Source organism: Perna viridis, chromosome 6 (genome assembly GCF_037379345.1).
Source record: "Perna viridis isolate PV_CMFRI_1.1 ecotype Kerala chromosome 6, ASM3737934v1, whole genome shotgun sequence".
Taxonomy (NCBI): domain Eukaryota; kingdom Metazoa; phylum Mollusca; class Bivalvia; order Mytilida; family Mytilidae; genus Perna; species Perna viridis.
In genome coordinates, this window is record NC_142450.1 from 41,256,606 (window position 1) to 41,328,694 (window position 72,089).

A 72,089-nucleotide genomic window follows, 5' to 3' on the forward strand; every position below is an offset into this window, starting at 1 on the left:
TCATCTGCATTTGAAGATGAAAGCGCACTCTGGTTATATGAGCGTGTTGAACTGTTAACAGTTTCATATTGATGTTCAGTTTACACTTGATTCAGTGTGATATAGTTTGATAGTTCTCTCCGTTCACTCGGAATTTTGTGATTAAACTGACTATTATTACCGGTTTGTTCAGACTTTTGCGCTTTTACCCTGAAATTGTAAGCAGGTGAACAAATTAATAAGCAAAGCCAAATAGAGAACAAATATAGGACAGTTTACTTTTTTCAGGATTTCGATGGTAAAAGAAAACTATTGACTAAACTATACGATCAACGCCATTTCCGCTAGAATATTGGTCCCCTTGATTACCCTTACTGACAACCCTTTCTACTGCATATTTAAATCGTTTATTTTTCGCTTAAGGGCTTTTGGTTGCAACATGCGTCCAGGATTTATCTTTTTTTATTTTTTTAGGGGAGGGTTGTATTTTTTTTTTTGTATGTTATTTTAGTCTACCCTAGACTTTTTGAATGAATCGATGGTTCTTTCTGGAAAAACAGATGACACTTACCCTACCGATGCAACTGGTCCATGCTCTCATTTTTTTTTGTGAAGTCATATTTGCTTTCCGAGTTCTTTATTAACTTTTGGAACTTTTTACGTATTATTTTTGTTATTTTATGTTCTTTGTTGTGTGTTGCTGTTTTCCATATCTGATCTGGAATACATTCCTCTGATTTTTGCTATAATTTTGGTTCCCTTGATTATTCTGATATACGTCTTTTTTTTTTTTTTTTGGAATTCAACTCTGTTTCTACTTTATTTTAGTCATTCTTTTTTTCATGTGAGTAGAAGGACAATCGCTATGAGCCCAAAGGGATTTAAAAAAAAAAGCTTTTTTTTTACCAGATCGGCGTGTTTAACACCCTATTTAATTAATTTTCCTTTATTTAAAACAACCAATATTTACAATGTGTATTTGAATGTAACTTGTTTATGAATTAACAGTAGCTTAATGTAACCACACTTAATCATAGAAGTTAATGAGCAACTTGGACCTACCGGTAAGATAATCGTTATCGTTGAAGTTTTTTTTAAAGGAAAATAAATAAATTAAGCTCAAATAATTAAACACGGAAAACGTTGATCTGAGTGATTTAAACACTTAAAACTTTTGAAATCCATTTAACTAATACAACCATATACCAAACGTAGCTGTGAATTAGTGTTTTTTTTTCTTTTTAATCTCAGATGAAATTACATTCGTTGAACTACCTATATCAGCACAACCTTGGTTTCCTGTATTATCATTTGATTGACAAACACCATCCTAATCAGAGTAGACACTGATTATTTGTCTAATATAGATATCTGATTAAAACAATGCAAGATTCATCTAGTATTGAGTTTTTAATCTGAGGTCGACCATGATTTTCATTTGCACGTATGAGAACAAATTTCAAATATACGGCATGTTAAATACTGAATAATAAAAAATCTACCCTGAAGCTTTTAAAGGTCAAAGCTTTGAATTTAAAGCCATTGGTAGAACATTATATAAACAATGGATATTATGATTTGCACATAAGAAGACGTTTTCTTCCTTATAACCAATTTTATACGTTGTGTGATCTAAAACAAAATTCAATACCAAATGAACTGTTTGACTTTTGATATTTTGTAATTCGTATCACGAATATAATTGTATTGAAGAAAAACAAAGGTAAAAAGAAACTGCTTTACCTCGATCTATTGCAAATGACATATATATGTAATATTGTGAAGAATATCTAGCCAACTGCAGCAACAACAGACAACCCAATTATGACCGAATCTGAAATTGAATAAAAAAAAAGGATTAAGTATGCAAGTACGCATACTCTAAATTTATAATATTTGTACAAGTATCTACAATTTGAGAGACAAAGAATTACCAAACAAAATATAAATAACATTTACTTTTTCAAATACTCATAGAACAACCAGAGGCAGACGTAAAAGAAAACTTCGTTGTGCTCTAAAAACTGAAAGTTTTTGTATAATTATGATGTATGGAAGTTGTAAGAATGAATTGTTTTGAATCAATTTTTATGCGTCATTGAGTGTTCAAATAGCCATTTGAATAGAACAATGAGTCAATAGTTTATCAATGTTTTAAAGTTTGCATTGAACTCATGATACCATATGTTTGATATTATACATGATCAACCTAATTTTCGGCTAGAATGAGAAGTCCCTGTGTTCAAAAGGCTAATCAATAATACAGAACAAAAATCTGAGTAATATTTGGTTTTTTTTTTCTTTGAATTGTAATGATGTTATATTCTTTTCTCTAAAATCATAATACATAGATATGAACTTTTAAATAACGATTCAACCGTTGTTCAATGTCAGCTGTAAACGTGTTAAAAAACATACTTATAATTTTAGCAAAGACAGAAAAATAAGAGGTAGGAGGTCAACAAAATATATATATTTCTATTTGTTTTTAATTGAATGTCAAAGTTTGATATCATATAAGACCAAAACTATTTTACGGCTTTGGTGCATGTATAACTTTAGCCCTTTCGAATATCTTTTTATTACTATTATTTCTTTATACAAGAGTAGAGTTGTGTATGTGGTTATATCTCTGTTGGCAGCATTTAAAGTATGACAAATCAGTTGCCTGTATGCTGTTGTGCTTAAAACAGTCAGTTGATGAATGAAACGAGTCAAAAAATTCAACGTAAGCATCGTATTAGTATGATTGCTATGGTAATTACAATGATTATTTGTTTCGCACTGAAGCGCTAGTCTCAAGGTAAAATATACACATACATGTAAATCGACCATGAATACTTACTATTTCTTTCTACTTGCAAGGGAAAAAAACAGTTTATATGATGTTGTTAGTTGACTCCTAGATCAAAATTCTTCCGTTTCAAAACTTTCATCAATACATGTCATTTTATCACCAGTCGATGTATGCAGACTGGTTGTTTTGTAGTAGTTCGAAGTAGCATCGGTGCTCTTAGAAGTTTCTGGAGGGGAACATCGTATACTTAGTCTCAGGTGTTGCCGCAGTATTTACTAAATGTTCAAAGTATGGAAAACGCTGTTTAATGAATCGTAATGAATTTTAATGACCCATGATCGAGATAGTTAATCCGGTAATGACGTACATGTAAAGTGTTCTGCCTTATTGTTCTGGAAAATCTGGTTTTGTGTTGTCTTATCCTTTAACGTTTTATTTTATACATTCAAAAGGGATGAAAATGATGTTGCGAATTTATATATTTACTCGGTTTTAATCTGTGTTTATATCTATTATTATTTATTATCTTGAACTTATTCGAATATGTTTTCCATTTCCAACTGCATATTTATATGCCTAGAGCTGACAAATGCATAATGATTAAAATAAATATCGATCAATGTTTGTACCCTTTCTTGAAAGTTCAGATTGTCTAAAGATTTTTACTTACTTGAACGACCTGTTTCTTGCGTTATGAGGATACAAAAACAATTTGACGATAGTAAAATACACAACACGAGTTCCGTTACATATGATTGTTTAGTTTACTAAATGTTTCTATAATATTTATTGTGAACAAGTATGAATGATATAAATAATTGTTTGCCTATTGTTTAATTCAATAGAAATTAAAAGTGCAATATGTGCCTATATTTACTCCCTTTCTCGCTCTTTTTTACATATTCCGAAAAAAATATGGAGACGTTCCTAATGGGGATTTTCAAAATTCACACTTTTCTCGGGTAATTAAAATAAAACGGCAGACATCACCTAACTTCTTAGCATCTCAGATTAAGTCAAATCCATAACAAAGGAACAAATATAAATTAACAAAACAGTCAACAGACGGAAAATGAAGGTTTAATAGATCAGCCAGGAGTTATAACCAAGTGAAATTAGATTCTAAGTAAAGGTAAAGATATAAGGTTTCTTTCACGGTGTCTGTAGTATCTTTGATCTCAAGTTCTTTTGGGAAGATTCGTTGTCTAAAGTCCCAAAACTAGGACTGTATAACGATAAAAACGTCATCTTATAGCGGAAAATATGATCAATAGACATGGCTGAACGGTGCTTCTTCTTTTTTATCAGATCGGCATTCAAGTTCGCCTAAAAGGAGTGGAGTAATAGGTAGCGAAAAGAGGAGCACAATTTGTTAACAATTAGAATGCCGGCTGCTTATTGAAAGAACGCGCCAAAACAATTGTTACCTGTGCAAAAACGATTTTTTAACATTGTGTACAGGTGGCTGGTATTGAAATAGGTCAAATTTGAACGTCTTATTCGTTTAACTAAAAATCCAATGTTCTATCGATGTTACAGTCGTGTAGTGATTTAAGTGACCGAAAAGGTATAAGAAAATTTTGCAAATCGATTCATCTGATTGTTTCAAAACTGAGTGAAGGTACAAATTCATTGGTCGACAATGAAATGAAGAAATCAAAGTTCAACAAATTTATACATACATATGGAAAATAAACACTGCCCATTTAAAACTTAAGTCATATGGCACCAGTGCTAATATAATTGTGTTGTTCTAGTGCAATACCAGAATATTTGAACTTTGCTAAAAGTTTAAGGAAAAACATATTTCTGAATAATAAAAAAATGTGTGAATATGGGTGCAAATTGGCACTCGTAAAGTATCATATTGCACTCAAACGCTTGTGAAATATGACATCTGTTCGAACCAACGTTCCTGAAATTACTCGATTTAACAACTTACTTTTATAAATCTGCAGACAGTATCCACTCAAAAATGTATCATGTGTTCTTCTTGAAGTCAGTCTAAAGATTTGTTTATCTAGATATGTGAATGAACGATTATCATGTCCAGTCAAACTTGTGATCGAATCTAAATGTTCTACAGCCCCTGATTCCGTTATTTTCTCCACATCTAACACTAAACCACTACCCGCTGTTCTAGGGGCTGACATTACAAAACCGTCATATTTTCTAAGATAGAATACAGAAAGAGCAAAAATCTGATAATTAATATTAATATCACAAATACAACTAGTCTGCTGTTCCATTATTCTAATTAAAACACTATCAACAGTGAGGGATCCGACAAATGAATTCTCTTCAGCAGTACTGTCAGTGCACATTGTAACAGCTTGTTCAAAATAAAAGATAAGTTGTCTATAAAACAATTAAACATGTTTTCCATTTCATCCAATTTCTTATTTCGTTTTTTTTTTAAATTTTATATATATCTTTAAAGCAAATAGCAATCGTAAGTTTATATAACATACAAACAAGGCGTTATATCTCTTTAAATTCATGATAAGGCTTTATAACCATTATTTATTAAGAAAAGTATAGTAGTCTTTTATTGATACATACAAAGAAAATATGTGTGTATGATAACTGAATTTGATTTAATACACAACAAGCATTCTGAGAGTTTTGCATGGTTATTAAAAGTCTCTCTCACAGAAGAAATGCAAACTTCATGTATAATTGGTAAAAAAAATTGTGAAAATTAAATTTCCAGGTAAATGAACAATAACTTGCAACGGACAAGAACAACATTCGAACTTGATCTGTTACTTGGCATAGGAAAGCAATTTACCGATTACGAGTGGAAATCTACAAGCACGGTGAAAATGTTGGGAAAGCTATGTTTTTGCATAATTTTCTTAGTCCAAAAAAGTTTTAAAATTCCAAGGGTCATAACCAGGCTAACAGAATACAAACTTCATGTTTAATTGTTCACAATAAGTATTTGCTTAAGTCCAAGGGCCAAAACTCAGAAGAGAAAGAATGAAAACCTAAGGTATAATTGAAACAATAATTATTTTTTTAAGTCAAAGGACCATCAGTTTAAAAAAAAAACAAAAACAAAACAAAAACAAAAAAAACAAAAACAAAAGTCGAACTTGATCTGCAATTTGTCATGGTAATAGATAAACATGTACCAGATATCAGATTTATATCTACAAGCATGACGAAAAATAAGTGGAAAACTGCCTTGTTTGACTGACGAATGGACTGACGTGAAAATAAATACTTGCATGATATTCTAATAGCCACAAGGAAGAAATTCCTTGTTCTTTTAATATCTTTTTTTATATATATATATTTTGATTAACATCATACTGCTTTCAGTATTTTTTATTTTATTTTCATAAGCTCAAAGTGTTTACAATTAGATTACATTTTAGGAAAGGTTTCATCTAATAAAGTATCAAAACACAAGTAGTGAGATTTATTGGATGGAGTAATATTGGTTATATTAGTTGACATTAGGGAATTTCATATGTTAAGAGATGAATGTTTACCTTTCAAAAGAGTAATCAAGGGAATCAAGGTTATAGCGGTAATCATAAGAATGTAATCCAAGGACAAAGACCAGACATGGAAAACAGACATACACAACAAAGTACATAAAGTAACTAAAATCATACATACAAAGTAACAAAGGCAAATGAGCAACTCAAACTTCACTACAAACTGGGAGAATGGACCAAGTGCACTGGTAGGGTAAGGGTCCTCTGCTTTTCTAGAAACACCAGCCGAGTTGCTAAAAAAAAGTCAAGTCCGGGTAGACAAACGAGGAAAGGAAAACTATGACTCGTTTTCATGGTACAGATGGAAACACCATAATGATCAACGAGTTCATAATGACAAGCATTAAACTTCTGTAGTGATGACTTCAATCTTGTAGCAACATAACCCTGTACCAGAAGCCTGTTTGTTAGAGTTCTATGTTTGTTTGTTGTTTGTTGGGGTTTAACGTCCGAGCAGCAATATTTCACCTATATTCAGACGAACAAGAAATTGATGATAAAATGAACATGAAATGATGATAAAATGAAAAAGGGATGGGACACAAGGAAAATGGGGTCAACAAATTTTGATTGCGGAGCCCTCAACACTTTAAGATAAGCGAAACAATAAAACAAAATTCCAACACCATTCTCAACTTTTTAGTTTCATCATCATCATCATTTCATGTTCATTTTTCACAATACTGTCAGTATCAACAGGGTGTATGATGTTACTTCTCCCATCTATAGGAACCAGCACGTTATGGAATCTGAGGCTTGTGCGGCGCGAATACTGTTCTTGATTATCTATTCGGTCTTCAGGTTCATCTATTTTATTGTAGAGTTCATCATTTTCTTTCTGGACCTCCTGTAGAGACATTATCATGTTTTCTTTCTCTTTGATCATGTGCACTATCGTGTCTGCTTGTTTTCCTATCATTTGTCTCTGTTCATCTATTTTTTCTCCTGTTCATTTAACATGTTGATCAGTGGTTGGATTTGTTTTTCAACACACACTTCTATTGACTTGGCTATTGTTGTTGTTATTGTGTCAATTAACATTGCTGATATTTCAGGTGTAAGTCTATCGAGGACAGTTGAGCTTGTGGGTGCCGCGATAGCTTTGTCAGTCGTTGATTTTCTAGGAATAGGGTTTATTTATTAGCTACTTCTCTCAAGTCACTGATGGAATTGCGTCTCCTGATTTGACGCTGTTGTTGTTTAATGGTAGCAACTAAGTTTTCTGGGCTGTCAGGTTGTGGTCTTTTATTAGGGCGACTACTATTTTGTGTCTGTGAGTCATTCTGGCCACCTTCGTCGTTCAAGTCTGATACCTGAGACGAGTTTTCGTCAAGACTATCAACAAAATGTTCTAGTTCTAGGGTCGCCATCTTGGCAATGTATAAACAATGTACGGACGTATGGTAAAACTACAGTTTCTCAAGTAAATTCTAGTAAAAAAAACAGTTTCAAGACAATTTGAGGTAAGTAAGCAATACGTTCCTCCAGGTGAAGCCAATTTGGAGTTTAATGCATTTTTCCAGATTTTCGATGCGCTCAATAAGATTCCACAACCTTCTCCTTGCGCATGCTCTTCCCCTGTCAACGGTCATCGATCCGTCAAATCGTTGCGCGGATCGGTTCAAGGACTGTAACTATATATTGCTCATATAAGGTTCCGATAATATTAAGTTTTTTTTTCAGAATAACATATCAGTTAATTTAAATAAAAACACTAGAAGGATTCATCACATCACGATGTCTGGAAGTTATATTATGTATAAATCACAAGAACTACTATGATTTGACTTAATATCAGTAAAGGCCGATAAACACAATAACTGAAATAAAGTGTTCAAGTTCGAAAATTCGTCAAATGTATCAGCATTGCAATCTATATAGGAAAAAAGTGAGATGTGTTTCTCTGTATTCCATCGAATGCATATTAAACAAAGAAAAAAATACACGAAATGAAATGCGTTGCAATTTTGTGATTGAAAAAGTCGTCAAGAAAAGCGGAATGTCTAGATAATGTCACAATAAAATTCAAATCAATTATCGGCCGCGATATATACAGAAGGCTCTAGATAAGGAAAAACTTTTTCATACTAATCAAGAGATCAGGAGATATGAAAATTAAAAAAAAGGGTTTTTTTTCTGACACAAATATTAATTCGATTCGATTTTATTTTGTCTTTATGTGTACAGTGTGTCTTCAAAACTTAATTCAAAAACTTAAATTGTAAATTGTAAAAATTAGAAATAATGCAAACGAACTGAACCAAATTACAATTGATAAGTTAAATTTGATTACTCTTTAGAAAGAGGCTTTCCTATATAAGTGACAATGACAGACCAAGTCAAAACTGAAATTTAACCATATCAAACAGTAAAATGATATTTGATGAACTTGACTTCTGAAAATGTGCATGATATATCTAACGCTTAATTCAAACATTACTAAATGGTCACGTTCATTTCTAAATCATGTCATAACATTAACACATCCACGACTAAAATACTATTTTTTATAAACGGGTATACACAGGTGTGTTTGAAAATTTATAATTGAAATAATAAAAAAATTATATTCTATTTCTATATTCTATTTTAAAATATAACACCATGATAATAATAACATAATTACTGTTTTTGCTTTGTCTTTGTAAGGAGATGAATATTGTCTATCGCATGGCTTTATTTTTATTTCATTAATAGATAAACTTTATTTTGAAATTTTGCGATTTCACATCAAATTTGATCGTTTGAATATTTTGAACTTGCTTAAGTGCACCAGGAATAAGAATATGTTTTCAGTGTAATAGGTCGTGTTGCTTTGAATAAACGGCATTGAAGTTACACTTAAATCTTTATTAAGTAGATTGTGCTTTTCAGGTATGTCACATATAAATCCATTGCATAAACTTGACAAGACCATACTCAATTATTGGAAATATCGAATAAGGATAATCAAATGGAAGTATAAGTTATACAGCAAAACATTCTTTGTCTAAAATATTTCATACATTCATTTGCGTGATAAGAAGGACGATTGTTGGAAAAGTACTATTAACTGATTATTGTAACTCTTGATACACCAACATTTAAAAATGCTAGTTACCATGGTATAATACTAATTTTGTTAATCTAGCTAACAAAATTAAAGAAAAAAGGTTAAATTATGTTTCATAAATTAATTCCTTTGCCCATCATGCATTGAAATACTATATACAATTTCACCAATCAGGTCTGAAAAATGGAAAATGATGTAGATTAGTCGGTGAAAAGCGTACATTGTAAACACCTTCATGAGAGTGCTTTTTATTGATAGTTGAGATAAGTTTTCTTATGTTGACAAAACCTTAATTCAGTAATAAATGCATGTATAAGAAACTGACGAGTAAAAGTAGGAAAAAAGACAGGGAAACAGTGATTTGTGGTTAACCGTGAATAATTAAGGAATGCGATGCTTGCAATATATCCCTTTTTGAGAAACAAAAAAGGTTATTTAGTAGAAATTCCACTGAGGTAAGTGTAACGTTAAATTCTTCATACAACCACCTCGCTGATTTCGTTATGACCTTGAAAGAGAGGACCACTTGATACACAAAAAAAAAACAGTTTGTAAAGTGCATATATTTGAATTATATTGCACTTTAACATACATTAATCCTTTACATCTACAAAAACATGTAAGGTACTAGACAAAATAAAAACGGGTAAGTGAAATTCAGTTTTTGGAATTAAAGTTGTACTGCAGGGTGGCTAGAGTAATATCAAGAATTTCTTCAAACTATCTAAAACAATTGACAAAGCTCTCTCTATATAGAAAAAAAAATGTCAGTAAGCAGTGTCAAATAAACATCCACTTAGCAAAAATGATAATCATTTCATTCAGTTCTTTGTTACAAACCAATTGCTGTATTTTGATACTTCAGCATGAACTCTGGCCTTAGCATGCTCGTTGCTAGTTGTTTTATTCTAGATCCTCAAAAAGTTGCTCTATTACTTACTATGTTACCATTATTTTGAAGGTTTTATACATTAATTATCTCCAAACGAATTTTGCATGACTTATACTGGGACGCAATCTGAGTTTGATGACTGTGGTAAGACAACACTTTTGTGGTGTTTCATTTCAATCTGAACAAAAAACTTAACAAATATATTTGTCAAAGTATACATAAAATGGAAATTCTAATCAATAATACACTCTGGGGTTGTTTTTAACCTAGGAAATGCTCCCCAGTTGCACTTACTATAATTATTCTATCTTAAGATATTATCATTCATGTAATCATTTATTAGTTAGTTTTATCTAGAGCAGCATCATTGAAAACTTGAGCTGTAAAAATGCCGATGATTTAATTTTCTCCCAAACAGCGTATGCGCATTGTTTGCCATTTATTGTCACTTTAATCACTTGAAAACAATAGAGTATCTGAAGAATAAATAAGGTCTGTAAATAGATGCTGGTACATTAGTTGTCATCTACATTTGATGATGAAAGAGCCATTTGGATATATCAACGTGTTGAACTGTTAATAGTTTCATATTGTTGTTCAGTTTGCACTTGATTCAGGGTACTATAGTTTGATAGTTCTCTCCGTTCACTCGGAATTTCGTAATTTAACTGACTATTATTACCGGTTTGTTCAGACTTTTGCGTTTTTACCCTGAAATTGTAAGCAGGTGAACAAATTAATAAGCAAAGCCAAATAGAGAACAAATATAGGACAGTTTACTTTTTTCAGGACTTCGATGGTAAAAGAAAACTATTGGCTAAACTATACGACAAACGCCATTTCCGCTAGAATATTGCTTCCCTTCATTACTCTTACTGACAACCCTTTCTATTGCATATTTAGATCGTTTATTTTTCGCTTAAGGGCTTTTTTGGGGGGAGGGTTGTATTTTTTTCATATTTGCATGTTATTTTAGTCTACCCTAGACTTTTTTGAATGACTCGATGGGTCTTTCTGGAAAAACAGATGACACTTACCCTACTGATGCAACTGGTCCATGCTCCCAGTTTTTTTTATTTGTGAAGTCAAATTTGCTTTCCGAGTTCTTTATTAACTTTTGGTACTTTTTACGTATTTTTTTTTGTTACTTCATGTTCTTTGTTGTGTGTTGCTGTTTTCCATATCTAGTCTTTGTTCTTGGAATACATTCCTCTGATCTTTGCTATAATCGTGGTTCCCTTGATAACTCTCATATACGTCTTTTTTGGAATTCAACTCTGTTTCTACTTTATTTTTGCCATTTTTTTTTCATGTGAGTAGAATGACAATCGCTATGAGCCCATCGGGGTTTAAAAAAAGCCTTTTTCACCAGATCGTCCTGTTTAACACCGTATTTAATTTATTTTCCTTTATTTAAACAACCAATATTTACAATGTGTATTTGAATGTAACTTGTTTATGAATTCACAGTAGCTTAATGTAACCACACTTAATCATAAAAGTTAATGAGCAACTTGGACCTACCGGTAAGATAATCGTTATCGTTGAAGTTTTTTTTAAAGGAAAATAAATAAAGTCCTGTTATTTTTATTCACTTATTGCCTTATAAATTAACTTGTTTTCGACGCCGCATGCAGCTCAAATAATTAAACACGGAAAACAGTGATCTGAGTGATTTAAACAAATTTTGAAATCCATTTAACTAATACAACCATATACCAAACGTAGCTGAGTATTAGTGTTTTTTTTTCTTTTTAATATATATGAAATTACATTCGTTGAACTACCTATATCAGCACAACCTTGGTTTCCTGTATTATCATTTGATTGACAAACACCATCCTAATCAGAGTAGACACTGGTTATTTGTCTAATGTAGATATCTGATTAAAACAATGCAAGATTCATTTAGTATTGAGTTTTTAACCTGAGGTCGACCATGATTTTCATTTGCACGTTTGAGAACAAATTTCAAATAAACAGCATGTTAAATACTAAATAATCAAAAATCTACCCTGAAGCGTTTAAAGGTCAAAGCTTTGAGTTTAAAGCCATTGGTAGAACATTATATAAAAAATAGATATCATGATTTGCTCATTAGAAGACGTTTTCTCCTTTATAAGCAATTTTATACGTTGTGTGATCTAAAACAAAATGTCAATACCAAATGAACTGTTTGACTTTTGATATTTTGTACTTCCTATCATAAATATAATTGTATTGAAGAAAAAATAAAAGGTAAAAAGAAACTGCTTTACCTCGATCTATTGCAAATGACATATACAAGTAATATTGTGAAGAATATCCAGCCAACTGCAGCAACAATAGACAACCCAATTATGACCGAATCTGAAATTGAATAAAAAAAAAGTATTAAGTATGCAAGTACGCATACTCTAAATTTATAATATTTGTATATGTATCTACAATTTGAAGGACAAAAGATTACCAAACAAAATATAAATAACATTTACTTTTTCAAATACTCATAGAACAACCAGAAGCAGAGGTAAAAGAAAACTCCGTTATGCTCTAAAAACTGAAAGTTTTTGTAAAATTATGATGTATGGAAGTTGTAAGAATGAATGGTTTTAAATCAATGTTTATACGTCATTGAGTGTTTAAATAGCCATTTGAATAAATCAATGAGTTAATAGTTTATCATTGTTTTAAAGTTTGCATTGAACTCATGGTGCCATATGTTTGATATAATACATGATCAACATAATTTTCGGCTAGAATGAGAAGTCACTGTGTTCCTCGTTTCCTCGTTTGTCTACCCGGACTTGACTTTTTATAAGCAACTCGGCGGGTGTTTCTAGAAAAGCAGAGGACGCTTACCCTACCGGAGCACCTGGTCCATGCTCCTAGTTTTTAGTGGAGTCCGAGTTGCTCATTTACTTTTGTTACTTTGTATGTATGATTTTAGTTACTTTATGTTCTTTGTTGTGTATGTCTGTTTTCCATGTCTGGTCTTTGTCCCTGGATTACATTCTTTTGATTACCGCTATAACCTTGGTTCCCTTGATTACTCTTTCAAAAGGCTAATCAATAATACAGAACAAAAATCTGGTAATATTTGTTTTTTTCCCTTGTATTGTAATGATGCTGTTATATTCTTTTCTCTAAAATCATAATACATAGATATGAACTTTAAGATAACGATTCAACAGTTGTTCAATGTCAGCTGTAAACGTGTTGAAAACATACTTTTAGCAGAGACTGAAAAATAAGAGGTAGAAGGTCAACAATATATATATATATATTTGTTTGATATCAAATAAGACCAAAACTATTTACGGCTTTGGTCCATGTATAACTTTATCCCTTTTCGAATATCTTTTATTATTATTATTTCTTTATACAAGAGTAGAGTTTTGTACGTGGTTATATCTCTGCTTTCGACTTTCGTCAAAGAAAGTTAAAACTTTACGTTGGCAACACTTAAAGTATGACAAATCAGTTGCCTGTATGCTGTAGTGCTTAAAACAGTCAGTTGATGAATGAAACGAGTAAAAACATTAAACGTAAGCATCGTATTAGTATGATTGCTATGGTAACTACAATGATTATTTGTTTCGCACTGAAGCGCTAGTGTTAAGGTAAAATATACACATACATGTAAATCGACCATGAATACTTACTATTTCTTTCTACTTGCAAAGGAAAAAACATTTTATATGATGTTGTTTGTTGACTCCTAGATGATAATTCTTCCGTTTCCAAATTTTCATCAATAGATATCATTTTATCACCAGTTGATATATGCAGACTGGTTGTTTTGTAGTAGTTTGAAGTAGCTTTGGTGCTCTTATAGTCGGCGTCACATAAATAACATACTGTTAAAATTTGAATAAAAATATTTTCTACGACTTTATTGACACCTACCGTCGTTTAAATTGTCTTAAATGACTTGCTCATTCGTTTAGCCAAACGGCTTCTCCCTAAACATTGAATCGTTAAATTCAGGTCAGATTTTAATTCTAGGTGGCAATATTTACATTGTAAAAAGTCGGCCATGTTTACAGTGATCGGGTTGCTAGGAGATGTTGTTTACGTTTAAATGGTTTGTCCAAAAACCGAAGAACCCAGAATGCAATTCGGCGTTATTTCGGATATCTCGGATTTATTTTACGCGAACAACGTATAATACCGAGAAGTTGATCAAGCAGACGATTGTCACCGGAGTTCGACGGGAACTTACGCACTTCGTTTGTAAACAAATCGTCCCGTAAAAACCAACATGGCGGATATTAGTATGGGATTTTCCCGTAAGGATTTGTTACGCATGATTTAAGCTAATAAGCGACTTGTTTTTGAGAAGCTGTTTGGCTAAACGAATGAGCAAGTCATTTAAGACAATTTAAACGACGGTTGGTGTCAATAAAGTCGTAGAAAATATTTTTATTCAAATTTTAACAGTATGTTATTTATGTGACGCCGAGTATAGAAGTTTCTGGAGTGGAACATTGTATCCATAGAGTCTCAGGTGTTGTCGTAGTATTTACTAAATGTTCAAAGTATGGAAAACGCTGTTTAATGAATCGTAATGAATTGTAATGACCCATGGTCGAGATAGTTAATCCGTTAATGACGTACATGTAAAGTGAATTGCCTTATTGTTCTGGAAAATCTGGTTCTGTGTTGTCTTATCCTATAACGTTTTATTTCATACAATGTACATTCAAAAGGGATGAAAATGATGTTGCGAATTTATATATTTACTCGGTTTTAATCTGTGTTTATATCTATTATTATTTATTATCTTGAACTTGTTCGAATATATTTTCCATTTCCAACTGCATATTTATATGCCTAGAGCTGACAAATGCATAATGATTAAAATAAATATCGGTCAACGTTTGTACCCTTTCTTGAAAGTTCAGATTGTCTAAAGATTTTTACTTACTTGAACGACCTGTTTCTTGCTTTATGAGGAAACAAAAACAACTTAGTTATTTTACGACAGTAAAATACACAACACGAATTCGGTTACATATGATTGTTTAGTTTCTATATGTTTCTATAATATTTACTGTGAACAAGTATGAATGATATAAATAATTGTTTGCCTATTTAATTCAATAGAAATTAAAAGTGCAATATGTGCCTATATTTTACTTCGTTTCTCGCTCTTTTTTACATATTCCGAAAAAAATATGGAGACGTTCCTAATGGGAATTTTCAAAATTCACACTTTTCTCGGGTAATTAAAATAAAGGGCAGACATCACCTTACTTCTTAGCATCTCAGATTAAGTCAAATCCATAACAAAGGAACAAATAAAAATCAACAAAACAGTCAACAGACGGAAAATGAAGGTTTAATAGATCAGCCAGAAGTTATAACCAAGTGAAATTAGATTCTAAGTAAAGGAAAAGATATAAGGTTTCTTTCACGGTGTCTGTAGTATCTTTGATCTCAAGTTCTTTTGGGAAGATTCGATGTATAAAGTCCCAAAACTAGGACTGTATAACGATAAAAACGTCATCTTATAGCGGAAAATATGATCAATAGACATGGCTGAACGGTGCTCCTTTTTTTTTATCAGATCTGCATTCAAGTTCGCCTAAAAGGAGTGGAATAATAGGTAAGCGAAAAGAGGAGCACAGTTTGTTAACAATAAGAACGCCGGCTGCTTATTGAAAGAACGCGCCAAAACAATTGTAACCTGTGCAAAAACGATTTTTTAACATTGTGTACAGGTGGCTGGTATTGAAATTTGAACGTCTTATTCGTTTAACTAAAAATACAATGTTCTATCAATGTTACAGTCGTGTAGTGATTTAAGTGACCGAAAAGATATAAGAAAAGTTTGCAAATCGACTCATCTGATTGTTTCAAAACTGAGCGAAAGTAAAAATGTACTGGTCAACGATGAAATGAAGAAATCAAAGTTCAACAAATTTATACATATTTATGGAAAATAAACACTGCCTATTTAAAACTTAAGTCATATGGCACTAGTGCTAATATAATTGTGTTATTAGAATATTTAAACTTGGCTAAAAGTTTAAGGAAAAAAATATTTCTGAATAATAAAAAAATGTATGAAAATGGGTGCAAATTGGCACTCGTAAAGTATCATATTGCACTCGAACCTTGTGAAATATGACATCTGCTCGAACCAACGTTCGTGAAGTTACTCGATTTAACAACTTACTTTTATAAATTTGCAGACAGTATCCACTCATAAATGCATCATCTGTTCTTCTTGAAGTCAGTCTAAAGACTTGTTTGTCTAGACTTGTGAATGAACGATTATCATATCCAGTCAAACATGTGATCGAATCTAAATTTTCTACAGCCCCTGATGGCGTTATTTTCTCCACATCTAACACTAAACCACAAGCCGCTGTTGTAGGGGCTGACGTTACACGACCGCCATATTTTCTAAGATAGAATACAGAAAGAGGTAATATCTGATAATCAATCGTAATATTACAAACACAACTACTCTGCTGTTTTATTATTCTAATTACAACACTATCAACACTGAGGGATCCGTCAACTGAATCCTCTTCAGCAGTACTGTCAGTGCACATTGTAACAGCTATTTCAAAATAAAAGATAAATTGTCTATAAAACAATTAAACATGTTTTCCATTTCATCCAATTTCTTATTTCGTTTTTTTTTTTAATTTTATACATATCTTTAAAGCAAATAGCAATCGTAAGTTTATATAACATACAAACAAGGAGTTATATCTCTTTAAATCCATGGTAAGGCTTTGGTTGAAAGGCCAAAACTCAGAAGAGAAAGAATGAAAACCTAAGGTATAATTGAAACAATAATTAATTTTCTATGTCAAAGGACCATCACTTTAAAAAAAAACAACAAAAATAAAAACAAAGGTCGAACTTGATCTGCAATTTGTCATGGTAATAGATAAACATGTACCAGATATCAGATTTATATCTACAAGCATGACGAAAAATAAGTGGAAAACTGCCTTGTTTGACTGAGGAATGGACTGACGTGAAAATAAATACTTGTATGATATTGTAATAGCCACAACGAAGGCATTCCTTGTTCTTTTAATATCTTTTTTTTTGTATTTTGATTAACATCATACTGCTTTCAGTATTTTTTTTTATTTTCATAAGCTCAAAATGTTTACAATTAGATGATATTTTAGGACAGGTTTCATCTGATAAAGTATCAAAACAAAAGTAGTGAGATTTATTGGATGGAGTAATATTGGTTATATTAGTTGAAATAGGGAATTTCATATATTAAGAGATGAATGTTTACCTTTCAAAAGAGTAATCAAGGGAACCAAGGTTATAGCGGTAATTATAAGAATGTAATCCAGGGACAAAGACTAGACATGGAAAATAGACATACACAACAAAGTACATAAAGTAACTAAAATCATACATACATAGTAACAAAAGCAAATGAGCAACTCGGACTCTAAAAACTGGGAGCATGGACCAGGTGCACTGGTATGATATCAAAGCAGAGACATAAACAATTTCTCTGTTCAACGGTAAGGATGAAAGGAGTTCATGTGGCATATTCATCACATTCAGTAGGTAATCTTGAATATCAAAAAAGGGGGGTGGTATACAATGTAATAAAGTAATGTCCATGAGACGCGAGTGGACACATGAGCCATGAAATTACACATATATGTACACTTGTACATGTTCTTAAAATCCAACCTTCCACACCGAACATAGATATTTATCACATACCCTATATCACAACCATTGACATTTATCGCATACCCTATATCACGCCTCTAGACCTGTATCACATACCGTATATTACACCCCTAGACAAATCTCATACTGTATATCACACACGTAGACATATATAATACTCAATATCACGCCCCTATACCTATATTGCATACCGTATATCACACTCACTACAAACTGGGAGAATGGACCAATTGCACTGGTAGGGTAAGGGTCCTCTGCTTTTCTAGAAACACCAGCCGAGTTGCTAAAAAAAGTCAAGTCCGGGTAGACAAACGAGGAAAGGAAAACTATGACTCGTTGAATAAATCAGTTTTCATGGTGCAGATGGAAACACCATAACGATCAACGAGTTCATAATGACAAGCAGTAAACTTATGTAGTGATGACTTCAATTTTGTAGCAACATAACCCTGTTCCAGAAGCCTGTATGTTAGAGTTCTAGCGCGATAGAAAATGTCTGTGTAGTTTCGGCAAGCTCTGACATAACGTATGGTGAAGATGCAAGGTATTCGCCGCCTGAGTAGAATTGTCATTTTTTTTTTTTTTTTTGGTTTTTTGCTCTTTTTGTTCGAATTCACTAACATTAAAAGTTAGGATTTCATTGACTACTTTAATTTTGTCAGCAAGCCGACATAACCGGAAGTTTTACTTTTAGATATATTGATTATCTCTATTTATGTCAAGACACAGAAATGTTTCATATCCCAGTTAAAGTTTAATAGTTTTGAATTATTATTCTGATAGTCAAAATCAAGTACTTACATCGTTCGTGTACTCAGTGTCCTTAGCAACATTGTGATGAAGTTAAGCATAAGTAATTAATTATCGTTATTCAAAGTTTTATGCCGGAAAAATTCAAACGAAGGTTTCATTTGTAATACTTTTAATAGTTGTAATGGTTTTGGTATTGAGCCGGCTAGAATATATTTACCTCTTTTTGAGTATTTTAAGATGCCGGCCAGGTATGAATATTTCTGCCGGCATCCGAGAGTATATAAAGCTGGAAGCTGGAGCATTATGTCATATCGCATCAGTCAGACTAATACATCTGTTCACATAAGACCTGAACTTATTGAAACAAGAAATTTACGAGAATAGATGCATGACCGTTATTATGTCCGGAAATGTATCTTAACCTCTACAAACAACAATGGCGACTATTTACTTTCAATTCTTTTTTCACATATTCTACATTAAGATCCTAAAATCACCCAGTCATATAATAAGAATAAAGTTTAAGTAAATTTTGTTTTCAGGCATTAGATTTAAAAGTAGTTTAACAGGATATTCCATCAAGACGACGCTCCCCGCCCTATACTCTATAGTAATATATATTTTGGAAAATTCGGAAGGCCATCGCCGTCTTTGTTGACTTACAGAGCTACATGTATTTGTATGAATAAAAATGAACTTTATTTAATATAGTATCGAAGCAGCATATTTTATCTTTATTATAAAACGAGGAGCCCAGACAAATTTTACTAATGGAGGACCACTCGCCCGTCTATAACAGTATTCACGCGCGATTGGATAGAAGTTGGTTTATGAAGCAATTAAAACGTTTACATCACACACTTAAGATCTCCTAAACTCTTACCACACAAATCTAATTGATGCGTTGCCCTACTAATATTATGAACACATTCAATAAACACTTTTATGTTATAATGTAAAATGGACACAGAGAATATTCATAATGCAACTGTCAACGTAAAACCAAAAGATCCAATATGGATTGTTTTTATTATTGTACTTAGGAATAAATACTTTTACAGATGTATGCCTTGATTACTTTTTAATACAATTGTGTAATCAAATGTCCAATTAAATTTTGTTTAATTGTTCAATTGTATAATTGTTTAATTATAAAATTTAGAAAATGTCAAACAAAATAAAGAACAATGATGTCAAATAGACAACAACCCCATCGGGATGGAACATGTTAGATCAATGGGTCTTAGTGGGTCTTCAATGAACAACGAGGAAAGCCTCGCACGACTGGAAAACTGCATCTGGACCCAAAACAATTGTACATAGGTACTGCGAATTAGTTGCCTCTATATTCTGAAGCAACATAAAAAAAGATGAAATTGTAAACAAAACATATAGAGGCCCGAAATTCCTGACTTGGTACAGGCGACAAAAATGCAGCGAGGATAAAGTACTTTGGTGTGATCAAAAGCCTCTTCCTTTTACTACTGGCGGCACTTAAAAAAAATACGTTTATTTAACTGACAAAAATAGCCCTTTCATTGGCCTGACATTTTACCTTAAGATGATTTAATGCTTGAATTGCAATTGAATTTTACCAATTCATACTTAATGTTATGAATGAATGTACAAACTAGACACATAGTTAAAAGCAAAATTAAAAGGTGAACTGGCTGCATTTTGTATTCCGTGTATATAATAGCAATGTTACAATGAATTTTATGATATGTAATAATAATAATAATAATAATAATAATAATAATAATAATAATGATAATACTAATAATAACATACTTTATTTAGACAGGATAAACACATATTAGTACATTATACTAGGAAGGTGAAAATTCAAACGCTCCAAACGAAACATAAATTCAAAACATCTTTAATTTTTTTTGTTTTTTTGGTCAGCCTTGATATAAAGCATTATTCTTATAAACTTTAAAAAGGTAAAATATGTTCTCCAAATTGTCATGTCATGTTGCTACAAGATTGAAGTCATCACTACAGAAGTTTTATGGTCGTCATCATGAACTCGTGGATCGTTATGGTGTATCCATCAGCACCATGAAAACTGATTTATTCAACGGGTCATAATTTTCCTTTCCTCGTTTGTCTACCGCGGACTTGACTTTTTATGAGCAACTCGGCGGGTGTTTCTAGAAAAGCAGAGGACGCTTACCCTACCGATGCACATGGTCCATGCTCCCAGTTTTTAGTGGAGTCCGAGTTGCTCACTTACTTTTTTTACTTTGTATGTATGATTTTAATTACTTTATATTCTTTGCTCTGTATGTCTGTTTTCCATGTCTGGTCTTTGTCCCTGGATTACATTCTTTTAATTACCGCTATAACCTTGGTTCCCTTGATTACTCTTAAATGTTTATGGTCCGAAATGTCTTTGGGTCGAAATGTCCGGTATAGATCAGCTGATTATGTCATTCGTGTACCATGTTTTGACCAACCTGATTTCGGGAAAAGCAAAGATTCGATTTGAATTTCATCATCGAAGCTAGCAAAAGTTTTCCGACATTGGTGTGGTTCTCAATTGCATTTACAAAGTATACGAGAATGAAGCTACCGCGATGCTATTTTTAAGCTCCTGATCTTAAACGAATTGATCGGATATTAATGTTTTTTGTTTTTGTTTTTTTTTTCTGGCCATGTGTATACAAGACACAGTTTTTACTTTAACCATTAAAGCTCCCTTCGGGAACGTATTAAGTATCTGTCTTTGTAAAAATCATACAAAATCTGAAAAAATGTGATACACCCCAAAAAATGCTACATATTTTAATTTTGTATTTAAGTTGTTTTATGGGTCTATACTATGAAATATGTAATTATTCATTCCAATCTGCCTGTTCTTAGGAGATAATCAACATTGAAAATCCAATTGTATTTGAGTGTCATTTACAGAATTATCTCCCTTAATTTTAAAATCTACAGTGCATTATATATAATTTTCATCTCCTACGAACACGGATTATATGTAAAACTGAATGTTAAGTTCTGTTTACTATGGCAATTCAAACAACATATCAAAAATAAAAATATGTAGGCACTTTACCCATGAATCACGTTTTGCATGATTCTTAACTGGAGTGTTACTTAAAATGTTAAATGTATTTTGAGGTATTTAAGAAATGAAAATTGTAAATTACAATTTATTGTGTTTTGGAAAGATTCTTTGTTATCAACATATGCTAAAACATTAATATCAGCTTCAAAGATTGAAAATATAAAAAAAACATTAACAATGACCAAATTACCAAAACAACAATATCACTTTTAAAACAAAATATAACTGAATTTGGATAATTTGAAGTGTTAAACTATGACTTTCAAACAAATATTAACACAAAATATCATTTAAATACCATCATATTTATTTTTTTTAAAACGAAGGATAATTGTCATATACCTTACCTTTGCTCGTGTCAACATCGGCTGGACAAGATCTTCAATAATCGTTGTACCTAAAGTGTCTAAAGTATTGAATTTTATCGTATAAAACTTAATTGAAATCATTTTGGAATTTCAATGGTTATTAAAGACTAATATTCTTAATAGTTCTGAATTAATTTGGTAGGGTTTCAAAGAGTAATCAGGGAACCAATGTTGTAACGGTTAAACATATATTTAAAACACATAATGATTTGTGTAACTCATTTAGATAAACGATTTAAGCGCAAAAGTCAAAATATTGTAGAAGAATTCGAAATTTTTTTCATAGCTGAAAAATACACTAGGTTTATAAGTAAACATGGATATAAACCCATTAAATTAGAAATGAGAGAAGGCTTACAGCATTTTTTTTATTTCCCCATCGTCCATTTTTTAAAATCCATCCTTCACTTTCCCGATTCTCCATTCCGCCGTATATAAAATTGGAAGTATCCCATTAATGTATTGTGTAGCATTAGATCGATCGTAAATTCCAAATTATGTTACTCGAGTGCGAATATCTAACACTTTTATTCAATTATTGAAGTTGTATGTGTACAAATATTTCATGTGTGTACTTATATGATAATGTCTTACCAGATACCAGGAAACACTTTAAAATAAGCAAAACAATAAAACAAAATTCCACCACCATTCTCAACAAGGAAGTATTGACTAAATAATACTAAATGATTTTGTTAAACGTTGTACGACACGGTTTGTTGATTTTTACGCATATTATTTACAAAACACACTTGAATATGCGTCCGGAAATTTTAAAAAGATCCGCCGTTTAATATAAACTAATGAAGTATGTACAAATGGATTGAATCTCTGAAACATTTGTTCTATGAACTAACATGAACTTGTGGGTCGTTATGGTGTATCCATCTGCGCCATGAAAACTGATTTGTTCAATGTGTCATAGTTTTCCTTTCCTCTTTCGTCTGCCCCGGACTTCACTTTTTTATGAGCAACTCGGCGGGTGTTTCTAGAAAAGCAGAGGACGCTTACCCTACCTACTATGCACATGGTCCATGCTCCCAGTTTTTAGTGGAGTCCGAGTTGCTCATTTGCTTTTGTTACTTTGTATGTATGATTTAAGTTACTTTATATTCTTTGTTGTGTATACCTGTTTTTCGTATCTGGGCTTTGTCCCTGGATTGCATTATTTTGATTCCCGTTATAACCTTGGTTCCCTTGATTACTCCTTCTATATGTTTTTATAAAACACTCTATTCTCTTTTAAGTGAATTACTTCTGTATGCTTTGATAGATGCCTGATATTTTGGAAAGAGATACGTCTTTTTCCTCATTTTGTTATACTGTTTCAGTATCAGGAATGTTTTAACTTTTAGACATCTACATAACATGCTCAGGTCAGTTTTAAGTCTTAAACGGCCATATCGATCTTAACACAATCTTAGACCGTCTTAAAATATACTGAAAAATCTTAACAAAAAATTTGTCAAGACTATGTAAGAGAGTAAGATCGACTACAGTTCAAAATGTTAAGACTGTTTAAGACTTCAAGATTGTTTTCAGTTCGACACATGTAAGACGTGTTCAGTCTTGTTCAAGTAAACAAGACCAGCTGTTTGTTTTCTTTTCAGACTAGTTCAGACTTTGTTGGATCATTTGAGATTGTATGAAAAATCTGTGTTGAGATATTATAAGATCGCGTCTAGACTTGTAAAGTCATAAAATTATGAACATGAATTGTCCCCTTTAACAATATTCTTCAATCATATGATGTTTGTAGAATTTTTTTTTATTAATGTAATTAATAGTTCATTTTGATTCTGAATATTATATTTATTTAAAAAAAAGATATATCAAAATAATTTGTGTCGTTTTGATTCTAAATATTATTTACATTAACTTTTAAAAAATATTAAAGTGAAGTTCTGTTGTTAGATTTTTATCCATATTTAGTGTTTTCAATATCCCTCCGACTTCCCAAAAATTTCTATACTGATGATTTTTAATACCTATGGTCAATTTATTGGGTAATTGTAGAAAAAACTTGCAGGCGCCAATATGTTCTGAACTACCTAGCATTAACTAGCATTCTAAATATCTGACTGAAATATATCCATAAAGGTTTTTACCTAATGCCACAAGAAAATTTCCGTAGAATTAAAAGCCCCCGTAAACACCAATTAACCATGTCCGTATTCTATAATGTCGTATACTTGCTTTATTGCCTTTTCAACAGTTTTTTTAAGTCATCAGAAGATTGTAATCTGCGAAACGCATTTGCGGATTATGGAAGTCGCTAGCCGTCACCGTGCAAAGATAACAGAATGAAGCCGCGGTTGCTACCATACCAATCAAGCCCGATCGCGACGAGATGTTTATTAAACTCTAAATTACCGAATTAATTTATTAATGGCGTTTAATTACATCGGCTTTGTTTATTCTAAACACTTATATGTTTCACGTACTATAAACTAAATTTAAAAGTGTTAGAAGAACAAAATACCATGGTACATGTAAACCACTGAAAGAATAAAAATATTTCATAATTATTATAAAGAATATTTTGACGTGTTAAATATTGATTTCTCTAAGAGTTGTAAATGCATCCCTAATAAATCAGTCATATGTAAATGACCTTATTTATTCAAAGCATTTCTAAATCAGGGGGATGGCCATATTACATTAAAGAGGAGTCCAATTCAGATTTGTTTCACTCTTCGGTTGACTTACTGCAGCGTTAGGAAATGTTCACAGATTCACATGGGGTATATTTGTATGAGACTGAGTCAGAAAATCAACACGGCAGCTTATAACATGTAGCTGCTACATGTAGTAGGACAAGTCATATTTTGACATATGGACAGTTCTTTGGTGAGGCTTCACGCAGGCTTGCTCCGCCAACATCTACTAACTAATATTCTCGTAATGGGTGCTCATTACAGACCCAAAAATGTATACAAGTCCATAAAAAACATGTAGTAGTAGCTTGTCTTTTTTTAAAGATTCTTTGCTACCAAATGTCCATTTTATACTAAGCTTGCTTTAAATAGATAAAATAGCACCTACATGTATATTACCTACATGTAATAGCTTATGTGACACCGTCTTAATGGTCCACGTTTGAAAAATTATTTGAAATTAGTAAAAAAAATATATGCATCCACCCCACATCATTATTAACCTAGACCGCGCTTATTGGTTATTGAGAGTTGAACACTATACAAGATCTCACATTCATGAATACTGAAGCCCCGTGCAGGTCCGGGTGTCAAAGAATAGGCCTGCAGCAGCGATAAGCTTGTCGGAAAAGGTGACTAAATAGTGCTCAGAACCCTAGCCTGGACTAGGACGCTCTGCTCACAGAGCAACTGAGTTGTGTGCCTCTTGTGGTGGAATGGGGTACCCCTGGCGTGTTTCATACTGGGGTTATCAGGCTATAATACGGAAAACCTTACCGCAAACCATAGTGGTGCGCCGTGTTGGGAAAGATGCCACGTTCCTCGCACGTTAAAGAACCCTGCTGTGATATTCGGTAGGAGTAGGAACCTTTGTGCTCCGCCACAGGAGGCTAGATTGCCCGACCCTACCAATCCCTCTCTTTTCTAGTGGCAATCAAAATTTGTCGACCCTATTATCCATGTGTTCCATCCCTTTTTAGTTTCATCATCATCATCATTTCATGTTCATTTTTCATCCATTTCATGTTCATCGCCTGAATATAGCTGAGATATCGCTGCTCGGGCGTTAAACCCCAATAATCTGAACGAAATTGTCTGTATACATGTATATACAGTTACATAGATGTCATCGGATTGTGCGCAGTTTATATCGCCAACAAAACCATAAGAAGGACCATTCCCGATTTTTGTGTGGTTATATATCTAGTGTTTTATTACTATTTTTGTTAAATTTTGTTCTTATTTCTTATCTTCAATTTTGTATACCCCGCAACACGTCGTGGCGAGGAATTATGTGATACCCTAATTTCTTGTTCCTCCGTATTTTTCGTGTAATGCAAATTGTTTTTCACTTTTTACAATTCCCCTTTTTACCGATATATGTTTCCCGATGATAACTTGAAAACAAATGGTGAATAACTTCGAAACTATTCATTGTTTTAATTACCACGAAATACAGGGTAAATTCCATCAAAGGTTTTCATCAAAATATATATAAACGGCTTATGTTCATATTTACTACATGCCACATGTATTTGAAATGCTTATGACGATATGCAATCAATTCAGTTACATTGTTGAAGAGTTGGTGCGTATTCTCAATGCTTTTTATGGTACCCTGCTACAAAACTCGTTGATATCCATCAGTAGAACGTGGCATATAATAAAATAAAATACGTGGCATATAATAAAGTAAAAGAAAGCTAAGACTGTATACTTCAGACTTGAAACTATCAGTTTTGTGGTCTAATTTCTAATTAACATAACTATTAACAGTGGTCCGACCATGTTTATGTGTGGATGTGATCGAGTGAAGTAACCACGATCTTAGAAAAAATAAATAAGCAAAGTATATTTTTTCCAATTTTGTTCTCCTTTGTACATTTTTGTATGAGTATTTACTTATGAAAAGCCATGTAGGGCATCCATCCCAGTTGATCATACATGTAATTTATACTATCAAATTTATATATCCAAATCGGAAAACCATATCCATAAATTTGCACATTCCCGTACGGCAACTTATACAGTTAAACGCACACCAAACGCACGATAAACGAACGCTTCTATCGTGCGTTTAAACGCACGATACACGAACGCTCCGAGCGTGCGTTTAAAGGCACGAAAAACGAAAGCTCCGAGCGTGCGTTTAAAACACAATAGACGAACACTCATATTATCCGTTTAAATGCACGACAGACGAACGACGAAAAATAATAATATTGACATATAATGAAGACAGAAAAAAATAGAAAATAAAATTGATGAAATTATATGAATTAATAATAGCCAAAAAAAAATAATAATAATAAAATAAAATAAAAAAATAACAGTTAAATCAAGGAAATAATCAAAGTAAAAAAAAAACGCTCCTAGCGTGTGTTTAAACGAACGCTTCTATCGTGCGTTTAAACAAACACAAAACGATGTGCAAACGCACAATAAACGATGCATGAACGCTAAAATGGGTTGCCGTGTATCTGGAGGTAGTGTTTGTCGTTGAAAGTGAAGTTGTTACACTTCAAAACTAAAGTGAGTAAATTAACTAGGCAGTCAGTAGGGGGTTCAAAATATCTCGTGATTCCCAAGCTTCTCTGCAGGCTTCTATACCGTCATCGTGTGGGATATTAGTATGGAATGAAGTGACATCAAGGGAGACCAGAAGTGTTCCGGGAGATAAAGGATTCAGTGATTCCATTTTCGTAAGATAGCCCGTGGTGTCTTTTAAATATGACGTGAGCTTTTGAACAAGGGGTCGGAAATGGTAATCAACAAATTCAGAATTTTTTTCGGTTGGGTGACTATTAGCAGAAACTGTGGGCCGTCCAGGGATATATTTTTTTTTGTGAATTTCAGGCAGAAAGTAAAAACGTTCAGGTCTTGGATCCTTTGGTTTCTAAGTATCCTAACTGTTCTTCAGTAATGCTGCCGTCCTTGAACATTTTGTTCAGTTCTGAAGTGTTTTTTTTTCACTAGTAGAGTCGCTGAGAAGCTTTTAATAAAATCTTCCATCCGAAAGTTGACGCATTGCTTCTGAGATGTAGTTATTTTCTTTTATCCATGACTACTATGACACTGCCTTTGTCTGCTGGTTTTATAACTATATCGTCACGGTTTTTCAATGAAATGTAGTAGTTAGATAAGTGTTTGACATCTGATTTTATTTTGTCAATGACATTTTCTAGCGTACCACATTTATTCGATTTAGGAGCCCATGGATTTTTCTTTTTGAATTTTCGAGTGTATAGATCACTTTCTTCATGGTCGGAGTCGGAACTGTCAGGGTCCATGCCCTGGTCTTCATGTTTATTAGCAAAATGTTCTTTGAGCCTGAGGGATCTAGCAAATTTGTCTAGGTCATCTTCAAGTTGAACTTCGTCTATATTGTAAGGGGTAGGACAGAAATTCAGACCTTTGGATACAATCCTGGTTTCAGTTTCAGATAGAGCAAAAGATGAGAGGTTGACAATTGTCGTGGTGGAAATTCGTTTCAAGTTGGATTTTCTCTTAAATCTGCGTTTACGAAACTTTTTAGACGTAGTTTTGTCCTGTGACAAAATTCTATGTGCTTCTGTATTGTCCGAGGAGTTTACACCGTCTCGTGTGAATTTGTGAAGTTGTTTACTTCTTAGTTTCTTGGATTGAATAGCTCGGATTTCGACCAATCGTCTCTGAATATTATAAAGTTCAAGAGCATTTTTCAGTAAATTTTGATGAGATATGTTGAAATAGGCTAGTTGATGCATAGCTTCTTGATATATAAAAATCAATCAGACTCAAAGAACCATTAAAAAGAATGTTATTACATCTGTGATGAAATTTATTGGATTTTTCTCCAGTGGTAAGGGGGGAAGCCTTAAGTGTTAGGCCTTTAGGAATAATTCCTTGGTGTAAATATGTTTCTAAATTTGATATATGATGTTCAGCTTTGATCATTTTCAGAGTCAGAGCCCTAAATTTGTTCAAATAATATTGGAATTGCATAGCAAGAATGATTGGATCGTGTCGTGAAACACGATACAGACTAAAAAGTAAAAAATAAAAGCCAACAATGATTGGATCGTGTCGTGTTTTATGATCCCAGGAATTTAACTTCTGTACATAAAATGCAAGCACTGTTTACATATATGCTAATTACTTAATGTACATGTACATAAATAAAATAAAATGGTAAACAGACATGTACATACATGTTGCAAACAGTAAAGTATTTAAAATTGAAAGTAAACAGAATTTGTAAGAGTAATCAAGGGAACTAAGGTTATAGCGGTAATCAAAAGAGAATGTAATCCAGGGACAAAGACCAGGCATGGAAAACAGACATACACAACAAAGAACATAAAGTAGTTAAAATCATGCATACAAAGTAACAAACGCAAATGAGCAACTCGGACTCTAAAAACTGGGAGCATGGACCGGGTGCATTGGTATGGTAAGCGTTCTCTGCTTTTCTAGAGACACCCGCCGAGTTGCTCATAAAAAGTTAAATTATTATGATTTCAAAGCAGAGACATAAACAATTTCTCTCTTTCAACGGTAAGGATGAAAGGAGTTCATGTGGCATATTCATCACATTCAGTAGGTAATCTTGAACTAACAAAAAAATGGGGTAGCCAGTGTAATAAAGTAATGTCCTTGAGACGCGAGTGGACACATGAGCCATGAAATTACACAAATATGCACACTTGTACATGTTCTTAAAATCCAAACTTCCACACCGAACATAGACATTTATCACATACCCTATATCACACTCATAGACCTTTATCGCATACCCTATATCACGCCTCTAGACCTGTATCACATACCGTATATTACACCCCTAGACAAATCTCATACTGTATATCACACACATAGACATATCTTATACTCAATGTCATGCCCCTATACCTATATTGCATACTGTATATCACACTCCTAGACCTATATTGCATTCTATATCACACCCCTAGACCTATATTGCATTCTATATCACATCCCTAGACATTTATTGTTTTCTGTATATCACACCCCTAGACCTATATCGCATACCGTGTATCACACCCTTTAACCAATTTCAAGTACCCTGTATATCACACCCACAGACATATATTGCATGCCTTATATCACAGGCCTAGACCTATATCGTTCATTTTATCATCCATTTCATGTTCATCGCCTGAATATACCTGAAATATTGCTGCTCGGGCGTTGAACCCCAACAATCAATCAATTAATCCTGTATCGCATACTGTATATCACACCCATGGACCTATATGACATACCCTATAAACCCCAACAATCTATCAGTCATATATCACACCCCTAGACATATATTGCATATCATATATCACACCTTGCGCTGAACACAACTGAAGTACATTTTGTACAGATAAAATACAAAAAAGAATGAACATGACATGCAAAAATCTGTTTGATATCCAGTATCAACCCTCGACCTATATCACGCCACGGGCTAGTGGTCCTTGAGTTGATATAGGAGTCTCCTGTTGATAATGCATGTGATACAGATTTTGGCATGTACTATTCGGTGTGGAATTCGGAGAAATAGCAATACAATGTACATGTGTATTATATCCATGTAAGTCATAACTGATTATCAATATGGTTCTTTTTTAGTACATTGTCAAGATATACCAGATATATATATATATATTTAGAATGCAAATCATTAAGTAAGAAACATGATTTTCTTGATACAAGAAAGACACTGTTATGTTAGAAATTCTGTGTCCATGAAAGTGTGTTGGATATCAAGGCTACCAAAAGTAGACCTTTTCTAAGAGCTGATTTTCATGGACATTCTTACATGTACAATGTACTAGGTAAGTGTTAAAGGTATACATTATTTATTCATATACTTTGTATGTGCACAGTTATTTAAAATGTTCAAAACTGGTGATAGGTATACTGTTTTTATTACAAAGGTAGAACAGTGTAGTCATATTTCTTAGCAAAATTTGCAATTTACATTGGTGTGTCTGTGAACAGGTAATTTATACTGAAAACTACAAAAATTAATGTGCATGTACACTAACTATGGTTACTGGCATATGCAGTACAGTATCAATTAAAGATTTTAGACATGAAATTATATTTGTAATATAGTAATACATTATCTGCTTTGTTTTCTACTTTACAATGTGACATTAATTGCTCATAGGTAAATCTGAACATTCAAGGATTGATCCAGAGATTTTGAAATGGGGGGTCCAAACATCATTATAAATCAGCAGGTAGCTAAAGTCATACATGGAAGAAGCAATATCCTTAGCAAGCTTTCCATTTTCTGTATTTAGAAGGTTTGTGTCTGATAAATGAAATGACTTTAATTTATTGTTTTAATCTCATCATTTCAAACCACTTTTTATGATATATCTGGTTATGAGGGTAATGACAGGTGAAAAGTAACCTGTTCTACTCTTACTTACATGTATTTAACCTGTTATTAATAGTTATTGAAACAAAGATGTGCTCTTTGAATATACTGTACATTTTTGTGAAGTTTGTTGTGTTATTTCAGATAAATTTGAATTATTTTAGAAAAAGATATGTTTATTTTTTCTTAATTAATACAGCTGATAGAGATATTTAAAGAATAAAACCTACGCACACTGAAATATAGTAGATATATATTATATGAACATTTTTTAATGTAGGACAAAAACCATGAAAAATGACAGAATTTCAATCGACTAGTATTGATCATTGTGGGAATATTGACCAGGTGGTTTAAAAACTAGTAAAAACCTGGGACTATTATAACCACCCAACCTTAACCTTTTGCCTGATTTGCATGAAATTATATGTCCATGTAACAGTATTTCCCAACAAGAGGCGGTTTCTCCATATCATATGGTTAAAATACATGTATATTTTCATGAATTTACATTGTTACATTGTGCATATATCAGACACTGTTATGATTTTTTCCCTTGATTTCTTGTCAGTTGTTACCACTTAAAAGTATCACTGGATGAAGTGAGAAGAAAACAAAAGTAAAACAGACCATTTCTGTGCTGGGATATTATTTAAGCATGAAACAAAGTTCATGATTCTCAAGTGCTGGTACATGAAGCATGAAGCAGCCGTAAATGTATATGTCAACATCTCTTAAGAAAAAAAAATATAAAAATATGAAGCCCGACCTCGTAGATATGTAGGACACTGGTTTTGTATTGTGATTATCCTGCGCCTCTAATAACGCAGCGCGGAGTAATATCTTAGCAGCAGTATGATTATGCAAATCCGTGCGAGTTTGCACATTTATTTTAAAATAATACATTCCGGAGAAAATGCTTTCTGTATTTGTAACCTAAATATTTTGATACATGTAAATCACTTTAAAAGTATTCTAAAAAATATTTTCTTTGTGATTTAATGCCGAAAAATGATCCTTATACAACACTACAGTTGCGGGGCTGAATTATTTCGTTTAGTACGCACTTTTCCGAAGAAATTGTTGACAGTGGGCACTGAAATGAGTTCGTAAATTTATGATTTGTTTTGAACTTTAAATGGTGCAAATCACATATCACAATGATATAAATGAAAAAAGGTAACTATTTAACACTTGGATAAAACTATCGGCAAATCTTCTGAAACACATTTATTGTAGTGTATCATACGTCATGAAACAGTCATTCATGCGTGGACTTTGAATGTGGATTCATGTAAGCATTAAGGCTCGGGACGTTCAATGTCGCACATAAAACATTGAGTTAATAAGTTGGATTGACTGGTTCTGAGAGATTTGACATGAGCTGAAGGACTGAGAAGGTGGTAAATGGCGTGACATCTGACTAAGACGGACCGGCGGCAAGTGCCCGAGGCTGATTTGATGAAGGTAAGCATGGTTGTGCCTGTGGTTGTGGTGACCAATTTTGGTTTGACAGAAACGCGGATATTTTACGATGTTTATTTTTTCAGATAGAGAACTGTAATTGTTGATGGAAGCAATGTTTTTGTGACCCGATATCTGCAAAATGTCCTTCCTTTGTATATTGTTGTTTCTGTCGCAAGAACCATCGTTCTGATCTATTGTCCGCTTAGAGGAATCGTACGCATAGCAAAAAAAAAAATCATCGGGTCCAAAGAAATCAACAGGGCGCTTGTCAGCATACAACTGGTACATTTTTAGAGGGTCTCGCGGTCCTTCTGATTCATAAATTTGTGGTGACACTTCGCGAACATCAGGAAGATTTGCACTGGTTCTTGTTTTAGCTTGGCGTTTATTAAATTCAGTGTAGCAAATTCCATCGGAGTTTATGTGCAGCTGTACATCACCCCATCTGCAAACAAGAGGCTCCAAGAGCCTGAGGCGCTCACCTGGTTAAAGTTTCTTTTTCAAGTGCAATAAATTTAACAAGGAGTTGTCCAGCAGTTTTGACTCAAGAAGACCATTTTGCTCCATATTTAGTAACAGCGGCCATGTTTTTCGACGGATCAAAAATCCCCACATCAAGTCTATGCACGATGCCCCAAGAAACATTCATACCAAGTTTGATTCCAATTGGTCAAGTAGTGTCAGAGGAGAAGATTTTTAGAAATAACATTAAAAATAGCATAAAAAAGAACTTTGATAAAGGGCAATAACTCCAACATGGCATAACAGATTAAAATGAAAATGGAAACCCGTCTAATACCAATTGGTGGTATACTGTTAACCAAATATCCGGATTAAAGTGGTGGGATCTAGTTTTCTACCGCTGATAAAGGGGGATAATGTTATATTTGACGATCTTCGGTGTCATTTTCTCCAGTGATGGTCTATGGCACAGTCATATAGATTATGTCGTCGCTAAAACCTATAAGAGATTGAATATTTTGAAAAAAAAATAAAGTTTTTGCTTAATCGGTTTACCGTAGAAAAAAATTATATCTCTTTTATACGCCCCATCCTAGAGTATGCGGATGTAATTTGGGATACAAAAAATTTAGGTCAGATAGATAAAGTGAAAATATACAACTCGAAGCAGCCAGGATAGTTACAGGTGGGACCAATTTGACCTCACACCAAAATCTGTACACCGAAACTCACTGGGAAAGATTGACGGACAGACGGAAAAACCACAGACTGTTGTTATTCCATAAGATGTTAAATGGGAAAACACCGCAATATCTGACAGATCTAATACCAGATACTGTTGGAGTTCTACACAACCACAATACGCGTCAGACAAACAATATTCAGGAAGTGAGAACAAGAGCAAATTTTTATTCAGATTATTTTCTTCCGTCTACAGTAAAAGACTGGAATACTTTGCCTTCCGAGTTACGAAATACTGAATCTGTTGCCTCCTTTAAACGTCAGTTGTCAAATCAAAATGGAAAGACCCCATCTTACTATTACTCTGGTTGTAGACTTGGTCAGATCCTACATGCACGTCTCAGAATGCATTACAGTTTCCTAAAACATTTATCTGACTCACCAAGATGTATTTGTGGGCAAATAGAAACAGTTGAACTTTTCACCTTACACTGTCAAAGATATGCTACTATAAGACAAGATATGTTTAATGCTATGACGGATTGTAATATCAATGTTAGGATTGATACGAGCGTATTGATCATTTGATCTATGCAGCTATTAGATGAACAAAACTCTATGGTTTTTTAAGCTTTTCCAAAAATTCATTCTGAAAAGTAAAAGGTTTAAAACATAACTTAATTGTTATTGATACTCATACATTCATACATTTATTTACTTATTTGAAAAATTATAATATATTTATGTTTTTTTGTCTTGGAAATTTACTGATTATTCCAATATATACATTTCTTTTTGTAATTGTTGTCCTTCACTTTATTTTTTCAACTGAATTCTTTACAAGTTCTTAAACTGAGCTATATCTTATTTAATGTATTTGTCATTGAGCATGCAAAAAAAAAATGTCAATTATATCATACTGGTTCTTATGGAGACAGATTTATAAAAGCATAACTATGCTTGTTTCTGGATTCTATATCTGTTATATTTGTATGTATGTTATTACATTTTCGACTATATGAAATGAAATATGTTTAAACTAAAATGAAAATTTGGCCACAGATAGATCTCATGCTGAGCACTTTAACACCATGTCAGAATTGGCTTAACCTAACAGTTTTGGAAATATATGCGAAAAACTACTGTCTGACCCCTTTGTTCTATTGTTAGTAACGGCGGCCATGTTTTTCGACGGATCACAAATCGTCACATCAGTTCTATGCACGATACATCAAGGAAAATTCATACCAAGTTTGGTTTCAATTGGTCAAGTAGTGTCAGTTGAGAACGATGGACGCCAAGTGATGGCAATAGCTCACCGCTGTCGGCCAGGTGAGTTAAAAAGTGTTTTTTTTTTTCAGTTTTTTTTTCTTAAATACTGTAAATCAAACTGACAAAACACACTATGTCAGTATATCAAAATTGATAATTTATACATATGTACATATAATTGATTATTAGAATTATTAAAAGAGAGCTATATGGAGTGAATGTGTGTGCAACAAAAACTCCATGATTCATTGGAAAGATCCAGTTTATCAAGTAACAGGGCTTTTATTCCTTTTCTGCATATTGTTTATGGTTGTATTATCAACTTGGTTCTGTATACTTATGGCAAGAAAAAGCATCAATATCCGGTTTGTACCTGCATTTGAGGAGCTGAAAAACAGCATAATGGCAGCATGGCAGCTTCATTTGCGTATACTTGTGTATGTGCGATTGAACGCCAAACTAGTCTCGGAAAATATTTGCTAGTTTCGATAATTAAATATAAATCGAATCATAGTTTTTCCGAGATAGGGCTAGCCTTATAGTCTGCAGTATGGCTCCCGGATGTTTACACAAATTACGTCATCAATATTACCCATAATTCTCGGGTCAAAACGAAACGAAAATAATCGATAAAAGAAAGAATTGAAACGAAACAATTCGATAAAATGAATCAAATCGTAATAAAAACATAATTAAACTATACTAAATGAAACAGAATGCAGCGAAACTAAATATAATAGCAGAAATCTTTTAGCACATTTCGCAAATTGTTAACCAGTGCCGGACAATTCGACCCAAAGACATATCAGACCATGACAATTAGTATAATGCTTTAGGGCAAATATATATCATTACAAAATTTACCATACTTGAAGGTATAACATATCAATTAAGAGCTGACAAAAAATTAGTTTTTATTAATGTTTCTTCGGGAGCGGTAAAAGGTTTCACCTTTATCATATTATAATACTGTAATTTTGTGTGATTATTAGCTATTAAACTATACATGTTTAAAATTGTATTTTGTTTGTTTTTGTTTTAGGACGAGGAACACATGTGGAGTAGCAGCATATAATTAAAAATACATTTAACTACACTTTTACAAGATGCATAGATTCGTGAAGAAGACATTGGAACTATTCATTTTTAAACGCCGAATTTAGAATCAACTATTATATAACATTCTTTTCAAGCTTACATGTATCTGGACAAACAATGACCTCTTCAGAATGAAAAGTGTGCAAAAATAAAGAAGAGTTTTTAGTAATATAGAAATATGAAGAAAAAACAGAAATCGTTATTTTTCATTATATTTTACCTGTTTAAATCATGTCGGAGACCTCTGATGGACAACTATGAAATTTAAATGTGGTATCTATAAATGCATTCTTGTAATTTTAATTAGTTTTGGAGGAATTGATTAATAAATTTTAAAAGGATAAACAATTTATTTGTTAGATTGATGGAAGTTTTTTATCAAATGTGAAAGTAAATACAATATTTTTTTTATCTAATGGAAACAAGCGAACCTGTGTTATTTGGAAATTGATGATATTCATGTATTGGAAGAGAAATCAAGGGAACCAAGGTTATAGCGGTAATCAAAAGAATGTAATCCAGGGACAAAGACCAGACATGAAAAACAGACATACACATTAAAGTAACTAAAATCATACATACAAACAAAAGTAAATGAGCAACTTGGACTCCACTAAAAACTGGGAGCATGGACCAGGTGCATCGGTAAGGTAAGCGTCCTCTGCTTTTTTAGAAACACCAGCCGAGTTGCTCATAAAAAGTTAAGTCTGGGGTAGACAAACGAGGAAAGGTAAACTATGACTTGTTGAATAAATCAGCTTTTATGGTGCAGATGAATACACCGTTACGATCCACGAGTTCATGATGACGACCATATGACGAGTTCTAGCGCGATATAAAAAGTCTCAAACTCTGGCATAACGTATGAGTTATGATATGGAAATAAGTGATATTGTAATAATGTCCTACGTAATGCGTTATCAAGATTTTTATTAGTGTATTTTATATATGTATATAATATATAGTTATTTGGCACATTAATTTTTTATTTTTCTCTTTTTAATTTGAAAAAAAATATATTCTACAGCAGAGTATGATGCTCATGTGCTTCTCGTAGTCCAAAGTGAATGGTGTTGTTTAACAACAGAGTGTTATGAGTTACTCTAAAGTAGATTCTCCCAATTCTGTCAATGGCTGTGAACGCTTAGGCTTGTTGCCTTTTCCCTGTTTTTTGTAAAAGTATTTTCTGTTTTGCATCAAGATGATGCATCATGTCTGATGGTGTGCAGCTCACGATGTTCATTTTTTTCTTTCAGGAATTTAGTGGCCATAGCAATATCCCAAACAGTTTTTTGCAAAGTGTTTTTATTTTGCTTTATTTTGCTTTCCGTTTATGTAATGTGTCATCTCCACTTTTGTCATATTTAGAAATTCATTGTTGAATTTTGGGGGATCTGTTCATTTTCATTGTTTTCAGGAATGATTTTATTGCGTTTATTTTGAATGTTAAAATCTGAGTTTATTGTCTCATTATGGTGATTTTCTGCTTTCTGCAGGTGCTTGTTTTTGCCATTCTTGGCTGGATATGAGGGTGTGTATGATAGGTGACTCATGGTTTGGCTGGGAGAGAAGCATATTAAGCTGAATCAGCGTATCATTAGGGTGCTCTTCTGAGTCTTCAAGATCATGTAGAGGCGACCAGTCCAAGTTAAATTGTGATACAGGCTCCGTATCACTGTCGGAAGACTACCGGTCATCTGCAGTAGAATGGGGAACGAGAGGGATAGTACAGCATAGGGTTACAAAATAACACAAAAATACTCAGACACCTTTTATTCATACATCAAATAAAAAAAAACATATCAAGATTTCAATATTCAAACTATTTATTTCCAATTAGGAGAAACATTGCATGCAGAAAACGCACAAAAATATATGACTAATTTTCTTAGCGATATCGACAAGGAGACCACCATATTCTTTACAGTTTCCAAGGCAAAAAGTAGTTCCCACGTGGGCGGAGCTTATCCTAAAAATAACTGCCCAATATCGATTTACAATATTGACCAGGCAATATAGGCAGAAAATGCGTCCTTTGCACGATAAATAATAATACTATACATAAATAAGTGTTTAAAATTTGTAGCATACATATGTAGTGTGTATACTTCCTTGGTAACATGTTAACTTACTCCTGAAAACCCAAAGTTTGGTGATCTCTGTAAGTATTTTACTTTTTTTTTTGTAGAGGGTATACAATGGTGCATTTTTTGCGTTTCACCATATTTGCTTTTTTTGGCTTTTGTTAATATTTGTACATTTTTAAATTACCTGAATCGCGTTTTAATATAAACATTATTTCACAGTAATATGAAAAACAAATCGATTACTAAAATTGTTCTTTTAAGGCTGCGATAACAATAAAATTTTCGGGAATAACAAACGGTATTTGTCATATTTCAACTTCGAACGATTTTAGCGTGTTTATTATTTTTGTATATTAAATATTTTGATTACCTCGACGTAACTAAGATAATTTTGATGGTAGTGTGCTTTTAAATCTTAACTTTAAGTTAAATTAAACCAAAACTGGTTAAGGATTTCATGGTTTGACGTTATTACAGTTGCATATATGTAAACTCTTATTTTGACAGGCACATGTAGTAGTATCTTATATTCTTGTATTGCTTTATTTAAATACACCAAATCCATTGTCATTTCCTGTAGTATAGGACTTGTGGCAGTAATTATAGTTATAATGGTTTGTAAATTGAGGAGGTAATGATATTATATCACAAAAAGCATTCTCTGCTTTGAACTTGATGGCCAACTACAACACAACATTACATAAGCAATCCACTGCTATATTTGAGTTTAAAAGAGCCACAGAAACCAATCGTCAGTCAAGATATAAAAAAATACTCCAATAGAGGTATAAACATTTTTATACCGATCATTATTATTTTTTTATGTTTTCTTTTTCTGATACCAATTATGCAGGATTATACGCATTCGTTATACTTATTTCTTTATGTGTACAGTGTGTCTTCAAAAACATAATATAGGTAAAACACAAAGAGTGTACAATTGAAAATGAATTTGTTATATAAAATAACTGAATCGAAATTTAATTGCCTAATGTAGTTTGATTTTTAAGCAGGAAGAGGGCTTCCAACAGTAATGACTACGACAAACCAAGTAATAACAATTAAAATCAGCCTTTAGTCAGAGAACAAGTATATTGTATTGTAGATACTGTCTCAAGCGGAAATATTTTGAGTGTGAAAGAAATTTCAATTAATGACAACAATGTGTATATCGGAACAGAGGAATACTTTTTTCTGGTTTACATTCATCGCGTACAATTGTGAGAAACATTAGTTGTCTAGAAAGTTTCCTTATTATATCACTACTAGATTATTATCTTGCAGTTAGATCGTCGCGAAAATAATGGCTTATTTGTGGTTAATTTTGACCGACATACAGATGAAAGATAGACTTGCTTTCCATTATCCTTAATTTCTTCCGTTAAGTTCTATGTAAGTTTTAAATGATTAAACTGCAATATTATGTTGGTTTTGTTTTCTCTTTTCGTTTTTGTTGTATAATTTGTTTTTCTGTTTTGTTTTTGTTTTTGTTTTTGTTTGTTTTTTTCCTTTAGGTTAATTCCGGCGTTCTCTTGTAAAATGTTTTCACATCGAATAATGCTTTACCCGATAAAAGGTAGAAACACAAAAATAAAGGAAACTAAAGGATTTTAAAAACTAGTGTAAAAAGTCCAGATATCCTGACAAATAAGTACTAAAATAGTTTAATACATTGAAGCAGAATAAAAAAACATTGATGGGCTACGACTGTTTTTAAGGATCTTACTTGAATGACGACATAAAATGGCAAAAATCAGAAACCATCACGAAAGCCACCACCCTGTCGTTCGTTTTAAGCAACACATCTACGATTTAATAAACTAACATCGGTTTTATTTATGTATTAAATGTTAATAAGCTTTTACATATACGAGTCTTCTAACAAAGTATTGTGTTACTATAGATTTTAAGAAATCCCGATAAACTATTATTCTTCTTGTAGAGGTAGTAAAATATTCTTCCGCTCTAGATGTTCCAATACATATTCCTAAAACCTCAATTCTTTGTAGCGGTCGTCATTGAAATGTTTTCTACCAACCATTAGCATGGATATACAGGTTTTACATATAATGCTTCGAAAAGTTCTGAAAGAAACCGCTCATTAAAATTTAAACAACACGCAGTTGATGACTTCCATTTGAACTCCTCTCTGCAAATAGGAAATCCAATTTTACTTAGCATAATGGCAAAGTTAAATTATCTACTTAGTCAAGCATGTGTTTCTGTCACTCTCATCCGCAAAATTGTAAACATGAAATAGAAGACTGATATTAAGAATATCCTTTGTGCCTTATCGAATGAAGCGGTGAGTATAAAAAAAACAAGTATGTTGTTAAGTAGCTGCCCGTGTAAGAATCATGCAAAACCTAAGAATTGTGATACATCCCCAAAAAAGTCTACATATTTTATTTTTTTTGTAATTAAGTTGTCTTGTGGGTCTATATTATGGAATGTGTAATTATTCATTCCAATCTGTCTACTCTTAGGAGATAATCAAAATTGAAAATACAATAGATTCTATTGTATTTGAGTGTCATTTACAGAGTTATCTCCCTTCAATTTGAAATCTATAGTGCATTCTATGTAAATTTTATCTCCTAAGAACACGGGTTATATCTAAAACTGAACATTAGTTCTGTTTGCCTTGGCAATTCAAACAAAATATCAAAAATAAAAAATATGTAAGCTTTTCACATATTGAATAATTCTTAGATTACCGTCATTATTTCTAATGTCAACTCGACAGATACTAAATAACGTTTAAACCAACACAACTGTGTCTTGTATTTATTGAATTACAGTGCAATTAAATAGCCATCTTTCAACCAAACATACCGTCATTATCAAAACATGATGCAACTGGATTTATCTGATAGTCACGAAAAAGTAAAGTGAAAAAAAGTTCAAAACCCAAATTACAATATTGGACAGATATTAATGTCAAGTACTTTTTTTATATATCATCGATATTATAGTTAAAAAATGATATTTAAGAACTTTACCTATTTGAATGTCAATATTGTGTGGACATGGATCAGCTACTGGTGTTGTACCTAAAATGGAATTGAATCTTTACACATGCACCTCAATAATAGTTATATCATTTTGAAATTACCTGTTTTATGTACTTTTTGTAGTTATTGTGTTTTCTTTTACCAGAAATTAAACAAAATAGCTTTAAATGGCGCATATAATCAAATATGTATACGAGTACTTTGGCTTTCTAGTGTGATACAATGACGTTTGTAAAGGTAAAACGACTGCTTGTTATATATTGCAGAATATACTGAGCTGTGTACAATACTATGAAAGAAAAGCGATATTAAATACAACAGGGAAGGGGCTTATACTACAAAAGTAGATCAATCGTTCATTCCCAGAATTACTCCAATGCGGCTAACTTGCACATTTTTAAAATACTATATTATATGACTAAAAACTATTCACATGTATTTAATATATGTGCTTTCATCATAAATCCTTACCTGGTACCAGGAAACATTTTACAAGGACCAAAACAATTAAACTGAATTTCAACAGTTAAATCTTTTTTTTTTATTTTTATCATATATTACATAATTTACATGATGTTTAGCTGGAGTACTACTTGAAAAGAATGTGAAATAAACCTTCCTCTGTATTTCCTTCTACTGTGATGTTTAATATAACTAAATGTGTTTAATATAAATAAAATCCCATTGAAATATTTGTTTTATATGTATATATTAAAAGAAATTTATATTCAAGACTCCCGTCTTTTTTTTGAGAAACGTATTTTCGTACTGTAAACTGAGAGTTTAATTTGGTAAAGTTTCAACATTTTGACTATTTAAGATAAATTAGTGGTTAAAATATGAGCGATCACTTAAAAAGACGTTTTTAGTTGTATAGACTGAGACAATTATTCCAAAGTACACATTTAAATTTTTCTCATTCAAACATTTCATCATTATCACTTAACAAACCTTGTATAACAAACTACATCACCACAGACTGAAAAAGGTTATATGTATCCCTGATCTTATTCATCAATGTTTCTTTAAAATTTAGGAAAACAAATGGTATCATGAGATAGTGTTAGGTGGGGAATAATTATGAAATTTGTGAAAACAATATGATTCCATTAATGATACTTTAAGTATGCTCATTCTATAATGTTGGACTGCTGGTCGGCAACACTTTTGTCCAGTGTGAGGTACAAGTCTTCCAGCAAACCATTTGAATACATCATTTTGACCCACTATTGCCAACCTGTTTGACGGTTGTTATCACATTTCATTTCTTCGATATCAAGCTTCTATGATTTTATCGGATAAACCATCTTTAAATGACATTACTTGCATAGTGCCGGCTTGCATAGTGCCGGCTTATGCAAATGTTTTTTTCCCTGTTTATCACGTTTTATTTGAATCACAAATGCTTTTGTTAATGGATAAATATAATTTATTATTATCGTCATATTCTGTTTAAAAATCAGAAACCCGTAGTAAGTCATTTTCATAAAGAAAAGAAATACCTATTTAGTTTTTATTAAGTCAGGAATATATTGGCTAATTCCATTTTTCTTATTTACCATAAACAGTCGTCTACCCCGGACTTTGTTATGTGTATTTTTTTTCCATGTCCGGTCTTTGTCCCTGGATTACATCCATTTGATGTCCACTAGAATCTTGGTTCCCTTGATTAATCCTCAATATTGGTAAACATTGCTTCTCCGCCAAACTCGGAGGGAGGTTAATGAGTCCGAGTGGGGTATACATTATGTAATTTCTACCAGCTGGCTGTTGCTTCTATGAGGTTGCATTACACAGATGTGATTGAGTTGCAGTGAGTCGTACACAAAGTTGACCCGGTACAATTTAGTAAAAGTTAAAACTAAAGTATGAAACTTGGTTGGAATATTGGCTGTGTGCAACAGAGCATTCATACATTAATAGATGATATACTTTTGAAAATTAAGTTTAAGAGGTGAAAAAATGTACGTTTTAGGTTATGCGGAAATATTCATGTCCTTATAGCAGTAGGGTTTTTCATCTGTATCAGCTTGCTGATTTTAAAAAAAATGCAAAATTTTGAACGAAGTTATAGATTGAAATCATTATCAAATGAGCAGGACAAGGTACACAATTGTTTGTTTGTTTTTGTTTTATTTTGTATTCAGGGCATTCAAACTTGAAAGAAAAAAAATAAAAAAATGATTAAGCAACCAAGCCCGAAAATATAAAATGAAAGTCATTTTCAATATCGTTTTCAATAGGTTCAACGAGCTAGTGAATGATAAATAACTAAAACCTGTTTTAATTTTATAAACAATTCTTAATATTTTAAGAAAAATCGGATAAATTCACTAGAAAAATGGAAGACTATCATGATTTGGGTAACACACATGTTTCGCAGATATGTCATAAATGTCAGACTTATTCAATGAATTCTTGAACTTTAAATATATCATTAAGAAGACAAAGATGTTAGAATATTCTATTATTTCATTTTTAAATAATGTGTGCTCTTCTTTTTCTTTCAAAATAATTTTATTGAGAAGGCATGTGAGTTGCCAATGAATTATTTGTATCACTATTTCAATATATAATAGTTAGTCATAAATTAAAGTTGCATTCAAATTTATGGTCTATAACGCACGAACACTCATCGTATACAACACTTCCGAAATACTTATATCATTAGACGCACGACTTTAATTGCAATTGTTTAACGGTTATTGTTATAAGACTATTTTTTAAGAACACATAGAATCATCACTAATAAAAAATATACAAAACGTTTGTAATCCTCTGTAAAGAAATTTGCATTTTGTAGTATATGCATGAATCGCCATACAAACCAGACTTTAAACACATATAAGTGCACAACTTATTTTTATGTAGATATTATAGCATAGCTATTTAAAAATAAAATGATTACTACATGTTTATACTCGACATGTATACCAGACTCATGTCAAGAAGAACAAGAAAAATCAAATGGTACATATTAGCTACTCTGTGTGTCGGTGGAGATAGCTACCAGATCAATTAAAAACGTCAAGTCAAATACAACATCAATTAAATAAATCTTGTAATGTTCCATTTTAATTGTTTTAAGTGTATTTTTTGGTGGTCTCCCATTCAAATAATGTCAATGTAATGTAATGCATTAGTCTCAGCCTTGTGTATTTTGTTAATCTTACAGTAACAGTGTCTTACTTTTTGACTTCCCGAAAAATGCATTAATTTTACAATCATTTGTATACTATAATCTATTACCATTACGGATATCAGTTTCCAAATTAAAGCGTCAATAATATTAGGCTACGATATTCCTATCTTTGCAGTGCATACGATTACGTCCTTAGAATCATGTTTTATTTTATTTCACCATATTTGCCTTTTTCTGGTACTATCTCTAATTTAATATATACAACAAAAAATGCATCAAGCAGTTGTTGATACATATTTGGACAACTTTAATTTCATGATGTTGAAGTGGTTACATTTGTGAAGCAGATACAGCATACGAGGAACCACGAGCTTGTAGTTTTTAGCGAAACAACGAAATATAATGTTTTTGAGTCGATATTTTAACGAAAAATGGGAATATAAAAAGTATAAAAAGTCGAAAAATCATTGGTTTTAATGCCATTATATTATTTGATACTAATCCTGAATTGAGGGTTTTCAAAAGATCTTTCGAATTTCTCAGGATCCACATTGAATTAATACCACTATGAGAGTAACAAGTGTTGTGAAAAAATGAAGATCCTTTCTGACAGCTGTAAGTTTAGAAGTTCAAATTTTTTAATGAGGTTCATGGTAAATTTTGCAGACCCAGCTATGTAATGTTAGTTGTATGGGTTTTTGTAGAGTTTAGGAATCCAGTACATTGACGGTAAATCAGAATCATCGTCTTTGGTAGAGAGACCAAAAGATGATAGAACAGATTTATAATTTTTCACTATCACAAATGGCTGTTGATGTCTTATTACTGCTTTTGTTTTTACGTCTACCTCTGATAATAAACATTAGATGTAATATGTTTTGCAGACAAAAATAGTGTTTATTTCGGCTTTGCCAGATGGTACGACAACACATTTGTCATGTATGGTAGACACCGTTTTTACTGCATCGGGGTCTTTGAAAACTGATGTAGCGTTGACACTCTTTGATCTTCCCAAAACTTTCATTCTTTTCAAAATTAAAAATTAAAGACCTGACCGTCTTTACCCACTCATATCGAGATTCAATATCTTCTTGTTCTCGTTTTATCCATTTTCTTGCGCAGTGCTCTACGGCATCCTTAAGAATATTAAACTTATAATTCTGTACTTGGAACCTTTAGGGAGTAGATTCTAATTGGTTTAATTAAAAGGTCGAATATGGCTGAGGACAGTTTTCTTTTCTATATCTATAGTATAACTAGATGCGAGTGTTATTTTTCGGCCATGCAATGATCTCACTATAAATTGTCAACCGTGTTTCTAATCCTCGAGGTTGCAGTGGTAAGTGACGTACCTGGCAGTCTTACGTCTTAGTCTTTCAATTTGTTTGATTCATGGATTCCTAATGCAGCTTAAATGTTCCACGCAGGGTCTAACTAGTGACTGACGAAATATTCGTTATCTTTGATGATACTTAAGTTGTTGCTTCACAAATGCTACCGAATCAACGAGATATGTACTAATTCTTTGGGAATTTTAGTTTCGTCAGTTCATGCAGGAGTAACGACACGAAGACATATTACTGACCAACACTGACATTTGGGTGTAATTATTCCATTCCAACCAAGAATCATGCTGCAAGCGCAGCAGACAACATTGAAGAAAGGGGACAAATATCCGAAATAAGATTAAGGCGATGAACAATTACCATTTTGCACGCTTCATGAAAGTAAAGTTCATTTGTCCTTTTCTATATAAATTTCATGCGTTGAAAAACTCCTATTTTGGCTTTTACAAGAAATATTTTCTGAAGTAACTGTGTCAAACCATTAGTGGTTTTATTTCAATAACAAAAACAGCTCTTTCTTTCATCACTCAGTAGATAATTTTACCTGCTCAATTTAACTCCTAAAACGAGTGAAAAACAGAAACTAACAAACAAAAAATTCGTCTCATAGTTACATGCCTTTATTTCATAGATTTGTCCTTTGTATGTTTTGCCTATTTTAAATGCATATTTTTATTATAAATATTACACAATTACATCCCATAATAATAGGTATATTTATTAATGAATATATTTGTTTCATTCAACCTTTCAATGATAAAAATGAAGGCTTCTTTCGAAGGGAAGTGTATAATTCCACCCACAAGATCGCTTATCAATAGATTGAAGGCATAATCAAATACCCGTACTTTTTAAAATTGTGGAAATATAGATAAACATTGGTACCTATTAATGGTATAGATAGCTTTTGTGACAATGTTTACACTAATATAGATTTTTTCTTACATTGTAACTGAATTGTGTTTGTTTAAAATCCATTGTTTATGAGTAAAACTATTAACTTTTTTGTTTTATTTTATAAATATATCTCAATATCTATCGCCCAATGTCTGTAAAAGAGTTGCCAGAATACTCATATAAAGCAAGAAATCTTTAATAGATACATTGACCTTTTCAAACGTTGTAAATATGAAATTCAGAATAAGATTTCTTATCAATATCTTTTGTCCATAGCTTTTACGACAACACTATAGTCCAACCTTCAGCTTTTTGTATACCACAACCGACCTTTCAATATTGCGCTAATCAATGTATATTAAATGGTTTCTGCTTGTTTACTTTTCCAAAAAGCTTTATAAGTTCACTGAACCGTTGAATAGACTCGTTCGTAAAGGGTATAGTTAGGATATCGTTGTCAAATCGTTGATGAAAGTATATTTTGGTATTAACATTAATTCGCTAATAGGGTCTTTACATGAAAATTAAACTACTATATATAAAAGCACATTGTGGCATGACATGGGTGCTGTCCTTATTGTATGAATTAATAATATACATTGGTTCTCAACCATGTACGGGAAAATTAGAATTAATTTTACATATATACGATGGTGGCATAACGTTTTTTTATGTTTAAGTTGTGCTGGAGCTGGCATGTCAATTAATTGCTAGTAATTCATAATTTGTTAATTTGTGTAATTTATATTCAGTTTCTTTGTTACCGTTGAAAAAACGGATTCAGACCTTTTTTAACCTATTTTTAGGTACATTCAATTGTATAATACTTTTTCCACAGTGCCCATGTTTTAAAGGTGGCTGTGATTACGCCAGAGTACTTTAACCCTGCCGAACGTTTTGCACCTGTCATAAGTAAGAAACCTCTGGCCTCCGTATGCCTTGTTTCGGTTTCATGTTTACTTTATTTTTATACTACCCACGTATAAACAAAATGTGGGGGCAATTATTTCGCTGTACCTGTGTATATTGAAGTTTTGCAGCCTACCCTGTTGAATGAGGATTTCAGCCTTGCTATAGCCTTTTATGATAACAGATTAACAGGAATGCCTTTGTTTCTTTGTTACTTATTGACGTTAAAAATGTCGTGATGTTTTTCTTCATTTTAAGAAATAGAAAGATACAAGCGAAATTGAAGGCAAAGCAAACCTCAATTTTTTTCACTAGAAACAATAAAAATGTAGAAAGCAAAAAAATGCTGTTCTATGTTCCATGATATAGCATTATTTTGTGTCATTCTTATCTCATGAGGAACTATTTCTTTCGACTAAAATTAATGAAAAGAAAAAAACTATGATATTAAACTTAAAGGGAAATCAAGGGAACAAGAAATCGAACAGTAATACAAAAATATAGGCAACAAAAAACGACATGTAATGGCAATCGAAGAAACGGAACCAAGATTTTGGTGTTAATAAAAAAGAGTATTTTCCAATGATAAAAACTTAACATTGAGTACAAACACATATTAACAATTTGAAACAATCAAAATAGCATGTTAAAAGCATGAATAAGTCAGCGACCCGGATTAAACTACAGAAGAAACATATTTGCACTTAGTAATGATCTAGGAATTTCAGGCAACAGGTTGGGTATACATATATAACTCTTTTTTTAGTTATCTAGATTTTTCATTTAACATAGAGCAAGTAAAATTGATCTCTCTCGAAGAACTATACACTTAATCAGACAGGACAAGGCATTTTGTACTACAGAGGATGCTCTGATTTTTTCATGACAAAACTCCTAGCGTTAAATTCTTGGTTTTCTAGCCACCATACCCGCACCTTAAACCTCTTGAATATCCTGCCAAAGCAACAATGAACTTTCCATGTCAGTTTATTATTGTCTTCGACCTAAAACAAGTATGAACTTTTTTCATAATAATTCCAATTAGTATCCAACATTATAGCTGCTATTTACATGTATATGCATACTACGAAAACATTTTATTTTAACTATCGATTGCCGGTTGTCTAAGAATCAACATTTTTTATCATCCTCTGTAAGAAGTAAGGTTTGTGAGATTAAATTAGCAGTAGCCAATCACCAAACCAATACTTTAAACTCGAGGTGTTTGTTAAACGAATCGAATAAAGTATGTTACCATAAAATATTACTGGTTGGAATACCCTGCTTGAATTAAATAAAGCAGACTTTTATTCAAACATGTCATACTTCTTACTGAAATATACTTTTTTTAAAGAATGCTATGTATTGTGTTGCAGTTTCTGACTCGTTAGTTAGTTAGTTGGTGCACACATTTTTGGGTTGCCCCGTGCAGGTCCGGGTGTCAAAAGAATAGGCCTGGAGCAGGGCTAAGCTTGTCGTAAAAGGCGACTAAATAGTTCGCAGAAACTAGTCGGGGGCTAGACGCGCAGCCCACAGAGCAGCTGAGTTGTGTGCCCCAGGCGGTGGAATGGGGCACCCCTGGCATGTTACATGTTGGGGTTGTCAGGCTATAATACGGAAAACCTGACCGCAAACCATAGTGGTGCACCGTGTTGGGAAAGATGCCACGTTCTTTGCACGTTAAAAAACTCTACTGTGGTATTTCTCCCGGAGTAGGAACCATAGGGCTCCGCCACAGGAGGCTAAATTTCCCGACCTTACCCATCCCTCCCCTTTTTCTAGGGGCAATCAAAATTTGTCGACCATATTATCCTTGTGTCCCATCCTTTTTTTCATTTCATCATCATTTCATGTTCATTTTATCATCCATTTCATGTTCATCGTCTGAATATAGCTGAAATATTGCTGCTCGGACGTTGAACCCCAACACAAAAACAAACAAATGTTTCTATTACCTGAGTGTTCATGTAAAGGAAACAATATATCTATTTTTGGGGGTAATATTTGATCTGTATGTACATAGCCTTTTCTACTTAGATATGGATGCACATGACTTTCGTCTATAGGTATCATTCTTCATGTTTTGCTTATGTTGAAAATTCATCATTTTTATACACTTTTAGTTTCAAACATTTGATAAATATTTGTATGTTTAACCACATTTTATTAGAAGTCATGATGTTGAAAGGTGAGAAATAACCACAATTAATCTATAAGTCGATGTTGTACCTCGGATAAAGCTGTATCAGGTTTAACTCGTGGATCGTAAGAAAATATCCACTTGAATCAAACGATCGATTAATTTACCATGTCATATTTTTCCATTCCATCTAACCCCGGCATGACATTTTATTTGATGCTTGTCGTGTATTTTTAGAAACGCTGAGGACAGGACGCAACCTCAACCGGTGCATCTGGTGCTTGCCCCCATGATTTAGCTAGAATGGAGTCCGGGTTACTGTTTTACTTTTGTTTGTAAGTGCATGCATGCTATTTTAGGTACTTCACGTTCTTTGCTGATATTATGCAACAATATTAAAGTCATCACTACAAATGTTTTATTGTCATCATCGTTAACTCGTCGACCGGGACGGAATATACATTTGCACCATGAGAATCGATTTGTGTAGCGTGTTATAGTTTTTCTTCCCTCTTACCTTACCCCGGATTTGACATTTTATGAGCAACTCGACGGGGGTTTCTACAAAAGCAGAGGACACTAACCTATCGGTGCACCTGGTCCATGCTCTCATCTTTTGTGGAGTTTAAGTTGCTATATAACTTGTTTTGCTTAGTAGGTATTATTTTGGTTATTTTATGTTCTTTTTTTTACTTCCTTGCTTAGTCGTTATCCATTTAATATACTGTTTTATTTATAACCGCTTAAATTCAAGTTCCCTTGATTTCTCTTTCAACTCATCAAGATAACCGTTATCACCTGATGTTTATCAACACATTTAAAGTACAGTAAACAAACAAATGTCTTTTTCACAAGTTGAATCATGTGTTCTTGTCTGAAAATTTATTTTGAGACAACTTTGAAAGAATATGAAATTCAAAGATTTATTCTTAAGGCAATAACACAATATCACACGCATTACACGCAAGGAGACGTTTACCATTTACCCACTGCATGAAGATATTTTTAATTTTGTTTGAAGTATTGAACTGCATTTCAAAAGAAATTAGTACATTAAGTGTTTGATATTAACTACAGTTTGGAAACAGAACGGATTTGTACATGGAATAATATTTCAATATTAATGAAATGATTAATCATTTAAGTACGATGCTTAAATCAGATCCCCAAAAAGTTAGTTTGACACAATAGGAGAAACATTCGAAAAGTAATATTGTTCGTCAATTTACATGTACAAGGATAAAATGGCCATCAAATCTGATAGACCTTGAAAGACAATTCTTAGGTTCAGTAAATTTCGATGGTATATTAATGCCAGTGAAACAGTGACTCAAATCTAAAAAAAATTATCAAGGTTTAAACATTCTATAGATATGAAATTCACGACTGAATGTATAACCAATCTCGATTTGACACAGACATTTCTAAACAAAATAGATATACGAAGTATTACGAATATTCTCCATTAAAAAGAGTTCATTATTGTTATGTTAATGTTCAATCAATTTTATTTTTAAAATTTGTTATAAAGGGTTAATTTTAGAAACATATTATATTATTTTTGGGAGGAAAAATGATAACATAGAGGGCAATAAAAATGGGCTAAACAAGAAAAATAAGCCAAAATTGAAAACAGAGCTTTTTCAATGAACCATGATTATATCTGAAGTTGCAGAAACGGTACCATATTATAGGTGGAGACAAAAGAATCCCTAATGTAACATATACACACGATGGTTATGTTTATTCAAATATGTTCATAACATTTGTGTTTCGACAACTAACAGCGGCTACCACGATGGGTACTTGGTTTGCACATATGCTTGCTTTTCTTTTTCTTCACTTTTTAATAAAAAAAAATGCAGATTTAAAACTGCTGATGAGAAGTTACTCCTTGAAACACGTATACATCATATCAAAATTTCAATTTATATGAATGGTATTTTTTGCATTTTCCGTTTTTCGTCATAGTCTTTTTCAAACTATTTATGTAGTGTCTTAAACATATAAACGATGCTACTAAGTGTTTTGTTTTCTACAACTGCAATATAAGTCCCTTTTTATCTAATAGTGACAGACAGAAAATGTTTGACCTAAAAATTTGTATGTTAACAATCTATAACCTCACAACAGCATGTGTGATGCACTTGTTTGAAGGATTTTACTTTACAGCTTATCAACATTTTACACTTTAATTGAGATAATAAATGTTTCTTGTTGATTCGTAGAGGTTTGTTAATTTCATGTTTAAATGTTAAATATTTGTTACACTGTTTACTCTCTGTGATTTAGTTTTTCTGTCAACAACAGCATATTCAGTATTGTCAGAAATGAAGTTTTCATTTGAGTTCACATTAACACCCGCAGATTCTGTAGCATTTTTTCTGTTCATCTTTATGATTAGTAGTTTGGTTATCTAATGTTTTTCCTTCAAACACAGGCTGAGGTTTCTGGGATTCTAAAACTTTGTCATCATCCACCATGCAGTAAATTTCTACTGATTCTGGGTGATTAATTGTGTTTGTTCGGCTACATTCTACATCTGCATAGCAATAATTCCCGTCCGAAAGCCTGCAAAAATTAGAATCATATAACAAGTTGTCTTTTAATTCATATGGGTCATCATCGTCATCTCTTTTCTCATGATTTGATGTAGAACGTTTTGCTTGTTTAAGTTTTTCTGTCTTTTTTCGACTGAATAAAAAACACAAAAAGTAAGATACTATTAAAGAGAACACAAATGCATCAAATGTAGTATCAAATGATACAGTACGCAACAAAAACGATACAATACTCATGTATGACATACTTAATAGTAGATACTTGCACTTTTTCGCGAAGGCCAATTATCTTAGCGTCTAGATTATCGATGGGGCTTTGGGTTAATGTTATCTTATTACATCTTTTAAACTTTGCTGCATTTTCTACCTCAGTCAAATGAAATAACATAGACCTATGAAATGAACTTGAATGTTCAACAGAAACTTTGCTCTTTAGCAATGAAACTATGAAATAATAACCTTTGAACTCTTCTAATGATTACTGTAGCCGTGACTCTATCACATTCTCTTAAGCTAATGCATACTTACAAACTAAATACAAGTATACAATTTCTTGATCACTAATACAAAGTAATACTTACCACCTAAATAAGATCATTCCTAGTACGATCATTAGAAGTACACTTCCTCCAGCAGATCCAACTATTGTGTAAAGTTCCTTTTGGGGCCCCAGGTCTATAATGAAATATAGTTTATTTTAACTTGTAACTTAATACAGTACAGCAAATTACAGTAGACAGAGGTCATATTTTAGTCATTGTGGGGAATACATTTAATTGTGTTTTAATAATACTGTCAGAAACAATAAGCATAATAACTTTTATTTTAAAGCATACGATTAAAGTAGATGAACTGACAAATGCTTATTAAATTGATTCCTTAAGCCCACGTAACAATATAAAGTCCTATGTCTTGTTATGTGAGACATATAAACAAAGCGTTCTGATCAAAATCAAGAATAATAGTTGCACAGGTAATGTATTTTGTATGTGTAAAAGATCTTTGAAAATTTCAATAAATTCCATTTGGTGATTTAGGAGGAGTTATGAATAAGAGATGTGGACAAACAATATTCTTAAAAAGCCAACTCCATGTTTTGTTACAGAAAACCACCCAATATAACATTTCAAGTTCTGAATTGTCTAATAAATTTTCTGTGAGAGTTTCATTCACTTCTGTTCAGTCAAATATGAGGGGTAAATAGAAGTATGGACGGAGGTACGTGAACTAATAAAGGGTATCCCAGTAACCTTAATTGGTATTATTGTTTTATCTCGAATCAGTATCATCATAATTAAAGTTTATAATCATTGATACACATTACTCAGAGACTGTTATGGTTTAATTTGATGGGTATGATTTACATACCCTGCAAATTAAATTTAAGGCTAAAATTGAATAAGTAATTAAACCAGTAATGTGTCAACTTAAAAAAAGATATTTACAAAATGTTGCCTAATCTTTTAAAAGAGCACTTGCCTGGAGTTTTATTCAATTTAGTAGGTATTTCTTTTTCATCAGAAGTTGTCAGTGATTCTGATCTTGAGTATGACATGGTTCAATCAGTTACCATCGGTGTAGTTGTTGAAACTTCTTCTAAAGACACTTCATTGTCTGATGTATTCATATCCGTGATGCGGGTTTCCGTGGAAGTATCATTAATCATCTCAAAACATTCAAGTGTCAGCGTGGTTGGGGTAGAATTTAAATTTTCTGCAAACGAAAATAAGTATGTTTTGAAACATGACATGGATTTTTAACTATTATTGGTTTTGCATATAGGAGTATATTTTTATTGCCTTACTACGACTTTTGACCAAACTTTTAAACAAAAAACAAAAACAAAAGCAAACAAACAAACAAACAAAATCTCTAGGAAATCCGTAAACAATTATCCAACTTTTCCGCTAAATAATGATCAATTCATAATCATATAGAAAAAAGAATGGTATTTTGTTTACCTGATCCATAGTGATATAATTAAATTCACGTTAAAAAGAAATATTTGTAGATAAAATAATGCAAGTTTCGTGTATATCGACGTTTATCTAAGTACTGTAGTAGCAGGTTTTCAATGACTGTACAAAAAAGGAATTCCAAAACATAACATAGGCAACGAATATGACTTAGTAGATTACATGATTGAGAACATGCTCATTGCAAGTTAACTTCAAACAATTATGTTATATGCAATAAGTGATTTTGTTACTAAATAAAAAACAACAACAATCATTTCAGTATTGCAAATATCAGTATGTGTACATGTGTTTTAAGAAGTAACCTCTCATCAGCAACATTAGAACCAGTCAATTAGAAAGTTCAAAATCAAAAGTAAATTGTATAAAAAAATTATTCACTTAAGAAATGTATGAACTAACCTCTATATATATGTAGACAGAAGCCAACTGGAAAAGAATCGTTCTTTTGTTTTGACGTCAGGTCTATGTACTGCATATCATTAACTGTGATATTACGTTCATTGTTACGATGACAACCAATCGGTTCTAACGTCATTTCTGAACCGTTATTATAGCTCTTCATATTTATTTCTAACCCGCAGTTTTTGCTTTCAATATGATTTTCATTATGTTCTATCTTGATGTAAGCAGGGGGGTTATGGTTATATTCTACAGTTATTCTACAAACACATCCATCCTGTTGTTCTAGTACTCTCAGTACTACACTATTATGAAAATTGCTTCCGTCCGCGTTGTCCTCTGTTACCTTTTTGCTTCTACACATAGTAGCAACTACAAAGAAATTTCAATTATAGAATCAATAATTATCTTAAAACTTTTAATTGACAAATGCCTTGATTGAGAAATGCTTCGTTTTATTTGCTATTTTGTAGGTTTGTTTTTGGTTGGTCGTGACATCCCGGTGAGGTTGTTGTCTTTTTGACATATTCACCGTGTCCATTCTCGTTATATTTGTTTCGAAAAGCGAAGTTTTTACAAAAACACCTAGAACATGATCTATGCCCCAAGTAAATTTCCTTGTTCTTTCTTTGAAACAAATTATAATATTTAAACTTTTCTTGAATATTAGTTGATTAAGTTTTATAAACATTTAGACAAAGCGATACTAAAGGCTTAAGCAATTGACCTTTAATAAAAAAAATGATATGACACATTACTTTATTACTTAAGGGTACCCTCTTTGGTGGGTGTTTTAATTGTTTTTTTCTTTATTCTCTTAAATTTCACGACTTTTAGATCGTGAATCGTTTGTTTTGTTATGTCGCATTTTTGCTATTGTTTTGAATTACTTGGCTGTAATACATTAGAAATATAACACGATTGTATGCAAGTTTGCATTGTTAAAAATGGTCTGTTTGCAAAACTTAGCACTGTTTCCAGAAAATAAAAGGTTTGCGAACATGAACTGATATAACATCTGAAAAAAGAAGTAAAACTTATGTATAAACCTTTAATAAATTCTAAATATTTTTCCTTTCTTAGATCAATCACTTTTACAATTCAAGTAGATCCTTGGAAGCTTATATGCTTTTTCAGTATATATCCACAAATGCAGTCCTTTGTCCGAAGGAATAGATACGTTTATTGTTAGGAAATTGTTTTATTTAGGGATGAAAACGGTCAACCGGTTAAACGTCGGAGGAACCGAATATCGAATACCAAAAACGCCATTCGTTAACCGTACAGGTCATGATTTTTTTTAAATATTATTTTACCGTTATAAATATATGAATATAAACATCCAAACGCTGTTATCTAATAAAGATATGCAAAGCTTATTTGACCAGAGACTATTTACAACATTAGAAGTGTTTTAATAGTTCTCAATACATCTAATTAAAAATTTATTTTAAGGCTTGGTTATCTATATGTGTGTTCTACGTTTAGTGTAAACAATATTCATTCATGAAAATATACAAAATATACTATTAATTTACATAAATTAACAATTAGGATTCAGAAACAAGCTCAAAGCTTTTATAAATCTATTTCCTATTAAGATAAACATACAAAAATTAAACACAAGTTTGACAGCATGCTCAGATTGTTTCGTAGAACAAATGTTATAATTTATAATTATTATGATTAAATAATAAGTAGTAAAGTGTAAATAATATATGATATTTAAAGTTAGATGATGAAATGCAGGATATACTTGCAGATTATTTGGATGTGAAACATTTTGTCTTAATACTGAAATTTTGTACCAACAGAAATATATATCACTATTTTGTTTGTCGGTTAATTCATTTGAACCGTATGATAAGAGCTTTTTGTCAAAGTAACAGATAATTGTGTTAAAGGATCCAGCAAATCTCTTCGTTGATTTCTGTATAAAGGACAAGTTAGTAAGAAATGACTATTAGTTTCAAGCGAACCGCAGCGACAGTTGGGTGAATCAGTTAAATTTCTTTACAAATAAATGGGAATTTAGAGAACTTGAGTTCATGCACATGCGTGCGTGTAACATTTGACCGAGACGACACCCGAGGTAGAAATAGACTGGGACTTTGTTGTTGAGATCTTGAAGTTTCCTTTTAAAAAGCGAAATTGAATTACATGTTCTTATCTCAGGTTGAAGCGAATTCCAGAGTTTGACATATGAAGGTAGGCAATAGCCAGCATATAGACTGGTTCTAGTGTTTATATTTAATAAATTGTCCGTCTGTCGAGTATCATGCTCGTGTCTACTACTATTCATTCATTATTTAACTCTTCAAAATAGAGATAACATGAATTACAATTACATAATTACAAATTAATTAAGACACTAATAGGAAATATTCAACAATAATAATAATGAATTGTATTACTTATTCATATCTATATACAAGTAAAGTGAGCAAGATATGTTCGTGTACTGGTGACATTACATGCATTCGCTACAACAATGTATTGCAACAACGTAAGCATCTTAAATATTCGCCTATTGACTTTACAATATGGATGTAGCAGAGTCGTCTGAATTCATCTATATCGGAATCACAGAGTTCAGTGGAAGTTTTTATACCGAGGAGAATGTGAGCGGTACGCAAATCAAAGCAGTTTGTAGGGTACTTCCAGATGTCAGCAACAACAATGGAAACCGACACAGTTGGGCACTAAATTAACAAGATATTGTGGGGCTGTATTGTTGACCATTTTATGAAAATATAAAAATTTGAGTCTCTTACGTCTGTCTGTCAGTTTTTCCCATCTAGTGTCGTCATAGAGTTTTAGAATGCTGGTTAATTTTGTTCCACCTGTTACAATACGAGCAGCGTCTAAATGTTCATTTTAAATTTTATCAATAATAGTTTGGTTTTGATTATCTCAGGTTACATCTGCATATTCCAAAATCGGACGTATAAAAGACAAGTATAATTTTTCAAGACTAAATCTATCTAAACCTGATTTTAATTTTCTGAGAATGTTGATTCTTTTGTACGATTTGTCAATTATGTAATTGCAATGGTCAGTCCATTTACCATCACTCAATAAATATACACCTAGGTGCTTGTGATTTTCAACAGATGCAATTTCGTGACCGTTCATTTCTAGTGAGACACAATCATTGTTTCAGTTTTTTGTGGATTGAATTTCACTAGCTAATCTTGAGACCATTTATAAATTTTTGAGATATCACTATTTAAAGTTTCAGCCGCGCTGATAGGATTATCAACAATAACATATAGGCTTGTGTCATCAGCAAATAGTTTGATTGTTGCTTGAATTTCGTCAACAATGTCGTTTATAAATATAAGGAACAACAAAGGTCCAAGAATAGGCCCTTGTGGTACTCCAGCATTTATTAACCGAATGTGACCCATTTAAAACAACCCTTTGAGCCCTACCCGATAAATAGTTACAAAACCATTCTAATAGACTACTCGATATCCATGATTTTGTAAGCTTGAATAATAGACCCTTGTGCCACACTCCGTCGAAGGTTTTACTTATATCATAAAAGACAACTCTTATTTCTTTTCCAGCGTCAAGACTTTTTTCCGAAGTCATTAGATATGTTTATTAATTGGTTCACAGTAGATTCCCCTTTAATAAATCCAGACTGATGTTCGGATAGGAGTTGGTTTTGTCTTAAATGATTATAAACGTGTTTGTATACACAGCGTTCCATACATGTCGACATAATACACAAAAGAGAAATTGGTCTGTAGTTTTTTACGTCACTGGGTATACCAGTTTTAAAAACAGGAGTGACATGCGCTTTATTCCACTGAGATGGAAAGATAGATTTTCGTAAAGATTTATTAAACAGTTTGCAGAGAGGTTTGATGTGTATGTATGTGTGAGGCTTCCTTCAATAATCTAGGATTAATTGAATCGGGACCAGATGCTTTTGTACAGTTTAAAATACTAAGTACGTCTTCTATTTCAGATTCATTCAGAGATAGTTGTGAAAGTGTATCTTGTACATGGAGCTGAGTATTAGGCAAATTCGCGTTGGTTTCATCTAAGTTAGACTGTGCCGAGAAAAACAAATTGAATTCTTCAGCCTTATCAGTGTTATCAAAAACAAGGTGATCTCCTTTTAACAAAGGAGGAATACTGTTATCTTGTTTTTTTCAAACCACTAAAACTTTTAAACTAAAACTTTTAATAATTTTCCACAAGTTATTACCACACGAGTTACTGTTAGAAATTTTGTTAATAAGAGACTGTTTATACTCTTCTTTGGACGTTTTCACCAGTTGAGTAACTTTATTTCCAATTTTCCTAATTTTTCCCAATCTGAAGCATTATTATATTTTTTTGCATGTCTATGAATACGATTTTTTTTCCTGACCGATCTCTTAATTTCATTTGACAACCAGGGTGGTTGAGAATTACGTATTGTTACAACTTTATTGGGTATATTTTCATCTGCAGCATCAAGTATAGCTGATGTAAGATGTTCAGTGATTTGATCGATATTTGCATTATTCAAATCCCAGTTGACATCCCGGAAATCATTTCTATAAGAATCATAATCTGCACGATCGTATAGCCATATTTTACGTTTAAATGTTCTACAATTATTTTTTTGGTAGATTTAGAAATGCCATAATAGGACAATGAAAATTTGTTCCGTTAGAGAAGACCGACTTCACTATACGCAATTGCGTTCGTGTTGTTTGTCATTATTAAGTCTATAATAGAGGAAGAGTTTTCGGTAAAATGTGTTGGTTCATCAATAAGCTGATTTAAAGAGAACTGAGTCAAAAGTTGCTTAATTTGTGAGTTATGATTACAGTTTAACTGGTTTTCATTGAAATCACCAGTGATGACGATATAATTATTATTCGTATTTAAGGCCGAATCAATGCTATGTTCGAGTTTTGACCAAGTCTCTTGTGAACATTTTGGGGGTATGTAAAATGTTCCAAACTGAATCCTTTTACCATTCAAATGAAGTTCAATCGCGTTAATATTACTTTTAACATATACAATAACACCTCCACCTGCCTTAGATCGAGCCGGAATGGGCTGTGATAATTATTAATTTTAACATAATCATCTGATTGGTTACAATTTAACCAGGACTCAGTGAACGCTAAAATATCGAAATCACTATATTCTGCCTCAATAATATCAAGTTTTTGATAAATACTTCGCACCTTAATATGTAGGAACGAGAGAGATGATCGAAATAATTCGCTAAAATTAGAGACATCATCAGAATTTATCGAGCTTACACTGGATTTGTTGGATCTGACAATAAAACGACCCACTCTTACTCGGTATTGATCAATACCGATACCGATCTAAGTCACACCGGGTGAGTAGAACGGAATGGAGTAAGAGCAGACCGGGCAACAACAATATGTGCATGTATAAGTGCATTTTATCTTGAGTAATATATAAACAGAAAAACTGAAAAATCAAATAAATGGTGAACAAGACAAATGAAAAAATATATACATTTATAAACAAAGACAATGTAAACAGAAATAAGGCAACGGGAGTTGACATGTGATTGAATGTAAGAGGATTAATTTCCATTCATAAGAAATTCTAGATGGTTACGCATCAGTGATGAGAATAGCTATCAGAGATTGAGTATAGTAAACTTTGAATGAAATGAATAGACAAGAATGTATCTTCCATTTTCTATGCATCACCATACCACGGGAGAAAATATTCGTATATATGATTGTGTATATTTTATAAAATGATCACACAGGCAAAATAGTTGTTGTTTTAACATACATACGCGAACTAAAGTAAAATATGCGATTATGATTTAAGAACCGTGTACAGTATGTATGTGAGGAAAAAGAATAAGGAATAAATGTCTCAGGATGTCAAACTTATTTTAACAAAATACTGTGGCAAAACAAAAAAATAATATGAACTGAGTTCAGTCCAAAATGTTTTAGTAAATGAAACGAGTAACAAAAAATAAGGCAATAGGGGTTAACATTGAAACAAGAAACGTTTATCATAGCAGACCATAGTACTTGATATTATGGCAACACATATATAAAAATACATCAACACACTACAAATAGTATGTTAGGCAAAGTTCAAAGAAAACAATTATTCTTTATTGTTAATATAACAGTTAACCTGGGCCAGTAGAGTTTGCAGTTGGTGCCGTTGCTTCAGCATAAGGTTTAGGCCTGCGATCGATAGCTGCTACTGGATTTCGTCTGTTTCCCCTGTCGCGATCGATGCGAGCGATGAATTCAGAAACCCCAGGTCTGCAGTAGGACGAAATAAAATAATGCAACGATGACATAGTGTTTGTAACATGTATTTGGTCTTGAATGTCTTTAACAAAAATCTTTCCGTCCACTCTCCATGTATCTCCATGTATCCTTTATGTATGTTTGACTTCTCAGCTGACGAGCCCTGTAGGCAATTGCATTTCTTGTTTTTGTGAGGTTTTCACGATTACCTGTCTCGGTCTAGAAGTATTAGGATCGTCGGGCGCCGGGCCAATACGATGAGACCTACTGATATCATCGGCTTGCAGATCGCCGTCAATAGACTGGATCAGTTCAGAAACTAGATGTGTCGTCTGTTCGGCAGTTTCCGTTCGTCAACCGTCCTGAATACCGTTTATACGCATTTAATCTCTACGTCCGTATTGTTCCAAAGCATCGATATCGTCACGTTGTTTTTCGTTTTCTTTTGTTAGTTTAACGATTTAATCTTTGTACTGGTCAATTGTAGCCTTAATTGTGTAGTCAATTTTTTCATGTAAAAATTCCTTAAGCTGAAGTACAATTCTCACAACATCAGTTTGAGACAGCGTGCAGGAGATTGCCTGTATAGGAATACTAGTTTCTTGTTCAGATTGGTATTGTAAGGATGAGAGACCAGCTGGTACTGGAGAGTGGCGTATAACAGTGGGATCAACGGCACTTGGCGAAGAACCGGTTTCAGTTGGAGAAGACATTATTTATCTTTTACTAGATTCCTCCGGCACTGGTGGAATTGGTTTGCTTTGTCCGCGATTTTGCTGACTAGTATCAGGGGTATCTAATCCAACTGATTGAGTGTCATTGATATAGCTCATAATTATGGATTGTAAAGGTTATGGAATGTTTACATTATTTGGATTTATGTTCACTGTTTATAGTTTACCTAACCGATGAATGACATTGACGAGTAGTTCATTAATGTTCATAATATTCCCAATACACATCCAAACATAATACACAAATCAGTTCACACATTAAAATGTTCCTTTTACATCATTGTCCAACTTCCTCTTATGTGAATAAATGACAGAAAATAACATTTTAGTCCAAATTTTTCTAGAGCTAAAAAAAATACATGGCCATAGCCGATTAGAGCATGCTGGGAAAAAAAGAAGAAAGAAAAAAAAAAAAAAAAAAAAGAAAAAGGAAAAAAAAGGAAAAAAAAGAAAGAAAATTGTTCTACGTTTGCTTATAGATCAGATAAGATATAGCATACCTTTATTTGTGTTGCTTAGACATTGAGAAGTGTCATATGATTCCATTCCTATAATAAAGAAAAATTAAGAAATGAAAACGAAACCAAGTACAATAGTGCAAAATGTTTAAGTCACTGCATTAAGAACCGCCAACAAAAGATAATACAAATCTAATAGCATAGTTTATATAATTTACTGATTTCGTTCGTGCGATTGGTTTCAGGATGAAGTCTTTTTGACGAAATGCATGTGGGGCTATATTGTTTCTATAACTTTTCCATTTAGTTGACACATTGATAAATATTTAAATGCATTTTTTTAATATATAAACTTAAGAAGATACAAATCCATTAGACACTCTTACCTTCGATGAAATTAATTTTAACAAATAAAAATAGTAGTAAAAGCCTCTTTGTATCCATTGTCGTGACAAAAGTTACTATGGTACAATGAGATGTATAATGTACGTTGATTACTTTATTGTACAGCTGAATAGGATGTGGGTCAATGCCAAAGACTGTATTTTATTATCACCTCGGAAATGTCTAAATACATATTATGTGTATTTGGATACTTTCGTTACTGATTCCGGAACTATTAAGTGCATGTGTAGTGTATTGCACAACATTGGTTAAATGAGTAATCAAAAACTAGAAAATCTAAAATATTAACACATACATGTAAACATATTCCATGTACTGTTTACTCTCCATTTACTATATGCTTTATTATGAATTTCATTCCCATTTATTAGACGTACATATATCACCGTAATATCCTTTGCAGTTTTTATATGACTTCATATATGTAATTGTTTGTTTGTCTTATCCTAGCAAAGGACCATATTCCTCTCGTTGCATTGGTTCATGATTTCACATTAAATCTTAATAATGTATTTATCTTTAGATTTGTATATATCTTTTCGATTCTATTTCAATATTTTATCTATCCATTTTTTTACCATGACATTAGAACTGTTGATTTCGTCATGGCGATTATTACCCTAGGAAAAAAATTCAAAACTTTAGCAAGACCATTTGACTGTATATGTTAAGTATTTACAGGTATAAATAAAAAAATGATTTTTTTTTTCGCGCATTCAACAACAAAGAAATAACATTGTCATTTGGTGAAGCTTTTATTTCATCATCAAAACAAAAATAACTCTCTATACATGTTGTTTATTGGTATTAAAAATATTTTAAACATTATCACCATTGAAAGAGCAATCAAGGGAACCAAGATAATAGCGGAAATCAAAAGAATGCAATCCAGGGACAAAGACAAGACAGTGAAGCAAACAAACACAACAACAAAGAATATAATATAATCAAAATAATACATACAAAAGTGACAAAACTAAAGGAGCAACTCGGATTCCACTAAAAACTGGGAGCATGGACCAGGTGCACCTGTAGGGTAAACGTCCTCTCCTTTTCATGAAACACCCTCATAAAAGACGTGATGAACAAATCAGTTTTCATGGTGCAGATGAATAAACTCTAACGATCTACTAGTTCATGATGATGACCATAAAACGTCTGTAGTGATGACTTTATTCTTGTAGCAACATAAGCCTTTTCCAGAAGCCTTATTGTAAGAAGTCTAACAAAAGTCTGCGTAGTTACGACAAACTCTGGCATTATGTTTCTAGTTGTGATATGAAAACTGCTTAGGCAGATGCTGAAGTGATGTTGCCGGATTAAAAGAAAGTTGGAAATACGGAATGAAAACTCATCGCGTTTGTCGTATAGTTTGATCAATGGTTTTTCATTACCATTGATCTCTAAGTGTAGGTGAAGATATGAGGCTGAGTTCACACTATCTAAAGTAACCTTTATCTGAAGTTCTTTAGGGGGGAAACTGCGATTGTCTAACGAAAATACGTCATCTATATAGCGGAAACTGAGATTTAGCTAAACAATGTTCCCCCTTTCGGATCAGATATAAAGTCAGCCTCATAAGAGTGAAGGAATAGGTCAGCAAGTAGAGGAGCACAATTTGTTCACTTTGGATTGCCGACCATTTGTCCATCAAAGATTCCAGCATTTTGAAAACTTCTTCGGTATATTTGGAAGATGATCTAGAATTATTTTTTTACAAAGTATGAGAAATCTATACCAAGAACTACATATTTGTATCTAGGAGTACCGTCTTTTTTTTTAAGTAACAACAATGTATAATGTTTTTATTTCGGAATTTTAACAGAGTATGGGAATAAAAATATAAAGAGCTGAAAAATAATAGCTTTTAATGTTTTTTGTTTTCTAATTATAATCTTGATTTGAGGGTTTCCAGAAGATCTTTCGAATTTTTCTAGGATCCACATTGAATTAATATCACTACGGAAGTAAACAATGTAGGACTAGACACCTTCCTTTACAGCTTTTTTTTTGGTTTTTGGTTTCTTTTTTTTTTAAAAGGTTAAGTTTTTAGTGGTACATTTTGCAGGTCCAGCTATGTAGCGTTCTTTCTATGGATTTTTGTGGGGTTTAAGAATTAAGTAGGTAACAGTCATCGTCTTTGGTAGAAATATCAAAAGTGGATAACACTGATTCATGGTTTCCACTATCTATTCTTTGGAGAGTGTGGTAGCAGTATGGGTTTCATTGCTGCTATATATTTTACATCTACATCTGATAATAACATTGAATGTAATGGGTTTTTCTGACAAATAAAATAATGTTTGGGGCTTTGTCTGCTGGTACGGCAATATAATTATCATGTTAAGTAGACAATGTTTTTTTTTGTCTTTGAAAAAAATAAACTGATGTAGCATTGGCACTCGTTGGCCTACTTAAAACTGTCATACGTTTCAAAAATAAATATCTCAAAATCTTTACCCCTCTTACAGTGAATCAATGTCTTCTTGTTTTCGTTTTATGCATTTCTCTTTTCTGCATTTTCCTTCACCACATACATTAACATTTTAAAAGTTAAATCCAATAAATGGAGCATGGTTCATTCAATCTTGAGGTCCTACAATAGCCTTTTTATAACTGAAATTTGCGGAGGCAATAGATGAAGTATTTGAATATGCAATGATCGGTATTGATTTGTCCTTGAAATACGGAGGGTTTTGTTTGTGACGTTTTTATAATGGAGGATGTTAGCCAACTTTATTCCATTTATACCTTTGTTTACAAACGGTACAAACGGTAGTAGAAGAAATGATCGTTTTTCTTCATCTTTTACCTTTAATACAAACTGAATTAAAGAGACTGTGGAAACCAATAACAAATGATGGCCATAAGTCTGTATAATGAAAAGATAAGTTCAGAAACAGAAATGTCCAGATTTGTTTGTAAAGAGAATGTAGTGAAGTGAGCGGTATAGAATAGAGTTTATTTCGAATGTATTGAAAGCTTTCGTATGAATGGTAGTAAGCATTTACAGAGACATAATGCATCTCATCTGATGTATGTGGCGATTGCCATGACTCTTCATCCGTGTTGGATTTTTGTCAACTAAATTCATCATATTTACGTTATTGTTTTTTGGCTAGAAAGGTTTCCTATACTTTTGATATTGTCGTTGCAACTGTAAGGTATTAAAGTGCCTAGTATGCGTATACAATTTTTTTACTTTCACTTTATATTTGTCAATTTCAAAAATCTCAAAAAGGAAACAGCAGAACGTGCTATGTTTGTCTGAAAGCTCTGTGAACTGTTCAAGAAATAAAAAAAACGGTCAAATTAACGTAAACATATCTTTAAAAACTCTCAATATTTAACATTTCTGTTAGCAATTTTTCCACAGGACAAAAACCTCTTTTCGTACATTGCAAAAATAAATCATAAACTGTATTCAGAAAAGAAGATCGTTAGTGCAGAACACAAATAACGTAGAAAAAGTTGTAAGAATTGTACAAAATGTTTGAAAAATAATAATTTAGGAGAATTAATCATATAATTAAACCAATTAATTAATGTTAATGGAAAACCGTCCCTGTTTTAAATATGAGCTTTTTGGGGTTTAAGAGAAAAATAAAATAAATTTACATACCTTTATACGCAACATATCAAAATCAAAGCCTGATAGAATCAAGGAAGTGTTAAGTTGGGTAATTCTTTGTGAATAGACCACACATGAAATTTCGATGTATGCACGATATAGATAATAGTGTAGATGATGTGCCACATGCTATTGAAATACGTCTGAGCAAATTTTTATCAGTGAGCGTGCTTTCTTACAAAAGACTTACAAAGAACGTCCTAGATATCAACCCGGTCACTAGCTTTGCCTATATTGACATTCGAACTTTACGTTAATTCCTGACCAAACTTGGTACTTTTAATGTATGCGTCAAAGACAATAAATATCTTCTGAATGAATATAGACGTTTGTTGTTAACAGTTAACAATCATATTGAAGTGTGTATTTTCCAACAGTTTTGCATTGTAGATGTATGTTTAAATCATTTTTCATCGTCTTGATAGTTGTATGAATATTGTGATTATGTTTATGAGTACTAAGACTTATATTTTGCAATGAATCTGACCAGGACATTTATTTTGAAACTTTGCAAGTTATTTTTTAGAATTTATAGCATTACTTCATGTCCATGTTTGGAAGGCCAAATTGGCAGAAACTTCGAAACATTTACACTACACATATTGTCAAAATTGGGTTGTTGGATGTTGGATGTCAGTAAATGAAACATTGTTTTTGTTGTTTTGTTTTTGGTGTTTTTTTGTTTTCTGTTTGTTTTTTTTGGTTTTTTGGTTTTTTGGTTTTGTTTTGTTTTTTTTTTTTTTGTTTTTTTTTTTTTGTTGTTTTTGTTTTGTTTTTTTTTACCACGGAAATGTTTAAATGTGTGCATTTGGATACTTCTGTTAACGATTTCTCATTGCACATATATCTAGCGCATTTTCAAATTAGTAACATAACATTGATTATGTTACTAATAAAACACTAGAAAATCTTAAATCATTATGTTGCTGTGATAACAATATGAATGTTCACACATGTGCACACTAAAAAAACATGCTTTATTTACGATATGTACTAAGTCTCATGTCGTTCACATTACGCCGTTCCTAACTTATCAGTATCATCTTCCGTATAATTAAAATGTACCGAACATGAAATATGCTTTTTCCATATAATAGGTTTTTCTTGGGAACAAGGGACTGTAGTGCTGCTATTACTACCAGTTCTTGATTCAAGGTTGGAATCATTTAATTTTTGAATCCCATGTATTTTTCTTCCTGATTTCTTAAATTTCTGTATCCCCTTGTTACTTTTACATTGGCCATACCCGTGATTGCCTTTGAGTCTTCTCCCTAATTTTTCACGATTGGCATTAGTATAATAATAGGGACTATTTGAAAGAAATGGACATATGTTCACAAATAATATATTAGATTTATCTGATACTGTCAAAACTGGATATTACTGAATTTCAATACACAAAATAACAGAGCAACTTGCTGGTTGTACATCTATAACATTGTGTTTATTTTGCTTATTCTCATTTAGCAAAAAACATCTACCGTTGCCATTAAAATGTATAACATTATTTTTTTTTGTTCTTAGATAAAAAATACCATAATTCAATTATGATTTTCAGCAATATGATAATAATAATAAGTTACCATTCGTTAGTATTTTAAGTTGCATTGTGCACGATATTGAAAATGTATATGTAATCGAGCTTTTAAAGACTAAATGAATTATTGTCGAATATTTAACATAAAATCTTCGATCTTCAGTTTTACTTTTGCTCAATAATAAAAAAAAACAAATAGCTGATTTTCACTGTGTATTTGAATGTGATTTTTTATAAAAAGATAAGGTGTGATGCTTAGTCTCTGTATTGCAAAAGTATTACATATATTGGAAACAGCACAAAAGGCATTGTTCCTTTTTAGCGTTGTGTTAAACACTCGTGAAAAGATAAAATCATTTGTCCAAATTACCGAAGCAGCAATATTCAAACGAAGAAAAATTAATCCGCCATTGATGAAAATATGGGAATAAACAATATGCAAATGGGAAAGAAAAATCCACCCATCAATGATTACAATAGTTGTAAAATGACTTCGAGACATGCAGCTCTATCACAGAAACGACGCGCGCTACGTATGCACTTGAACCAATGTGATATGAATGTCGTGACAAAGACCGTTCAATCACACCACCGGCCAGTGTGTACATTTGACGTTTATGATTATTTAGACAGTCAGTAGATCTATTGGAGGGATTAGGCTGACGACTCGCCCTCCCACATAATCTACTGACTGTCTAAAAGTCATAGACGGTCATCTGGGAGCTTGTGACATATAAAACCTCGGTTCAATACCTTATATTGTAAACAAAAGTAATTGAAAGAAAAAAAGATTTCTTTTATACAAAGAATAAAAATAATATACAGGGAATATGATACATCTTTTAATACTTGTTGAGATACTGTGAAAGTGGTATATCATACACTCTCCTTTAGTTACCATTTGCAAAATACTTTATTTGATCATTCAATTTATGTCACTTACAGTTCTGTGGTATTACATACACGTATGACTTAACAATTGCCTGCACAACTAAAGCTCAATCATATCAGTTATGTAATTCAAAATGTCTGTAGTAAATCTAAATTTGTCTCAAAACCTATTACCATTATTACAGGGTCTAGGGTTTGGTGTCGTCTACTAATAAAAAAGATCTTTTATTAAAGGTTTATATTTATCTGACTTTAACAGACTTGAAAAAAATAATCTATCAATAATAATTTTAGTAAAATAATTATGGATTATAAGAGTTACCCAGTGCGTTAACAATTTTAATAGAAGCCAGCCTATTTCAACTAGATTCAGCTTTGATTAACTTTTTTTAAAATGATAATGGGATATTTATAATTTAATGCCCTTTTTTACCACTATTTGTTCTTCGAAATATCAGCAAAAATACCGAAGCGTCAGCAGTTGGGTGATTCAAATACGTCAAATTCCAATACATTGCCTAAACGTTATCACACTATAAAAAGGACGATTTATTTAAAATATGTAGCGAACCGAATAAAATATATTACACATTAAGACTGAAGATAAGGGGAAAAAGTAGCCACACAAAATACTAAAGCAGAAGTAAAATGAACGCTCACAAAAAATAAATCGGGAGTGACATCACGTGCCTCGGAAGGGTGACCATGTCCTTCTCCATGTACCTATTTCTTAGTTTCCAAGATGACCTAAATACTCTTAAAATCTTATATAGAATTTTAATCATTAACCTTCATTTGAAAATGATTATTATGATAAATCAAGATACTCAAAGTAATGAATAATCCTGACTTGGAACAGTCCTTTAATCAGTTTTTGCTATACAGAGGACATTTGATCACTAAATAATGCAAGATTTGTTTACGTTCGTGATCTTATCTATCCCCAAGAGCATAAATTTTATGAGACCACTTACACAAACAGAAAACTGATTAGTTAATATATTTAGGTATCAGTCATCCATTTAATGCTTAAATTGTCAATTTTGACATTTTTTAGAATTATTTATGACTCTTATGTTATTAAAAGTAGCTTTCAATCAAAAAGTACTTTGTCAATCTTGAACTTCGTGAAAATTACCAAACATCTGGAAGTTATCGGTTACCACTTTTACTTTTACAACAGGAAATAGACATGTAATTTTATAATTAAATAATTTAATTTGATTAATATCACAGGTATATGACAGAATGTAAAACAAATTATACCCGAAACAATGATAATTTTTGAACGATGAGTGACTGGACCGTGATCGACGAAACTTGGAACAACGATCTGGTGATTGTGGGATATTGATCACAACAAGCTCTATATACATAACTGGAAATTCAATGTAAATTATGAAATCAAGATATTTTTTCCTAATCGGATTTGCTAATTTACGTTAGTCACACATTTTCATTTATTGATCACTGACTTCCTGTTCTAAATTACGTCACACAGAATAGAAAGATTAGAGTCGGGAACTGTCCAGGGGTATGACTGTTTAGAACAGCTTTTCGTATTTTCTTTGTCACGACCCAGAGAAGTTTCTGTTAAGGTCTGTCATGGAATAGGTCCTGACCCATGACAGTCTCTGTCGGACCCTGTCAGGATCTGTCAGGATTTCTGTTCTATCTGCTGTGGTAGAACAGTTTTCCTGACAAATTCTGAAAGAATGTAAGAGAGGTTAGATGTGATCGCAACTGTCCTTGTTAATTCGACTGCTTCAGATTATGTCGAAAGTGTCTCTCACCTACTGCTGAAGACTGAGACCAACATATTAATATTAAGATATGGTTTTCATAAAAACTAGGATTAGATCTTACTAAATTTGCCTGTATTGTGCTCCCTCAACTTCTGTATGCCGTAAAAGGACCCTCATGTGACTAAAGGTCAAATACATAAACATTAAATGCATTGTATTTAAAGTACTTTAAATAATACACACCTTTATGTGAATAGCTCGCATGCTTATACTGTGTTCAATGAAACACTAAATGTCACACATTACCTTACTAAATTCCTCTTCCATAACAGTTGAACGTTTACACAAGACGATTAAAATGAAAGCACGTTTCCTCCCCATTTTATGTCAGCTTGTCTTACGATTTCAAGGTAGGTTAAATGTGATAACACTGGTAAAATGGTACATCGTTTATGATTCACTATTTGTATTTACTACATGTTTTGCCATATTCAATGTGTTTATGTTTATCTGCAACCAACATGTGCATTTGCATTTGTTAAAAATAAAAATAATTGTAAGAAGACTATAAAAATATTGTTACTGTCTTCATAAGAAGGCATCAACTATTTGCATTTAATTTTAAAATATACCTTGTTATCATATAGAATTTAAAAAAAAAAAACATGCTTTGCATGATGTCTTCATGCCTGTAATTTGAAATTTATGTTCCGCCAATATATACCGGTCTTACTACTTTCCCCACCACATCGAACAGCAAATATTTCAATAAAATTACTGTTATTATTTGGTGGATATTCCGTATAAGTTTATTGTTGTAAACCAAGTGTGGACACAGACTGGTATTGCCCGAGGGGCAAGTATGGATGCAGACTGGTATTGCCAGAAGCGCAAATTTGAACATACATACGATTTGTCTTCAAAGTGTTTGCATTGTCTAGAAAACTTCTCCATTTATTGATATCAATAACTGAATTATGCACATGTTGATAAATATCAAATAACATGTGTTACTAAACATCTAAATGGGGAACAAAATCCACTATGGATTGCCAAGTCATACACATATTACAATTCTTCTTCCTAGGAAGGTGTATTTGCATGGATGTGTTGAACTTGCTATGTCATGTTAAGGATTGGCCATTTCACTTTATGTAGATTAGTTTGATAAAATTCTTGACTCTCAGTTTTCTTAGATTAACAGACGACTACATGGACGCCGCCGACGGTGACAATATACAATGTTTTGCGGTGACATTATTATATATATATATATATATAGAGAGAGAGAGAGAGAGAGAGAGAGAGAGAGAGAGAGAGAGAGAGAGAGAGAGGCAAATTCGGGGTTTGCTCCATTTTCAATTCCCTGAAAAGCCTGTCAATTATTCTTCCTCGGGACCAACTTATTAGTTTTGTGATTTGCTTAGAATTTACATCTATGAGGTCTTTGTGTTTACATTAGTCCTTGTTAAACAGTTCTCTAGGAAAAGAGAATAAAAGCGTATGATGGAAAAAAATCCCACTTACCCCATGTACTCAACAGACAACATTCGAAATTCTTATGAAACAAAATTACAGTACCGGTATATGGGTGACTTTAAGGCTAAATCCATCGATATTGGCTCACAGTTAACACTTCAAAAACTATATTTCAACTAAATTTTGTATCAAACAATTTCAATCAACTTCTCAATAGTTATATACATTTGTAGCATGAAAAATGTTTCCTTGGACAAAAACTGTATACTATAATACTTGTTTGGCAGCTGTGTAAAATATATCCGGAGTCACCTCCAGTATCGTTTGGTTTCAGCATCAACGTAACG

At 32.3% G+C, this 72,089-nt stretch overlaps 3 protein-coding genes, 1 long non-coding RNA gene and 1 pseudogene across 9 annotated transcripts in view; 1 reads left to right on the forward strand and 4 right to left on the reverse strand.

The window, feature by feature from the left end:
• Positions 1-8,975: 8,975 nt before the first annotated feature.
• Positions 8,976-18,970, reverse strand: LOC148614988 (uncharacterized). The gene is made up of 6 exons (XM_088589575.1): positions 18,871-18,970; positions 16,393-16,782; positions 14,677-14,736; positions 13,874-14,041; positions 12,488-12,578; positions 8,976-10,940 (listed from the first exon to the last, which is right to left on the reverse strand). Exons 1-6 carry the CDS (start codon positions 18,968-18,970, stop codon positions 10,790-10,792), a joined length of 960 nt encoding a protein of 319 aa, XP_088445701.1. The 3' UTR covers positions 8,976-10,789.
• Positions 18,971-19,015: 45 nt separating this feature from the next.
• Positions 19,016-22,816, reverse strand: LOC148614989 (uncharacterized). The gene is made up of 3 exons (XR_015923810.1): positions 22,695-22,816; positions 22,080-22,129; positions 19,016-21,115 (listed from the first exon to the last, which is right to left on the reverse strand). It is a non-coding gene; the product is annotated as an uncharacterized LOC148614989 (long non-coding RNA).
• A 27,744-nt stretch (positions 22,817-50,560) lies between these two features.
• LOC148614990 (uncharacterized) lies at positions 50,561-70,435 on the reverse strand. Of its 4 annotated transcripts, none has more exons than XR_015923812.1 (6): positions 70,385-70,435; positions 62,097-62,144; positions 54,591-54,962; positions 53,692-53,925; positions 52,794-52,887; positions 52,227-52,345 (listed from the first exon to the last, which is right to left on the reverse strand). XR_015923812.1 is itself a non-coding variant. In XM_088589580.1 (4 exons), the coding sequence occupies exons 1-4, from the start codon at positions 62,496-62,498 to the stop codon at positions 53,771-53,773; spliced, it is 633 nt and encodes a 210-aa protein (XP_088445706.1). In that variant the 5' UTR covers positions 62,499-65,014; the 3' UTR covers positions 52,896-53,770. The 4 variants fall into 4 exon arrangements, 2 of the variants coding, with proteins under 2 accessions (XP_088445707.1, XP_088445706.1); XR_015923811.1 differs by lacking the exon at positions 70,385-70,435 and adding an exon at positions 62,441-65,013; XM_088589580.1 differs by lacking the exons at positions 52,227-52,345; positions 52,794-52,887; positions 70,385-70,435 and adding an exon at positions 62,441-65,014 and having other exon boundaries at positions 52,896-53,925.
• On the reverse strand, positions 59,807-62,082 carry LOC148614991 (uncharacterized; annotated as a pseudogene).
• A 91-nt stretch (positions 70,436-70,526) lies between the features above and the next one.
• The window catches only part of LOC148614992 (uncharacterized), a 15,435-nt gene continuing 13,872 nt past the window's right edge, over positions 70,527-72,089 (forward strand). For 2 of the 3 annotated variants that reach the window (XM_088589576.1, XM_088589577.1), the window contains exon 1: positions 70,527-70,673. In XM_088589576.1, the coding sequence (XP_088445702.1) occupies positions 70,556-70,673 (118 nt within the window). In that variant the 5' untranslated portion in view covers positions 70,527-70,555. Of the gene's footprint in view, positions 70,674-71,459; positions 71,515-72,089 lie in introns of all 3 variants that reach the window. The other variant, XM_088589579.1, reaches the window with a different exon arrangement.

What these genes read in the sequence shown, in the direction of transcription:
- LOC148614988 (XM_088589575.1), bottom strand. Translation starts at nt 18,970, where the DNA reads ATGCGATATGACATAATGCTCCAGCTTCCAGCTTTATATACTCTCGGA. An exon ending in CTTAAAATACTCAAAAAGAG is followed by an intron (nt 16,783 to 18,870) that starts GTAAATATATTC and finishes ATTTTGAAATAG; the next exon opens with CTGTTACAATGTGCACTGAC. An exon ending in GTCATTTGCAATAGATCGAG is followed by an intron (nt 10,941 to 12,487) that starts GTAAAGCAGTTT and finishes TTACAATTTCAG; the next exon opens with GGTAAAAACGCAAAAGTCTG.
- LOC148614990 (XM_088589580.1), bottom strand. Translation starts at nt 62,498, where the DNA reads ATGGATACAAAGAGGCTTTTACTACTATTTTTATTTGTTAAAATTAAT. An exon ending in TCTAAGCAACACAAATAAAG is followed by an intron (nt 54,963 to 62,096) that starts GTATGCTATATC and finishes ATTTCTTTGTAG; the next exon opens with TTGCTACTATGTGTAGAAGC. An exon ending in CTGTCTACATATATATAGAG is followed by an intron (nt 53,926 to 54,590) that starts GTTAGTTCATAC and finishes TTTCGTTTGCAG; the next exon opens with AAAATTTAAATTCTACCCCA.